Source organism: Drosophila bipectinata, chromosome XL (genome assembly GCF_030179905.1).
Source record: "Drosophila bipectinata strain 14024-0381.07 chromosome XL, DbipHiC1v2, whole genome shotgun sequence".
NCBI classification, from domain to species: domain Eukaryota; kingdom Metazoa; phylum Arthropoda; class Insecta; order Diptera; family Drosophilidae; genus Drosophila; species Drosophila bipectinata.
Genome location: NC_091734.1, coordinates 16,118,638 through 16,188,128, shown reverse-complemented (window position 1 = coordinate 16,188,128; position 69,491 = coordinate 16,118,638). Strand labels below are relative to the sequence as shown.

Sequence of the window (69,491 nt, the reverse complement as noted above, 5' to 3'; positions counted from 1 at the left end):
AGGTCTCTCCCTTTGTGCGTGTGGGTGTGTGTGCAGTCTAATTTAGCCTATTAGTTTCCTGAATGCTTTTATACACAAATACACTTACACTTGTACGTATGAACACGCACATAAGTGCAGGACAGCTCCACCATGCCTGTCCAGGTCCAGATGTAATTCGAGCTCCGCCACGCACTAGAGTCTTTAACATGCTCCTTTGCGGGGAAAAATATCCGGCTAGGAGTAGGGTTTTAGTTTTTACTTCCAAGTCACTAAAATACCTTAAACACTAAGAACTGCAGGCCATTGTCTATGAGTTATTTACCTGGTTCTTCTAATGATTTATTAGTCGAGTTAAAAAACAAACTAATCCCTCATATCTTAAACGAAAGAAACATAAATCCAGAAAGATTACTAGGCTATAGATTTCTTGTTATCTGAATCTATGTATAGTGTTCTAGTTATATTTGCTAGTTCAAAAATTCTTTAGCGCCTAGCTCAAAAAAGTCCCGGTACTTGAGACAAAAGGCTCAGTACTGAATTTTATCTACAATTTATACGATTTTGAGCGAATGAAGGGACGAAGGATGTACAAATATTTATAGCATTCTGGAGAACATATGTAAGTACATATATATAGTTTGAAGGTAGGAGACTGAAAGTACCCATATTTATTTTTCACAAAATATTTTTGTTATATTTTTCAAATAGAAAAATATAATTTAGTGATATATTTTTTAATTGAATGGGGAATACAAATATTCTCTATCTATTGGGATTAAAAAATAATATAAATTATAAACGCATAATCTTTATAGTTTATTACATAACTAGAGTAGTAGTAAAATCATAGCACAGTTTTCAGAGAGTACCCTTTCAGAGGGTATTATAGTTTTGGTGAAAAAAGCAAGGAAAGGAACATCTACGGCCCTAATAAGTATGGGATCATCTCCTGAGTCGATATACGCAGGTCCGTCTCTTTGTCTTTTAGTCGATCTAGTAACTGTTTGTGTCCGAACTAGTCTTTTACTTCTAAAAGTATCGACCCCAATCCTTGTATACATCCTTCTTTCTATTTTACTCAGTATATACTCGTATGTACACTAGTCGGCATAATTATTTTGACGAAACTCTTTTTGACTATTGAACTTAGCGTTGCTGTTCGTCTTCAAATAACGGTGCGAAATGGGGCGCAAAACATAGAATATAGTTTTAGCTACATATGTGTATGCCAAATTTTATTTCATTTACCATTTGCATTCTCTTTATGCTGATAAGAATGTATAAAGACACAACGGCTTTTTGCGTGGCAAAAGTATTTTGGCAGCATCTTTATGGAAACATTTTCACATTTTTATACCCTTGCAGAGGGTATTATAATTTTGTCCAAAAGTGTGCAACGCAGTGAAGGAGACATCTCCGACCCTATAAAGTATATATATTCTTGATCAGGATCACCTCCTGAGTTGATATGAGCATGTCCGTCTGTCCGTCTGTCCGTCTGTCTGTCTGTCCGTCTGTCTGTTTCTACGCGAACTAGTCTCTCAGTTTTAAAGCTATCGTCTTGAAACTTTGCACACACCCTTCTTTCCTTTGCACGCAGTATATAAGTCGGAACGGCCCGGATCGGCCGACTATATCCTATAGCTGCCATATAACTGATTGATCGGAAATGGTATAACTTTTGTGTTTTTAGAGTTAGAGAGTTCAAATTTGACATGAGAGCTATTTTTGGCAAAACATTACGTCATGCCAAATTTCATAAGGATCGGCCGCCTATATCTTATAGCTGCCATATAACTGAACGATCGGAAATAACCCAACTTTCGTGTTTTTGAAGATAGAAAGCTGGAATTTGGTACAGATTATATTTTTGGTCAGTTAATCTGACCTACGAAATTTCATTAGGATCGGCCGACTATATCCTATAGCTGCCATATAACTGAACGATCGGAAATGGTATTTGGTAGAAACATCAACTTTCGTATTTTTGAAGATAGAAGTTTGGGACTTTTTTTAGATTTTTTATTGTAATTAATTGGTTTTATTATGATAAATCATAATCATAAGGATCGGCCAACTATATCCGATGTTTGCGATATATATCCGGGTTTAACTGCAAGGGTATATAAACTTCGGCTCCGTCCGAAGTTAGCTTTCCTTCCTTGTTTTATTTTCAGTACGCGAGAATCGAAGAACTTCAGTGTTTAACTTTAAGCAGTATTGAACGTTTTTATTAAAATAGAAAGTTATTAAAAATGATTAAATAACATGTGTAAAACGGCTGAGCTAAGTTTGGTTACCAGATCTTTAATGGTAGCAAATTTTAACGCTGGGATTGCAGTCAAAGACATTGCCACCGAGTTGTTGCCACCGATGTGTCGCGTCAAACTGTGCACTACTAAATTAAAAAGTTTAAAAAGCATAATGACATGCGTAATTTACGAAGAGCAGGGGCTAATCGTAAAAATGATATCAGTGAAGACCGTGTCCCTGTAAGGGAATTTCAAAAAAATGTCTATGTAAAGCCCCAATTCGCGGCAGATTTGACAGCTAAGACACGAATTAGTGAGCGCACAGTCCGTCGACGATTAAGAGAATGTGATTTTAAGACTTAAGAAGTCAAAGAAGTACCACATATAAGAAAAGCAAACAAGCTTCAAAGACTTCCTTTCGCAAAGGAATGTGTCCAAGGACCAAAAGAGTTTTGTAGGAGCATTCTATGGACAGATGAAAGCTCCATTAAGTATACTTCATAAAAAAAATACCATTTTTGTAAGATTACCAATAGCACAAAGGCAGAAAAGGCGGCCCGATTGCCAAAAAGTAAGCCATGGTGGAGGCAATGTGATGTTCTCAGGATGTGTGACGTATCAGCGACTGTCTGACTTCGTTTCTGTCACTGGCTCGATGAACCAAGGCCAATATTTACGGGCTCTAAATAATAATGCACTTACTTCTGGAGATAGGCTTTTTGGAAAATTGTTCATTCTGCAGCAGCATAACGCCCCATGCCACAAAGCCAAGATGATTACAACACTTTGAAGGATGTTAGTGTTACCACTTTGGACTGTCCACCTCAAAGTCCAGATTTAAATATAATTAAAAAGTCTGGTCTTTTGGGTATTTCTTGAATTTTACGCCCTTTTATCCCAAATATAAAACATTTTCAGTGATAAAAGCAAATTTTATATATTTGGGGAAAAAAGGTTAAAACCCTATATATCCAACATATTGGCCCAACCGTAAAACACGGTGGCGGTGGTATAATGGTTTAGATTCTAAACTTTAGAATCCAGAAAGGATCACAAGAAGTATACCATTTTGTACGCACACTTTTTCTGACTGAAAGTCCGACTATTTTTTTTATATTTTCTATATTATCTAAAGTTTAAAAGCTAGGAACTAGGAAGTTACATACCATCAAAGCTAATAAAATGTAATACTTTTTAGTTAAAAAAATGAATTTTCTATGTATACTATTAACACTTTTTTTCGAAGCCAAAGTGAGCCAACATGTTTGTACGCAGACTTTTTCTGGTTAGTGTATGGGCAATCAGACTGAAAAAAAATGTGCCTAGATTTTTTTTATTTTTCTCTAAATGCGAATCTTAAAGCTCTTGGTTAGCATTATAATCTGTGTAAAGATCGATTTTGGGCAATTGTTTATTATTAAGAGAATCACAAAAATGTGAGCCATTCGCACGCGACACAGGCAAAAGTCACTTTTTCGAAAACTATCTCAAGCACTAATTCAGCGAAACGTGATGGATAATTGTAATGCAATTAATTTTAAAATTTTAGGTATTGATTTTTCTTAAAAATGCATTTTGTTTGACTTAAAAATATTAAGTAGTTTTTTATACCCTTGCAGAGGGTATTATAATTTTGTCCAAAAGTGTGCAACGCAGTGAAGGAGACGTCTCCGACCCTATAAAGTATATATATTCTTGATCAGGATCACCTCCTGGTATGATATGAGCATGTCCGTCTGTCCGTCTGTCTGTCTGTCTGTCCGTTTCTACCCGAACTAGTCTCTCAGTTTTGCAGCTATCGTCTTGAAACTTTGCACACACCCTTCTTTCCTTTGCACGCAGTATATAAGTCGGAACGGCCCGGATCGGCCGACTATATCCTATAGCTGCCATATAACTGATTGACCGGAAATGGTATAACTTTGGTGTTTTTAGAGTTAGAGAGTTCAAATTTTACACGAAAGCTATTTTTGGAAAAACATTACGACGTGCCAATTAGGATCGGCCGACTATATCCTATAGCTGCCATATAACTGAACGATCGGAAATGGTTTTTGGTAGAAATACCAACTTTGGTATGTTTGAAGATAGAAGTTTGGGACTTTTTTTAGATTTTGTATTGTAATAAATTGGATTATATATTACGTACGAACGTACGTTCGCGACCCCAGGAAATGCCCATATACAATATTGGCGGTATGTATCTAAGATACATATGTATGTATACATATGTATGTACAATATACATATGTATGTATCTAAGATGAAAATCGGCACTAAACTTAAGGGGTATATTAACTTCAGAAATAAAATATAGTATCAGAAAATGAATATTTATTGAAATTCATAGCTCCTGCTTCTTCAGGGTGGCATTTATAGAGTAAGGGCACAGAAGCAAATAATTCGACACGATATAGATATGTACATACATGTACTGTCGTGATAAAGGACAAGAGGATAAAAGAAGCCAATTAATTTGTTTTCGCTGCAAATTCATGCTGAAACAACACATTTTCGAGGCTGTTGTTGTGCATTTAATTAACAGATTGATTCCATTACATTTAAGGTTCTGCGAACCTCATGAGTAGTTGAAAGGACATCGCTAGGAAAAAGAACATAACAGGGTCGGGCTATTTTTCAATACTGCCCCGCAAAAATAGCTCCGACTTCTCGTGTTAGGCGATTGAACCTGGATTTAAATTTTCGAGTATGAGAAATCTGTTCAATCCTCGACACTAGCAGTTGGCGCGACCGACTGCGCATAAAAACATTATTCGCGCCTCATATCCCGAACCAATCGCGGTTGCAATCCTTGGGTGGATTGGGGAAGGTCATCTCCTCTAAGCGAGCAAAGAAGGCGTATTTGTTTTTGTTTGTAATGGTCAAATATAACTTTTTTGGAAGCTACAAGGAGTTGTCCTCAGCGCTTACGAAATTGAATGATCCCATCCCATCTTGGGCCTTTCCATTAAAGTTGCCAATAGTCTGAGATCTGATACTCCATATAAGCAAATATACCCGATACTCAAATTCGAAACATTTCGTAGGGCCTAACAAAATAAGCATTCAAATATATTATCCATCAAATAGGAGGTATAGCTTATTAAGGATACCCCAAAATAGCTGCGGCTTAGTCCTTAAACAAGTTTTAGTGAAATCTTGTAAAAGCTTTCTTCGGCTCTTCACTCTCCGGCTACTTCTTAAACCAAATTGAAAATAATAAAATAATAGTTAGCTGTTGAGTTTTAATTAAAAGTTAAGCAGTTAAAAATCTGTTAAATGTAATCACATGCTTCTCAATTAACATTTAATCCATTGTTATTGTGGAAACAATCAATTACAAATAATCATTACCTATTTGCAAGCTTTCAACTAGCAATTGATAAATTTCACAGGTCTCTTTTTTTATGAATAGGTTAGACTCTTTTATAAGCTTTGGGCTTCTACAACCCAGTGCGCATTTAACATCGTCAGGATCTAAAACATACAAACAAGGGACGAATTTCTTCAAATAAGGCCCAACAGCGGATATACAACTTCGAAATTTTTCTCGGAAAGTGGGATTCAGTATTTTCAGTTTTTTATGTATTAATATCTTACGATTCAGAGTCACCATTCTTGCTTTAAGCCTTAAAGTTGAAGGTGTCGCGACTTTTAATTTGTTTAAAATTAAATAATTTCCCAAATGACCTCTCTAAGAACCATTTCACAAAACTGCCAAATACGATACAAAAATCCCCAAAGTTCCTTCTTATGTACTTTATTCATACATTTAATTGACTGTTCAAAAAATCCAATTTTTATGGACATTCCACTTAAATATCTGACTAGAAGTATATGTATACATTGAGTATATGTATACAAAGAATTTTTAAATTAATTTAATGGGATAGATTACCAGACGGGTAAATGAAAAGAGACAAAATTGGATTTATAAGTATACCTGTATTAAGTAATTTAAATCAAGCAGTTATAGATTTTATAGGTTATAGCTGGTTGGACAGGGCTTGGATCTGAGCCGAACGTCGTCGCTTACACGGCTTTAATCTTTTGGATTAATTGGCATCATTTTAAGAAATTCAATTTGGCTTTGCATTTTCCAACGTTATTACAATACCCAAAAATTTCGTCGCACTCGGTCAGCCGGGTCGTGGTGTATTCTAAACTTGTGTGTGAGGGAAAAGCGGCTGGGAGGGCTTGGCGCGGGGACTTGGCTCTGGCACTCCACGCCGACTGGTTGAAGGTGCTCCGCCCAGCGACCCGCCACTTTCATGCCTCCCGGCATGTCCTTAAATTTTTCAATCACACGGCTTTCGAAGCAGTGGGGGAATACCATAAACACCGCCAGCAACAACAAACACACGATCCTCGTGGACTCTCAACTAAAATCAAGTGCATGTCCCCTGATGCCGAAGATATACTCAAAACTCAGCGCGTCTGAGTAATGGAGTAATAAATGAAAAATGGAATACAAAATAGTAGAGTTCGAGACCCCGAAGAGTTATATACTCTATAAGAATATATCTATTCGTGTGGTGTATTTATTCTTTGATTGACAAAACAAAAGGATGATAAAATATGGAAACAGAGAGTCTTATTAAGTATTTATTTCTAAAGTAGTAATGTTGAATACATTTTTTTTTTGATTATTTCTTGATTGATAATAACAAACACAATAAGCAATAGGTGCTTTTGGGATGCTTGGACAGAGTCCTAAGTTCAAATCTGCGTTTGGCAAACAGGAATTAATTTTTTTTTAAACAAAATTTTTATTTATTATTTAATTGCGCTTTTAAGTTTTAATGTTTTAATAATGAAATGCAAATAATCTAAAGGAAGTGTAAAATTCCTACTTTTGGTAGTCTATAAGGACTTCAGAGTACCCATGGAATGGGTATGGGTATAAAGACGGAGGCGGCTTCAGCCGGAAAGAGAGCGGGCAAGGGAAAAGGTAGAAATGGAAAAAATGTCGCCCTGGTGTTTCCGGAAAAGTGCTCGGGGCGCACATATGTCAACTTTTTGCTGTTGCCGTTACAGTTCCGCTTCGCTCCTCCGCGCTCTCCCTCGCATCCGCATCCACAATCTGTATCAGCAACTTGCTCCGCTCTCCGTTCTCGTGTACGCACACTTTGGGACAAGTTTGGTGGGAACTTTGGCCGGATCGAAGGACGGAGGGTGGAATGGAACGGCCCACTTGAAGAGCGGCACGGCTCAACTTGAAATTGGAAACTTTTGAATGTACCTCTTATCAAAATCGTATAATTTGAATGTAATTTGGAACTGCAAAAGGGCGACAGCATGCGGCCCTCGCCCTCTCCCATCTGCTTCCATCTCCGTCCCAGGGGTTGCCCATGCGTGAACGCAGGAGGACGCACCCGAGGACGGATTCACGGCTTCACGGACAGACGGACACGTGGACAAGCGGACTGGCTGGCAGGCTGGAGAGACGTACTTGTCGCCGGATTCGGTTGTTTGCAGCATTGCGGCGAAGTCAATAAAACGACAGGTTGCTAAATCTTTAATGGGCACTTGAAGCGGAGCCGGGGCTTGCTATGTTTGGAAGAGTAATTTGTTGTTAAGAACCTCCAGTCCATTAATTCTGAACGGTCTAACGAATACACCTAATCCGTTTGCTAAGAAATACTTGGTAATCATCCGATGCTAAATATATTGATAAATGGGAGTTGCTACATACCCAAAAATTCATCATTCCTGTGATTTCATGTCTAATTGTTAATTGAGAAACTATGCTGACAGGTGGTCTTAGCCCATAACGCAGAATGCAGGAGGCGATCAGTAAGGCGCTTTAGGCGTCAAAAGTCTGACCCTGACAATAGTGAGATTTTCCACCAGTATCCGTATCCGCTTATCAGAGCCCGGCGACCGCAACGCCGCCGCTGTGGATTAGCCCAAGCAGGAACCGCGCCCCACCCCGAGCAACCCTCCCCCCGCCGCCACCTTACTGCGTCACTGGCAGCGCACTTAGGGCTCGCCCCGCACCCTTTACCACCAGTAACAGCACCATCCCGCTGGCAAACAAATAGCGATGATGACAACAATTTAAAATCCATCAAGAGCACAAAAAGGCCTCATTAAGTCAAGAGGGTGACGACGGGAATGGGGTGGGAAGTGGTAGGTGGGTGGGTGCTGTTCGCAGCCCATCTGAGGGTTCGAGGCAGGCGCAAAATGTGGGCATAAGACACAATAGTAATTATTGCCTAAATAATTGCAAATGATGAAGCAGAGCGCTCGGGCATTTGAACTGCTCGCCTCCCCCACCCTCTGCTCTACGCCCTCGGCTACTTCGCCCCTTGTTGCATGTGCAACACCACCCTGGGGTGGCTGCCAGCGGCAACTTCCAGCCAAGGACTCGCACACACGGTGGTCCGGCACAAGTGCCCTGCACATTCATTCACGATTTCCGTAGACATTTATGTTTCCATCAAGGACTGCGCCCTTTGGAAACTGCAAATGGGGATGTCTCTTTATCTCTGATCAGCTTGGGTTCATTGATAATACTGATAGGGCTTCGCAAATTGATTCATCATTCCGGGTTCTCTCTTTCCCTTTTATATTTCGAAGACCTCTTAACAAAGTAAAAATACTTGGAATGAACTTGTGTTTGTTTATTATTTTTAACATATAATTAAAGTATAGAAAAAAAAACACGAAATTCAATTTCGTTTAATAAGTCGTAAACCCCAACTATAATTCAGTAAAATTTGCATCTTTCAAAGTACTTTTTGTCTGAAATAGTTCTGTAAGGTGCCAAAGAATTTACAACTACCATTTTTACCAATTTTCCCTACTTTGTTTTTTAAATACGGAAACGGGGGAGTGGTGATCATGAAGCTTAAAATAGACAATAATTGAAATTGTTAATAATAAACTAATATTGGCAAGACATACTGTGTCCAATTTGGTTTAACAATAGTTTATATTATTAAAATTTTTTATATATACTGTATGAACTATATACTATATACTATAATAAATAACAAAATTTTGTAATACCGAATAAATAGCTAAGCATATTTTTGAGAACAATAAATCCAAAAATCCGCATATTTTAATCATATTCGATGAGTTCGAATGTTTTTGAGGTAAAGTCTCCAAACACCGACTGTTTATGGACGAAAAGGGACCTTAGGACAAAATATCCAACTATCATCTCACCTCTTTAGGCCAACGAGACTCTAATGGGTCGAATTTTAATAAGAGCTCTAAAAGCATTTGCAACTGGAGACTTCGGGAATCAGTGGGTGAGCACTTGCTCGGGCCTAATCCAAGAACGCATATGCTCGATTCGGAGCCGAAGTGCAGCTGGGATGGGGTAGTGATATCCTAGTCTGGTCTAGTCCTTCCGAGTGACTGCGATAGCCAACACCTCGGGGTGTCGCACTCAAGCGCTCCAGGGAGGGTTGTCAGCGGTGGTGCAAAGCCCTGCCCAGGAACAAGTGATGGACAACCAGTCGTCGAGTCAGAATCAGAGCTAGCAACTCAAATCTCCTTGGCCTAGAGGTTACCTTTTTTTCACTCCTTTTCCGGGGGTTGTCGTTCCACCCCCATCCCAAGGCTCAGAGCCAACCCCACACTCAGGACCAGGCCCAAGCGAAATGGGTCGATGTCAATGTGCTGGTAATTCGAGTAGTCCCGGGATGTGCCTCTTTAGCGTCTAATAAAGAACAATTGTGAAATTGTAACAACAGCATCCGCCACAGCTACAGAGCAAGAACAATGAGCTACAGAAGCGGCCATAGTCAAATGTAGATCAGATGTATTTTCGAATTATGCCACAAAAATGTGAAATCAATTTGCACATGTGTTACTATTTCGGGTCCCATTTGCTGGTACAACTGCCAAATTAAGTCAACATGGTTGATTTTCTAATAAACTTTAAAAATATACCTCGGTTTGTACACCACTGCACCACTACCTTTTAAAAAATAATACTCTGAGCTGTCCGTCAAAAGTCTAAGTTTTTAGGCTTTGGCTTAAGCCTATGATATCATCTATAATAGGAATAAGCTATGATTTTACTAGGGGTCGTAAATATTTTAATCGGAATTTTTATTTTAATGTAGATAACACGGATGGATTTTAAGGTTAAGTATCATAATTAGTGATTATGAACTTCATATACGAAACAAAATTCTAACCTCTTCTATAGAAAATATATTGTAACCTAATCCTAATGAAATACAGGTAGACAAAATCTTTTAAACACTTGACCGAAAACAATTTGTATTTTTGTGACTTAATGCTCTTCTTATTAACTGACAATTTCGAGACACATAAAAAAAATAAAGGAAGATTTTTAATTGGCTTGAGTAAAAAATAATTAATAATAATAATAATATAAATAATAATAAATAATACTTACTTAAAAGATTTAAAATGATACTTTAGGCTTTTTATATAATATCTTAGTAATATGTATCAAGATTATATTCTCAAGCAGATCCTACATAAAGCGGCTACATAAATATAATGGCTACATAAAGCGTCTCCTTTCATCACTAATAGCAAGTGTTTCGCGTAAAATGTAAGTATATGTATCTAACACAGAGGTCGGCACGGCCCTATCTCGGGGGCATAGGAAATTTCTCAGCCCGAGCTCTGCCACACACACACAGTATAAATGTGTGAAACGTCATGCTCACAGCCTACTTTCTGCTATACGTTACTAACACTAATGCGGTAAAATCATATCAATGTATTGGGGTGCCGATCACTGATCTAACAGATACTATCTATACATTTTGTGTTTTAATAAAATGTTATCTCTTATTAAACTTAAGATAACCCTACGTAGTTGCGTGTATCTGCGTTGTAAGCCCCTGGAATTTATAGTTGACTCACTGGTTTGTAGAAACAAGTCTGTGCCAAGTTTAGTGGGGGCGGCGTTAGAAGTGGAGGCACAGAATCTCTGGGTCAGCCCCATTGTTTGGTTGACATCGGTGGACACCCAGAACACCGATCCTGTGTGTGTGTGCGTGTGTTGGCGTTGGCGTCAGCGCAATGCCATTGTTTACCGGCATGCGGCTGGCGTGCACGTCTACATCCGCACCTGCATTCACATAGCAGCTGCAACAACAAACACGGCTCGGCACATCGTCCACCCGGGGTGCTCAAGACCTGTGGCCCTCTCCTGCCCACAACCGAGGGCGTGGATGAGCCCACTCTGATGCAACGCCGCCGCCACTTGCCGGTGTAAATCGTCAAATTTATTTAGGCACGTGCCTCCACTTTAAACCCATGGCGTGGAAGTGGGAATGGCTATGGAAATGGAAATGGGAATGGGAAAGGGTCAGGACGATGCCAAGGAGTCAAAAGAAGTCAAAAACCATGTCACGTGTGCGGCTATGTGGGCCTTAATTTTGACACCTCCTGCGCTTATAGTAGCTTCCTAATTTGGCACTGAATTACAATGTCCTTCCCACGCATCCCACTCCCGCTCTCGCCCCCCCATTGCCTCTCTGGGCGAAAGGCGTTTGCCAATTTTCATCGCAATTGTTTAGAAATGAATGCGTTTGTGTGTGTTGCGTGTCCCTTTAGGCGCGTACATTTGTGTGCGGGCTTATAAGGACATAAGTCCTTATTCGTGTGTGTATGTATGTAGGTCACACCTTAAGTGGCACAAGTTATTAAGCCTATACAACGTAATCATGGAATTTTTTTGCAGCTTCTGTATTGGAGAATACGGCGACCTACACCGAGGGTGCTTCAATTTCTTCGTTCATTGGGAACTAAACCTGGCATGGCGATTTTTTAGTAATTTATCGTATATTGTGTATTTATTTATATTAAGATATATTATTAGACATATTTATATTAAGATCGACCTTATAAATATTTTAAAAGGTGCACTTGTTAAATGTCAACTAAAAAATTCAACAATAGGTTACATTTAAAAACAGGTTTAAAAACATTATTTACCTAAAGGCTTTAAAAAAATATATAACAAAAAATTCGCCTAAAAACTAAAGAGAGCGGGTGCAGTCTAGTTGCTCTGCCATATGATACCCGGTACTTCCATCACCTTTACAGTGTTTGCTAGATCATGAGAAGCCATTTGACAAAACATAAAGAATAGAATTCAATTAGCTGCATCCGTTCAATTCTCAAATAATTTTTTTGCCAATTTTTATTGCTTACTTACGCAACCAGTCACGCCTTTCTTTCCGCAAAAACTAAAACTCACTGCCCCCTGACCTCTGGGCTCAGAGGTCAAAATTTTTTTTTGCATTGTTCTTGCAACTGCCATATTGGGGCGCGTGCATGAGCGCATGTCTTTTCCTACCTAAATGGTACGAGGCTGGACAGCCATTGTCCCAGGAAACCTGACGTGTAGCCGCCAGGATGAATAGAGAAAGTGAAGGGAGCAGAGGAATAAGGCAATCTATTCTCGTGCCCAGTGTGGGGGCCGTTTAGAAGCACCGGCCAAATGAACGCCTTCTAATTGAATATATTCACGCTGCTATATTTTGCCACTCCCGCTCGTTTGCATGCCCATTATTTTCAGACCATTATTCTCAGTAGGGCGGAAGGAAGTAGCTCACGCCCGCTACATCCTATTCCGGGGTGCGGGGAGTGCCTGGTATTATGGCAGCGAGTTTCCGGGATCTCGTAGTGTATGAAGTTTTATAAATACAATTCGAAAACTCAGAAACTTTCTGCCTTGAAGTACATTCATCAACGGCCGAGTAATATATGTATTTGACAATATTGTAGGTGAGTTGGAATCACGGTACTCACCTGTTATGCAGCCCGCGCAAGCATCCTTGCAGACGGCCCCCCAAATAACAGTGAGTATTGCGTTCTAGCTCAAATGCATGTTTAGATCGCTTGTCCAGGTCCCAGATGTTAGACGTGTAATCTCAAGTGAAAGCACCCAGCCTAAGGAGATTCCTCCGGCAAGCTAACCGTTCTTTCGAAAAGTCGACAATGAATACTTGGTTTTAAACACTACCTACATCCAGTATGTTACTTGACTCCCAATACGGATGTGGAGGGCGTTTACACTCAGAGATTCTAGAGCCACTTCCGTCCAGAGGGTCGAGCGCTAGCGATGCTCCGTGAAGGAGCGCCTCGCCATTGGTGGGGGCGTCTCCAATGGCCAGAAGCCCGCATTGGATTAGTTCTCATTAATGGCGAAGCGAGTCCTTCCTCCACACCAGCTACCCAAACGCATACCGCTGAGGTCCGGCCTCGATCACGAGAACGTCGCATCTTAGTTACGTTTTCATATGATGAGATATTCACGTCGTCGAAACCGTGCCTCGGCGAATCGGAAACACACCTAGGTATTCCCTAGTACTGGCATAGTATTTATACACCTTGCTCCTGTTAATGAGATCAGTTTCTTTTTACCAGACATCTCTGCACATTCACTCTTCTGTTTGCTTCTTTATGTTCTTCCTATCTTCCTCTTTATCTACCCCTAAAAATCAACATTCAGACAAATCGGATAGCTTTTAGAGGAGTTATAGACTTTTTAGTCTGTTTCCCGACTTAATCCGTAGTATTGACGTAAGGGGTAGAAGGTGGGCTGCAGTTGTTTGTTTACCCAAGCGCAAAAGTATACATCAAATATTTGTCACTGACAATTCATACCGTTAAGGGTTAAACTTTAAATGTTAGTTAAAGTGTGAGTGGAAGAGATAACCACAAGGTATAATATAGTTGGGAAACTGGGTGTCCAGTCATTTTTTGTTTAGAGTTAGAGAGTTGGAAATTTCTAGGAGTTAAATTCTTGGCAAACTGATCCGACCTACCAAGTTCATGAAGATCGGACGACTATATCCTACATATAGCTGCCATATAACGATCTGAAATGACCAAACTTTCGGTTTTTGTTTTAAGATAAAAGGTTCGAACTACATATAGTATTATTTATTTGGCCCAATTGATCCGATTACATTAAGATTGGACGACTACTTCTTCTTGTATTCTACCAGGACCAGCATCGACAGAATTTTTAATTTATTAAAGATATTATAAGACTCATAAATACTAAGCATGTTTGTAACTTCCCCTCTTAATTATTTTTGTGTAAAACAGAAACTCAGTTATAGAAATTAAATTTTGACTTCAGGGTATGTTAGTTTCCAGTGCTCGGTGATTTAATTTTCCGAATCTGCACAAAATGCGTGAATTGGAAGTGCATTAGATTGAAATTATTATTCTCTTATTTTGGCGATCGGCGGTACAAAATGGCAATAACGGATACTACTACAAATACGACACTAACGATGAGGCAATCGAGTTTGAATCTCTACTTCTAAAGCGATATACCGCTTGTTTGTTTTCCATGACGCTTTTGTTTTTATTATCATTATCCGAAACTGTTATTGTTGATAGCTGGCTAAAAATGTTGCTTTTGTTGGGGCTTTTGCTGGGTGCATTAATGAGCTGCTTGTATGCTTTTAATTTGCATATGTCTGTAAATGCCGAATCGATAAATAGATGGGCTTTTGATTAATTAACGTATACGGACTGGCTGGCTGGTTCGCATCCGGGGTCTGATTCAAAGGCTGTTCCGGGTGCCGGGTGTACGGGTGTGCCAGTGTCCGAGAGTATATGAACATTTCAGAGCCAGGCCCAGTGGTCCGAGGATGGAGCCAGGCGAGCGGCATGGCCAAAAACCATAATTGATTGTCGATAATTCATGCGAGCTTAAATTGCCAATTGCATGTGGAAGGAAGGATTCGGAGGGGCACGGATAGGAGGGGAGTGGCAGAAAGGGTGGCTGCGGGGCGACCAGTTGTGGGCGACTTTATAGAGATGACGGTCTGATGTCGGCTAATGGCGAACGAATACATGAACCTGCATATGCTTCATGCATATTTATATATGTACATATGATGTGCATATGTGTGTATGCACGTCTGTACCCTCCAATATTTGCAGGACATACATGCATATGCCCATACATATGTACATATGTATATATACAAATGCCTAGCAAATTGGCTTTTATGGGTGTGTATAGGCGCATGCATCTCCGGCACGGTGGAGCCCGGCAAAGAGAGCATGAGCTGGAGTTGGCCATTCCGGGTCAAGAACCGACAGCCCATCGAGTAAAATCATTGGAAATTAAAGTTGGCACATTTTTGCACATCGGACAGACAAAAAAATATACTTGGAAACACCCGTCCCTTTACAATAAATTTTCAAATGCTTTTTTCAACGCGTTATTATTTAAGTATATTATCATACTAAATTTATAATATTAGTACTAACTTCCAAATTAAAATGCATACAAATTTAGTTGGCAATTAAGATTTTTTTAAAGGGCCTAAAACTTTTTGGGAGAAATTCGTTTAAGTTTCGTACATTCTTGAACAGTCGATATAGTAATGTCTGTCGTTTCTTTTTTGCAAACAGATCCTTAGCCCTAGACTCTGTAGTTGCCTTATGAAACTATTTAAGGAAGCTAGGACTTTTTCTTAAGGCCTTTTTTCCAAATTCATAAAGTTTTATTAAAGTGTTTATTCTGATTATAGCAGCTATACTTTAAGAAAAATATTTAAGTAAAAGTATTAAAACTGTCGAAAGTGTGTCGATAGATAAAGGTATTTTAAATATACTGTCAAAATTTCAGACCGATTGGTTAAGATTTGTTCGAGTTATGTGTCCGGCAGTCTCAAAAAAAGTGGTTTTGAAAAAAACGTGTTTCATGTTTTAATTACTGTAACATCGTATTCGTACATACTGTAAAAGGCATCGACTCAGACTCTTTCCGGACTCTTTCTTATGGTATATTATTTTTTAAGACCCTAAAGAATTTTGAATAATTCTTATTTTTGATTATTCATTATTCTCTGAGCAAAAAAAATACACATCGTGAATAATACTTATTATACCCTTGCAGAGGGTATTATAATTTTATCCAAAAGTGTGCAACGCAGTAAAGAAGACATCTCCGACCCTATAAAGTATATATATTCTTGATCAGGATCACCTCCTGATATGATATGAGTGTGTGCGTCTGTCAGTCTGTCCGTCTGTCTGTTTCTACGCAAACTAGTCTCTCAGTTTTAAAGCTATCGACAAAGCCACAAATAGCTCTCATGTAATATTTGAACTCTCTAACTCTAAAAACAACGAAGTTATACCATTTCCGATCAATCAGTTATATGGCAGCTATAGGATATAGTCGGCCGATTCCGGTCGTTCCGACTTATATACTACGTGCAAAGGAAAGAAGGGTGTGCTTTAAAACTGGGAGACTAGTTTGCGTAGAAACAGACAGACAGACAGACGGACATGCTCATATCAACTCAGGAGGTGATCCTGATCAAGAATATATATACTTTATAGGGTCGGAGATGTCTTCTTTACTGCGTTGCACACTTTTGGACAAAATTATAATACCCTCTGCAAGGGTATAAAAATCCTACGTATTTCCATAGTGAACGTTTTGTTGTATATGCACAAAAAATTTGAGGTCGATGGAATAAAATCTCTTTGAAAAATCTTCCCGGCCATGTTAAAAAATTTTGTTTTGACAAAAAGGCGATCAAAGTTTAAATAGCGCGGGGCGGTGCCCTACAGGTCGCTTGAATAGAGAGAGCAGTAGAAAGGGCCAAGAGATGCGCAGGGAGTTTGAATTTTGATAGGTTATTTTACGATACATACTAAAGTATCACATGTAGCCATAAACATTTTTTCAAAAATTTTAAAATCCTATCGTGGTGTAAACCCTTTAAATTGAGGAAAATTTCTTCTTCATTCATTCATTAAATGAGAAATATATTCAAGAAAATTGTGTACAAATTATATAAAAAATTTCTGGCTTTAAAGCAAAGCAAAACAAATTTTTTGAACATCCTTAGTATAACCTTAAGAGCTGGTTTTATTGTTTTCCAAGATAAGATTTTTATTTTAAAATACTTTTTAAAAACGACATATATACTTAAATAAAAGAAAATAAATTTCTTTGATTTTACTAAGTTTGTCCCTAAGTTAACAAACCAAATATTTTAGCAAGTCACCGACTCTTATTTTCTTAGTTCAATATTATTTATTTTTATACCTTTGCAGAGGGTATTATAATTTTGGTCAAAGGCTGCAAAGAAGACATACATTAAAGATACATTAACATATATAAAGATATGTATATATTCCTAACCAGTATCACCTTCTTAAAAAAAAAAAACAAGAAAGGAAAGCTAACTTCGGGCAAAGCCGAAGTTGATATACCCTTGCAGGTAAAACCAGATATATATCGCAAAAATCAGTTATAGTTGGGGGATCCTTAAAAGAATATCATAATGAAACCAATTTAAATCTGTACTTTCTATCTTCAAAAACACGAAGGTTGCATCATTTCCGATATGGCAGGATATAGTCGGCCAATCCCTATGAAATTTGGTATGTCGTATTATTTTTCCAAAAATACTATTCATACAATACAAATCCGAACTCTTTAACACCAACTCTCGAACTCTCTAAAAAGCCCAAAGTTATAGCATTTCGATTAATCTGTTATGTCAGCTATAGGATATAGTAGGCCGATCCCAGCTGTTATTATATACATACTGCGTAAAAGAAAGAAGGGTGTGTGGAAAGTTTCAAGTTGATAGCTTTAAAACTGAGAGACTTTAAATACTTTATAGGATTTATAGGAGTGTCTCCTTCACTGCGCTGCACACTTTTGGAAAAAATTATAATACGCTCTGCAAGTGTATAAAAATAGTGTAATTATTCAAAATATATATTAAACATAAAAACTGTTCAACCGATTGACTTGAAATTTGAAACACATCTTCTTACATGGATTTTCCACAGAGTGACGTAGGATTTTTTCGATCCAATGGATAGAAATTTTTTTATGCAATTTTTAGTACGACATTTTTTGCCCAAAACATTGAGTCAAGTTTTGAAGTGCTCTCATTTGCGTAATTTTTTTTTTTTTCTAAAACGGCTACGTCACTCTGTTCCAAATTTATCACTTTTTAAAAAAAAATTTTGTTTACTTTTTTCTGATGAAAATTGACACGTGAATCATGCCCACCATCAAGGAGCACTCCGGAAAAACCCATGATCGCCGATGTTCATATCTCCGCCATTTTGAATTGAAAACAAATTTTTTTTTAGAATTTATAAAGCTCATTAGTTGTATTAAATAGAAATAAAAGTGGAAAAATCCTATCTCAACTAGTTTAGTCACAAGAAATTCCTGAAAAACCGTCCCGTTTCCACGCGGTCAGGGTGGCGTAACCCCTTAAGCTAACTTCGTAAGGAGTCCAAGTTGATATACCCATGCAGTGTAGATCGGAAGTATCGGATATAATTGGCCGGTCCTTAAGTGAATATTATTATAAAATTCATTCTATCTAAGAAAAAATTGAATACCAATTCCCAATCTTCTATCTTCAAAAATGCAAAAGTTGGGTAATTTCCAAACCAATATCCAGTTATAGTGGAACTATAGGATGCTTATATCGACTCAGGAGGTCAAAATCAAAAAAATATGTATATACATTTTAAGGTTTAAGGTGTCACCGTCTCAATTTTAACAAAATTATAATATCCAACACAAGGGTATATCATTATTTTCAAACCTGGAAACTGGTTGCTAAAATCTAGATTATAAAGAATAGATTGTAACCTGAAAACGTTTATATGTTACTTAATACTCCATAATATAAACCTCAAAGGAACTAATTGTAAAATGTTACAAACAGGTACCGCCAGCGCTACAGATGGTGAATCCGGCGATGATGTCAAGAAACCCAACTGCCGTCCTTTCACTGGGCCATTATCTGCCGTCCATGATCTTACTGATGCACATGGTATGGAGGGCCTATCTACTGCTATGTGTACCTCAGGATGAACAACAGTCAGAAAGGCGCTTTCACACCAAGTGAGATCCGGCCCCTGCAAACGTCGCGTCCCGTGACGGGCAGTTCCTGAACTGTCAAATAGTGGACGGCATAAACATATTTGGCACGTCAGTAACAGCCTGTTACAAGACAGCGCACGACCAGCAATACCGGCCACCTCGATGGAAGCGTACAGGGATCACTTTTGGTCGACCAACGATTGTTGTAGCTAAACTGGAACTCGTTTCTCACCTGTCATATACATCCGATAGCTATAACAGTGAGGATTGGGTTTCTGGATTAAGTGCAATGGTGTTACGGGCCGACTACTGTGACTGGGGCCCACCAAGTGGGTGCGGGGCTCGGCCTTCCCGGAGCAGTCTCCGGCGAACAGGGCAAGCTCGGCGGCACAGACAGCATTCGACGCTACTGGCTTACGTTTTGGTTGAAATCCGTGTCCAGTGACGTTGATTGCAGTTGTGTAGACGCGAATGCAGCGACTGTTAGGTGGAATTTTATGGCGTTTATTAAAAATAAATATTCGAGTTGACAATTTAAAGCTAAATGAGAAACAATTTGGGCGCTTGTGCGTGTGGGTATGGCCAATATGAAGACATGCTGGAATGATTCTACCTAAATTAAAAATTTCTGTTGTAGGCTTATGTAATCCACTCCTAATACTTCGATCTTGTCGTTTCGGCTTTTTCGTAGTGACTTGGTGTGGGGACTCGACTTTTAACCCAAGGCATCATTCATGCAGAGCTTGTCCATTTGGTCGGTGTAGAAAGCGTTGAAGTTGATTCGGTGGACGAGGTTCATGAAGCGGTCTGCTGTATTCTTCTTGGCCATGTTGTTGATTTGCTTCAGGAAGGATATGAGCAGGCCGGTGAACTCCAGGTCAAAGCGTTTTACCCGCTCCGAAAACGTATCGGTTGGATCCAAGGTACTCTCCACCTAGCGGGAAGCAGAAATTCAAATTCGTTACAAAAAGCTTTCGTTAATTCCGATTTTAGAAAAGAACTAAATAATCAAAAATAAATTATATAAGAATAATATTTTTGTAAGATAACGTCTAAAAAATGTTTCAAGTCTGGGTTTTATTTGTTAGACCAAATCTCAAGCAAAATTAAATTAATATTTTTTTAAAATATATAACACATAAATAGTTCTATTTAAGTCAGTGCTCGACGGGGCCCTATTCCAGGGGCATAGAAAATTTCTCTACCCGAGCTCTGCCGTTCACACACAGTATAGAACGTATGAAACATCATGCTCGAAGCCTACTTTCTGCTGTTCGTTAGTTATACTTATGCATTAAAATCATATCAATGTATTGAGTGCCGACCACTGATTTAAATTGAAAAATTAATAAAATGTAGAAAATAAACCATTTACTTATTCAACAAAAGACATACATACGTATGTATGTACACCAATATTAAAAAAAATATGAATGTCTATTTCTAAATACTTCATATTTGTAGAGTAAAGTAATAATATGGAAATGTACATGGATTATCTATGTTTAATTTAATTTATTTATTTATTTCATTAATTTACGTTTTAGGGAATTATATGTTTATTTTAATTAATTTCTTTAAATTGTAAGCAAACGGTAGAAATCCAGATCCACCAACGAAAAGGCACAAATCGCCCTTTTGAAAAACTTTGATTTTCCCAAAACACTGTAAACCTATCTATAGGACAGTGATTTTATAAGATTTACAAGCGAAAGTCCAAGATGACCTAATTTACCAATGGATATGTTTCATATTACGTGCAATTTTGGGTTACTATAAAAAAATAAAAATACTCAGTCGAGAGCAGTTCCATTAAACTCAAACGAAACTGCATTTATGGATGTTAAAAATCAAGATGTTAAGGAGAGTGGGGGACATGCATATGGGCCAAACTCCCAAAGAAAAAAAGGGGTAAACAGAGAAGAATTACGAGAAAAAAAAGAAAAGGGAAAGCACAGTCCATATAGTACCTGTGGCCGGTGCGAGCATTCCGGATCGGACTCTGAGCTGTCCGTGCTGTCGTCACTGCTATCGCAGACCATGGACTTGAGCTCGGCGTCCAGAAAGAAACGCTGCGAGCGCTGTGAAGGTGGTGCACGGAATCGGGACATTATTCGGGTTTCGGATTGGATTTGGGTTTGGATGCGGTGATAGAGGGGCAACAGAGCAGAGAACAAGACGAGACAGGTATTTAAAGAATCGCGGAAACGGCAAGAAATCTTACCTGAATAAACTCGCAGAACTTGAGACAAATCTTGCAGAGCTTGAAGATGGCACGGTTCAGGTGCGAAGATTCCGTTAGCATGCAGTTCTTAAGACATGAGTCTAGGAAGTCCTGGTGCAGTCGAAGCACATTGTCAACATTCTCTACCTTCTTCATCTTCTCTATAAAGATGTGCCAGTTGGGCTCGATGATTTCGATCATCATGTAGTACTCAAGGTTCTGGATGGCGTTCATCATGCGCTGACGCAGTGTGAACGCCGAGCGGTACAGCTCCGCCGCATGCGGCGAAAACTTCTTGGCTATGGAGTTCTCCTTCCAGATTCTGAAAACAAAAAGGCGTTATGGAACTAACCAGCTGAAAAGGGACTGCGACGACATACTTGCAAAGCTGCCGCTCCACGTGCTTGCAGTAGAAAAGCTGCCGGAACAACATCTGGTATTTGGAAATGGCTATGTGGTTAAGCACCAACGAGACCGGCCACTTGACCTCGTAGGTAAAAGCGAAGCACTCGAGACCACTGAGGTCGAGGCGGTCCTGGGACTGCCAGTACTCCTCTTTCTGATTCATGATCTTGGACATCTGAGTGACCAGGTCATAGGTGAGCAGCTCGCAATGCAGGTCGTCCTTGTAGGGATCGTTGCGGGCGGATGAGAGACGCAGAGTGAGCCCCAGCAAATTCTCTAGTGTCATGGGCAGCACTAGGTCCACGTTCTTGGACAACTCGTCCTCGCAGGCGTCCATAAACTGCATGGTGAAGTCGCCCTGGTTGAGCAATAGGTAACGTTTCACCGACTGCAGATGGCCCATTAGGTCGTTCTCAGTCAGCAGAACGTCCAGCAGCATGCGGGCCGCAAAATAGTACGCATCATTGATCACAGTCACATGACGCTCACTGCTCGGGTCGAACTCAAGCTCCATCTGCTGCGTGGGCATCACTCGCTTGCCACACTGCCGGATAACGTTCAGGTACTTCCCAGTGCGCAGGATCTTGTCGGAGTATTTTTCCAGGAACGTTGGAATGCGGTCGCGGCGAACGGTGTAGCGCTTCTCCCAGTAGTCGTCCGAGTAGTGCTCCGGCAGCTCGTTGCGGTGAATCACCTCGTTGTCCTCAACGAGAAACTCCTGCCCGCGGTCTACAATCACTCCCTTTTGGATCCAAAGCTGCAACATTTGCATGTACGGTTCGGCCGCCTTACGTGTCAGTCCAATGATCAGTTGCTGGGCAGCTCTGTCGCCTTCCAGTCGCTTTATTCGTGCGTGCAGGTGTGACAGCACGGCTGCACCCCGCAGCTCAGTTAGCTGCAGGTCCACCAGCGACGTCCAAATCTCCTCCATCACCCACTTTGTTGGATGCAGGTAGAATAGCAGCTTCTGTACTGTGAGCTGCTGCATTTGCAGTTCCTGCTCCGCTTGGATGAGTAGCAGCTGGTAGGGACAAAAACGTTGTAAGCCGAAATCGTGGACAAGGACATGTAATTCTACTTACATAGAAGTCATGGGTCAGGTTTTGCAGAGCCTCGTTCAACGAGTTGATAACCTGCCCTTGGTTGTTCGTCTCAGTGACAATCCTTTGAATGCCCACGAAATGCGATGCCAGTGGAAGAATTTCCCGCACCAGCTCTACTAATGAGCGGTCCAGCTGCGCGTGAACAGTAAAGCTTGTCTCGAAACGGCTCACACCGTCGCTATCTGGATCAGAGGTGATGGGCGAGATGAAACTGCCGCGCACGCCCGTCAGACAGTATAGAAGCTCCGTGAGCACCACACGCTGCTGGCCATTTAAAGGAAGGGCACCAATCTCGGGCTGTGGCATCTTGGCACCCTCAACATTGCAATAGTCCCACAGCATATGAGTGCGATATTCGTCCGGAGTGCCCACCGGCGGTGCTATGTATGGAGCGCCTCCACTCCGTAGGCTGGTAGCCGACTTTCCTCCAAGCAACTCGCCTCCAAGGGAACGAGAGCTGCCTATCGAAGTGTTGGAAACGGCGTTTAAAACGCGTTCCTTAATCTATGAAGTAGATTTTTGGAGTTATTAAACAGTTTTCAAGCGTAAGTTATCTTACCACACTTAAACCACATCGCTCCCGGTCCAGCTCTTCCTTGGGTTGTGACTCCTGGCTTTGAAGCGGTTGCGAGTGTTGGGGCTTGCCAAACACATCTTGGCCGGCGCTGGCGTCGCCGTCAACAACCTTGCGGTTGTTTACAGGTGTCGATGTCGGAATGGCTTGGGATTTGCGTGGCTCCAGGACGTGGTTGCGAACGGAGTCGGCATGACCGCGACCTGACTCGACTTGACTTCGGGTGGATTCGGAATGACTCCGAGCAGACTCGGTCTGACTCCGAAGGTCCTCGGCGTTACTGCGAACGAAGTCAGCTCCAGCAGCGGAGGAGGAGGAGGTGGTGGATGTCGAAGCGATCGAGGTCGCGGAGGCGGAACCAGATATGGAGGAAGAAGAAGACTTTTTTGAGGGCGACTTACTTGACAGGCTAGTCTTCCTGGGGCGGCTTGAGACGGAAGCCATGCCTATTAGACGGGGCGGAAACGGGGCCTTTAATCTCTCGTCGTTACTGTACCGCTCGGCGAAGACGAGAAGTGCAAACATAGGATCTTTTCTGAAAAAAAATATAACATGAATGTGTTTTTTCTGAATGATTAAAAATGACAAAGTTTAGGTACTAACGTCCTGAGAATCTCCGTAATCTCTTTGGTCACCTCCAAAAATTGTGGACGCTTCCTGCTGATGGTCACCAGCACGTCGATCAGCTTGTCGACGGACAGGCGGCGGTCATACGTGGCGCGGAACTCCCGAATGATGTCGTCCGGTGTAATGGGTGTCCTATTGTAAAAGAAAAGCAGTAGTGTTATGAGCTTGCACCTGAGCACTCTTGCCCTCTTACAGCACTTACTGGGTCTCTTCAATAAGATCCGCGAGTATTTGGCGCACCGAGTCGTTTGTAAACATCGTGGCTTTAGCAATTTGTTGTTGCAGCTGTAGGGACAACGGTACAATTCACAGTTGTTGGCTTCGGATGCAGAGGAATATCCGATTGCTCTTGAGCCCGCTTTTGAGTGTTTTCTTGTCGCAGGCGAGCAGGGTTGCCACGTGTTAGGAAGTCACTTAACTTTCTAGCACGAATTAGATAGCGTTTTTCCTCTTCTTGGTACGTAGCAATCAGAATTAATAAACGATATTAAGCAGTCAAAGAGGCGCAAAAAATAATTGAAAAAGTAAGATAGCAGAAAAGTGTTACCACTGCTCAAAATGAAAATTTCCCTAGAGTGGCAGCACTAGAACTGTGAAATGGTCACGTTCCGCAGTGAAGTTGTCACTATTTTACAATTACAGTAGTCTTCCTCCCATTTTTCAATTACCTTTTCCAATTCAGAGTATGAATTTGTTTTGAAATGCGCGAGGGTAATCTAAGGAAAAAATGGAGAATTAAATTGGCCAAGCCTAGCCACCATTCACTATAATAATACTTATACATTTAGGCAAATTATATTTAAATAAAAACCATGCAAATAAGTTTGGGAGCGCCGTTACCAGCGTAAAATGCACTCTGCTGATATTTAAAAATAACCTAATATTTAAAACAAAAAAATACACCTTTTTTTTTAAATATTACCTCAAATTTTGAGGCGTGTAATAAATTAAATATTTTATATCCTATTTTGGGGGAAAAAAACAGATTCACGATATAAATGTAAGCTTTTTTTATGTTGATGCTATCGATATATCAAGAAGCAGAATATCGATATATTGATATATTATCAACAGCCCTATTATTATCAACAACCCTAAGCCGCAGCTGAAATCCGTGGGCGTTTGATTGAGAGGGCGGAATCCTCTGGCAAGGACTAGCACCATTACCAACCACGCAACATGTTTCCCCACCTGAAAGGCCAGGGGCATCGTGTAAACCTGGAATTGCTGCAGGAGTCCGCTTGCCGGGAATTGACGAAGCTGCTAGATGGCATAAAGGGCTGCAAGGCTATAGTGCTGGACAAGGCTATGATCGGACCACTGGATTTGGTCACTCGTCCAAAGCTTTTCAAGGATCGGAACCTCCGGCTGCTGGCCCTGAGCCCAGACTTGCCAAGAGACGTCAACAACGTTGTGTACCTGGTGAGGCCGCAAGTGGCGCTTATGGACCTGTTGGTGGGTCATGTCAAAGCCAGCCCTCCTGGTAGCCGCAAGTTCCACATCATTTTCGTTCCACGCCGTTCCTGCTTGTGCATCAGCCATTTGGAAAACAGTGGAGTGCTTAACAGCTTTGGTCAAATCACCGAGCTTACCTGGAACTTGTTCCCGTTAGATTCCGACGTGGTCACCATGGAGCTGCCGTATGCATTCAGAGACGTGAGTGTCGACGGAGACACCACTTCGCTATATCAAATGGCAGTCGGCCTTGTGCAGCTGCAGCGGCTCTACGGACGCATCCTCAAAATTTATGGCAAGGGCGAGCAGGCGCACCGGGTGTGGGAGCACGCCAAACAGCTGGGTCGCGATGATCGTGCGCTGTACCATGGCGACAAAGGCGTTATTGATCAACTGATATTGTTGGACCGAAGCATTGATCTGCTTAGCCCCCTGGCGACTCAACTAACCTACGAGGGGCTCATTGACGAGTTTTTCGGCATTCGGGAGAACAAGGTGACGCTGGCAGCAAATCTGTTTTCTTCTGAGGAGTCAGCGGGGGGTAATGCAAACGATGAGTCTGTGGGGGGAAACGCAAATGGTAGAGGCGAGGGCGTTGACTTGGAGACCTCCCTTAGCGACCCCCAACAAAAGACTCTGCTTCTGCACTCCGGGGAGCAGCTGTACGCTGAACTGCGAGACAAGCACTTCAATGAGGTTACCAAGCTTCTTGCTCGCAAGGCGCGGGAAATCCACGCACAGATGCACTCTAATTCGCAGAACACAGAAATAAAGGTAATGAAGACCTTTGTGGATAGCTTGCGGCAGTTAATGACTCAGAAGGCGGAAATCTCAAAGCACACTTCCATTGCGGGTGTGCTGCATGAGAAGGTTAACGCCTTCGACTTTTCCGACGATCTGGCAGCTGAGCAGGAGTTTATGGTGTGCGAGGACCTTGACAAGCCAAGCGCTTACATCGAGGATCAGATCGCCAGTAAGGCGCCACTGCGCACTGTTCTCCGGCTTCTGTGCCTGCAGTGCACAGCCGCGTCTGGGTTCAAGGAGAAGCTACTCAGTCATTACAAGCGCGAGCTCGTGCAGGTTTACGGCCTAGAGGTCCTGCTCACATTGAGCAGTCTGGAAAAGGCGGGACTTCTGCACCAGCAGACGGATTCCAGGGCATATGCCGTTTTGAGAAAGGTAAAAGCCTCTTACGTACATTATTTTCCAATAAAGATTCTTCATAATTGTTACCCAATTCGCTTCTGGGTTTTTGCAGACTCTTCATCTCACTGTGGACGACAACGTGGAGGTGGAACCGAAGGACATCAGCTATGTGCACAGCTTCTACGCCCCGCTGACGGTCCGACTTGTGGAGCATACTCTAAAGCCACTGGGATGGCAGAGCCTAAAGAGCCAAATCACAAATCTGCCGGGGCCCACATTTGAGGACTTTCAGGCGCAGCTGGTGGGCATCGGAGGACGGCACACAGGAGGCATGGTCGGCGAAGGTTCGTTGTTGCAGGTGCCTCGAGTGGTGCTGGTATGTTTTGTGGGTGGTTGCACGTTCGCCGAGATCGCGGCACTGCGCTTTCTATCAGCCCAGGAGGACAACAATGTGGAGTTCTTGATCGCCACCACGAAGGTGGTCAACAAGAATTCCTTTCTCGACAGCCTAATGGGATCATGAGGTCGGCGCCTGAGCCGTCTAGAGGCCCATCGTCTGTCCAGCGACCATGGACTGGTGCGCGGATGAAACGCGTCGGGGCCGCTGAGGCCGAGACCGAAAAAGAAGGGCAAGCGGCACAGCGCGACGGCTTATGGATCGGAGCCCGCGGAGTAGGGCCTAAAATTGGAGTGCCGCATAGCCGTACTGCATAGAAAATATTTTTAAAGCATATATTTTTCGATTTCAGCATTTATCTTTGTATTCTCCTTTATGATATATATATATATATATTTATATGCATATATTCCAATTACAACTTCCGATGTGCACCCATAGGGGTAAAAAAAGTATTCAATATTACATTATCTAGCCACTTCAAAGAGTTACAGTTGCCACAAACGATTATAAGTGTTAAATGTGTGTACTCCCGTCACCCTATCAAGAGAACTCACATATATGGTCTGGAAAACTGAATTGGATTTGCAGTTTCGCAGTGCATACCTTCAATGTACATACCCGTGCTTCAGATTAATGAAATATTTTGTCATAAGCTTTACTTCATCTTAATATGAAATATTGAAATCCGTTATTCAAATTCTAAATAAATGTAAACTAAACACTCATCAAGCGTTTTTCATACCGTCCTAATAAGAATAATAAGAAGACGGCCGCAGATGCTGGCTACGGTTCTAAAAAGGCGATGCCCCCATCGAATGGTATTAGATCTAGTGAGATCATACAGCCCGAAAAAAGTAGCTCTTCATCTTTAAAATGGACCACGAGCCCCAAACTTCTGATTCATTAGGCTCTTGTGGTTAAATTCCAGTGACGAACTATCCTACTATTAAGTCAATTCTTGCCACTCAAAAAATAAGTGTAAGTGTATCCAACGTGCACTGGGAAGAAAGATAATTGAAAGAGCCAGGCTGCATTTTTTAGGCTGCACAATTTTTAATTTCCATTGAAAAAGTAAATATTTTCAACATCAGTCTGTGGCTTTGACATTGGAATTTAGCCTCGTCCAGGTCTGACAGCTAATGATGATAGTAACAGAAGGGGTAGACTGGGCAGAAAGTCTTAACAGTCTTCCTAAGACTTTCACATCTCCTTACCTACGAAATGGAATCTTCACAGGCGACTGCCTCGACAGGAACCAGCTCAGAGATCAAACAAAGATCACATGCGTGCAAGGTTTTACTTTTAAATAAGTTTTATTTTATTGACATTGATGTGCATCAATTTAATTCTTATTCGTTCGCCTTCTTCTTTACGATAATTGCAAAAATACAATTCATATTGTTATAATTATAATAAAAAAAATGTATAAACATAAAAAATATTACATATTTTGTCTCCCTGGCTGCTCTTCGGCTTCTCTCCCTTTCTGTGTCGTGTACCTTATGTTTTAAAGGCGGTAAGGGTTGGTTGTCGGTTGTCTGTCGTCGATGCTTGGAACAGTCGAGACATGCCACAGGAATTAGCAGCCGCGTACCAGAGTAGTACACGAGTGTAATAATGACATTTATAGCGTCACCCTTGACCCTTATGAACTGAAAACGGAAAACTGAAGAAGTGAACTGCTGTGTCCGGTTCTGGTCCGGAATAAGTTTTGATTCGTCGTCTGCTTTATCCTCCTAGCCACCGAACGACTATTTAAGATATCTTCGAACATAAGTGTTTAATTGGATTAGTAATTGGATTTCCCGCATGCTACTTTGATCTGTTCACTAGAGTGTAAAATGCTACAATTGGTTTTCTTCATTTTTTCTTGTTGTATAATTTTCATTATGAATGTATCTTTGTGTGTGTATGAGTAGCTCTGTGTTAGTTTGCATAATTTGCAAGATACGACCAATCGAAAATAACATTTTCGTTAACTTAAATCTTTAAATAATTAAACGTTATATGCATTAATTTTCTATACAATTTTTATTGTTTTGACTAAGCATTTTGCAATTTGCATTAATTAACTCTAAAATAGGCTTATTTTAGTTAATGTATTTATTACTTTAAATCCTTTTGTTATAACAAACAAAACTAAATTGTAAACAAAACTAACTTTATGCATTAGAATTTTTGCTTCTTGCTTCTTGCTTCTGCTTCTGCTGTGTTCATAATCAATTATCAATTTGGCCATAAAACTTTCGCGTACAGCAAATAAAATGATAAATTGGTAAATGAAGCTTCTGCGTCCTTCGTTCTCCGTTAAAAATACATTTTTTATCAAACCAAAATAAGAAAAACATAACGTAAGTCGGGAATTTGGAACCTAACAACATTCAAATGGCAATCGACATGTTTCCAGGCAACTGCGACCGCAGTACCTCCCGGCTATCAATTGAAAATAACATTAAGCTCGCAAATTTGAATGCGAATGCGATTTCGATTGCGAATCAAACCGAATCTCGCGATCAGTACTCGCGAGTGTTTTAACAAATACACACAATAAATCTATTTACGACATTGTTGCGGTGCGAGAGCGATGGTTAACAAAACCAAACTGTGATTCACTCAGTTACTCGGTAATAATATCAAATTATAATTTTAACGTAAACTTATTCACTTTGCGTACAAAATTTTGAAGTCGTTCTCTCCACGCTCCTTTGTTTCATTTGTGTCTTGTGTTATTGTTTTTGTATGACATTTAGGCTTACATTTATAATTATGTATTTATGTTTTCTGTTTCTTGTTTTTTTGTTTCCTCCGTATTCTGTTTTTGATTGCTCTTGTATTTAATTGTTGCAAATTGAATTATTTGATGATCTTTTTCTTGTCTTCTAGAGTCGAAATTTCATTAAATACAAAACTATTGCAGCTCCTGCCTCGCCGGACCTCGAAGCTGATAGAAAATACTTGGGGCTTTCGTGCTTTTGCGCAACTAATTGTTTGCTTCTCAGTTTCTACAATGACAACGCGACAACGCAAGCCAGGACTCCTGGATAATTGAAAGAGCCAGGGCCTATTGCTGCGACTCCGAGTGGTTTTGTTGGGATCGATTTGTTGCTGACGTGGCTGTTGGTGTTGGCTTGTAGTTTCCATTAAAATTTAAGTAGACCATATTACTAAACACATATTGCGATTGTTGTTGTTGGCATTGTTGTGGTTTTTGTTGTTGTTGATGATATTGTGGTTGTTGTTGTCTATGCTATAGCGAACCAGCCGGAAAACTTGTGGAACTATTGCTATGGGCTAAACTAATCATGGATCCAGACAAACTTCCCTCCTCATCTGGATAGGCTTCACGGGATACCTCAATTAGCGATAAAGTGCTGCAAAGAGATCGATGCGAATGGATTGTTCAAAAATCATTTACAAGCCCCCGCACTACTCAATACTAATCACGTATGACTAAGTCTTTATGTCAGAGCTTATGAAATGGTAGGATTTTTTACCTGAAACCTAGGGAAATCGATTCGTTATCAAATGCTTCCAACTCTTTAGTATGTTTCTCGTGTTTCATGCGTAACCGCTCGGCGCGTTCCTGATTAAACTGCTGCAGCTCGGCGTCCATCTGCGCGGGATGATACGAAGAAGTCAGTGGGGGAACTATATCGAGTTAGCTGGGAAACTTACCTTGTTCTCGAGAAGACCACGACGTACGCTAACGCGGTTCTCAAGCTCTCGGCGTTCGCGATCGCGTTGCTCCTGCGCCTGCTTTTTGTTCTTGTTCTGGTAGGCGGTCAGCATCTCCAGCTCGTACTCCAGCTGCTCGTGGGTCCGTTGGCACTCGATCACCTGGCTCTCATCCAGTTTATAGCTTTGACTCTGGAACATGTCCGCAATGCTCTGCTCGTACTGCAAGACACGTATTGTACGTTCAGTTTGAGTGAAAACGAATAAATAATAATGTAGTGTATTAGTGTAGTCTCGTAGCTTGCATGAACAGGTCTATCCCAAAGCTATTTTTGCTTTGAATTTCCATTTTTATATTGAACTAGTAATTAAAGCACTTGAAAGTCTCACCTGTTCTCCCAGCAACGTCAGTTTTCTGTGTTTCTCTTCCTTAAGCTGTTTAATGACTTCTTTTTGTTGCTCTTTTGGCGTCGTCTGCAGCACTTGGGCCTTGTAGCGCTTGTATTGCTTCGTCTGCGTCTTGCACGTCTCCCGGAATTGCTTCCGGATGAGGAGCTCCTTTTGCTACGGAAAGTAACAAATTCAAAAAAGATGGTGGAGATACATAAGTATTACAGAAGAGAAACAATTTTAACGGGAATCATCGCGAATGTACCTTCAGGCTCTTGGGCTGCTGCCTCAGTTCGAGCGCGTGCTTCCGCACCAGCTCCTTCTTGATGCGGTCCATGTAGTCTTTTTGATTGTGCAACTCTGTGTCGTGTTGCTTGTTTATCTGCAGCAAAGAGTTGGGAGATGTCAATGGCTGAGGGAATACGAAAAGGCAACAAAAAAAAACCCACCTGCTCCTCGCGCAACTGGTGAACGCTCTTCTGCTGACGGTACTCTAGTTCCTGTGTCTTTTCGTGGTGCTTTAGAAGCATGGCATGGGCCTGCTGCAGCTGCTGCTCTTTTTTACTGAGCTCCTGAGGGCGAAGATTAAAGACAGTGTTAGAAACGGATAGTGTTCAAAGCGCTGGCCTACTTACATCGCGCAGTTGCTGATCCTCGTGCTCGTGCTGCATGATCATGCGCTTGCGCTTGAACTTCCGCATCTCCAGATCGATGTACTGCTTCTGCGCCTGAAGCATGCGCTGTTCCTCCTGCGCCTCATGCTGTTTCAGGGTGTCCTTCTGCGACTGAAGGGTAAGGTCGCGCTGCCGCTTGGGCGTGGAATCGTCCATGGAGAGCTCCCGCTTCCAGCGCTCCTTGTTCGCCTTGTACTCCTTCTTTCGGTTAAGGTCATATGCCTTGCGGTCACCCTCTTGCTTCTGTGTAATCTCTTTGTGTAGTTTCTTCTCGGCGGCGCTCGTCTGCTTGACGCGGCGCTCCACGTCCTGCTGGTGCTTGCTCTGCAATGCAATCGTGGTTAGGGATACTTCCGTTCCTAGTAGGAGGCTCCATCTCAAACTTACCTCTAGCCGTTCGAGTTCTCTGGTGAAGTTGTGCAGAAGCGTATCATACTCCTTGTCCAGAGCCGTCTTGTGCGCTTCCATGTCGACCTTGCACTTCTCCTCCAGCTTAACCAGATGCGCTTGGTGCTCCCGCCGCATCCTCTTATAGCCGGACATTTGTTCGTGCATCTCCTCCTGTGGAATTTCGCGTGGTGGTGTCGGAATCGGTATCGGTGTCGGTGGAACGGATCAGAGAATGCATATGAGTTAGAGGTGGAAATGGGTGATGCCAAGCTGTTTTGATAACAGCATCGGGTCCTATACTGGACTACTGTTAGCTGCAACTTACAAGACCGCCGGCCAAGCCAAGGTCCAGCTCAAGCTCCAGCTCGGCCTTAACCTCAAAGAGCGCGAACCGCGCGCAAAACATCACACTTTGGCCTCTGGGGGTCTCTCTATACAATTCTACGGCACTACGTACTAACTACGTATAACTTAGCTCCAAAACAAAAAAAAAAAAAAACACAAGCAAACAACATAGACGCAATGTCACTAGATATCTTCCATAAGAAACGCAATCAAGTAACTCCCAATGAAAATGCAAGTCAAAGCGCGGCAGTGTGACCCCCCAGCGGGCGTGGGCGGAGGTGCAATGGTGTGTGTGTGGCGGTGTCCACCTAAATGCGTTGTAAGTGTGACCTCAAGCAGTCCAATGTAACGGCTCTTATTAACCCTTCCGAGTCTACCAATATGGAGCCACACCGAAAGATTTCGATTAACCAGATGGGTGACGACAAAAAGTACTGATTGAAAATAAACTTGAAGGATTCGCAAAGGCGAATATAACAAATGGATAAATAACGCATCGAATCTTTTGAGAACTGTGCGACCGAACTAAAAGTTAGCTGTTAAAGACTTGAGTGCAGAAATCACGACCCTCCAAGGTTAATCAGAAACCTCTCGATATTTTATTGCAATTTTGAGAGACTAGCTTAGGTACCAAATCGAACATGAACATAGCGAAACGAAACGGCTTACGTTTGGGCTAGCGGCTAGCACATGAGTACATGTAACACATTCTCACAACAAAATGCGGCAAATGGAAGCCCTTCAGAGCGGTAGTGGTGCCAGAGACCAGTGTGGTGGGGTGGTGGCTTGAATTCAATGGCAGATGCAACTTTGACGGCTAACTACAGAAAGTACATGGTGGCAGGAAATGCTTGTGAATCATTTATTGCTTTTGTTTATTGGCGCCTCCGCCTGGGGCTATGCAATTACACAGGGACAACGGCGCTTCTTTGGCGGATCTGGGACTTTCTGGTTGCCGATCTTCTGCTCGCCCTCGCTCTGCCTGAGGCTGTGGCTCCGACTGCGGTCGCCGCCACAGAGTTGCGAACAGAGAATAAAGCGCGCCTGTTCGAGGATGTGGGATAGAACAACAAAAACACAACAAAGAGAGCATGTAGTAGAGGGCAAATTAGGCGACGCGAAGGTCAGAAGCATGGGGCGAGCGGGTATAGGGGAATGGGATGGCTGAGAGGCTGAACGAACGCCTGGTCTGAACGCCGGTGCAGACAACAGGGCAACAAAAATCTGGAATGGTATGCGATCGATGCCCGATCTGCGACAACTTGATTTGGGGCGAGTCCCTAACGGCGAGTGCTCATGGGTGGATGGTCTATGCTGCAGCGGGCTGCTCCCTCGGGATATCGATACCCCAAAAGGAAAAGATTGGAAAATCGGGACAACGCACCTGCATGTGCTCCTTCTGCTGCTTCGTCACGATGCTCGTCGTCCGGATGGTGGCAAAGTTGTTGGGTCCGTGGTCGTTCACCGCGTTCGAGATGGCTTGTTGCGAGGAGGCTGAGCTAGCTGCGAAGACGGCCGCCTGGGCGGCGGGCGTTGTCAGATAGCGCGGCTGGATGGGCTGCATCCGATCCGCCAAGGGACCTCCCGAAGCCGGAGAGCCTCCGCTGCTGCCGCCTGTGCCTGTGCTGCCAACTCCAACCACTCCATGGCTCGTAGTACCCAAGTGCGGCAACACGGAGAGCGGAAGAGCCGGCGCAGGGGCAGGGGCCGGAACTACTGATGCCGAGTTCGTGGGCGTCACGTTGTTGTTCATGCTGTGCATTATGTTAGGCATCGGCGGCCGGTTGCGATGGCGCGAGGAGTTGCGGGACACGGCACCGGCCGGGCCCGCCTGCGACTGCTGACCACTGGGCCAACTGGGCTGAGGCTGTTGGTGCGGGTGGTGGTGGTGGTGCATGGACACCGCCGCGGCGGCTGCTGCTAGCTGGTGGTGGTGTGCCGCGATATGGTGATGATTCTGGGCCGCAGCTGGTATGGAGTTGGATGAGGAGCTCTGTCAGAACAGGGGAAGAAAGCGGATAAATGAATGCGAATGCGAGCAGGTAAAGGGGGCCGTGCTCACCTGACTACTGGCCGCCGATACACCCACTGAGTGTATGGAGTGTTCCGAAGTAATACTATTGCTCTTGCTGCTGTCTCCGCCGGCGTGGTCGTCCTGCTGGTCGTCTGCGTCGCCCACGGCGCTCTCCGTCTCGCAGGTGTCTACCATGAGTATCTTCTTCATCTTGCGGTAGTTGAGGTTGTCTAGCTCCCGCACCGCCGACTTAGTGCGAGCTATCAGTTCCAGCAGCACGGTCTCGGAGCGGGGCCTGGTCACGTAGGCGTGGGTAAGAAGTCTGGCAGATGAGGGTCGCTCCGCGGGCATCTTCTTGAGGCACAGCTCCACGAAGCTGCAAAAGGCGTCCGACCAGTCATTTTTCTGCAAGACAGAGGTTACATGGTCGGGTTAATGCACTCAAATGGCAATGCTATTTTGTTATCGACTTTATCGAAGAAGAACATCCTACCCCACCTTGGCACTCTCGATATTCTTTTTTAGCTTTAGCTTTTATTATTAAAATACGAATGTGTTTGTTTTAAATAAAAAGTTTTGATGGTTAAGAACAAACGATAATTCAGCATAAACTGAACTTTCTTTAGAAAGTCACATGCCCCAGAGAACACAGCACATATCTTCATCATTCTTAGGTTCTATTCAACTATGCCAGTAAACTGCAAAGTCCCAAACAAATTATTTCAAAGCAAAACTCACCGGAAGCGTGGGCGACTCGTTCTGCGCAATGTGGTAGAGTGCAGACATGGCGTTCATGTTGAAGTAGGGTGGCTTGCGTTCCGCCAACTCAATACAGGTGATTCCCAGCGACCACACGTCAACTTTCCCGTCGTACTGGCCCTCGTCCATGGCCAGAATCACCTCGGGGGCCATCCAGTAGGGAGTGCCCACGAAGCTGTTGGCCGGACACTTGATGGCTGCGCTGCCGAAGTCAGCGAGCTTCACCACGCCGTTGTCCGTCAACAGAATGTTTCCAGCCTTGATGTCGCGGTGGATGCGCCCCAGCGAGTGCAGATAGCTAAGCCCGCTGAGCACGCCCAGGCAGATGGCAGCGATTTCGTCCTCGTGAAGGGGCTTCTTGTGCACCTCAATGATGTCCGAGGCGGAGCCCACGCAGTACTCCATCACCAGCCAGGCAGTCGACTCGCGCAGGTAGCAGCCCTTGTACTCAATGGTGTTGGGGTGGTTCAGTTGGCGAAGGAAGCTGTCGGCATGTAAGCAAAGTTATTCGTGGATTTTGCTTGCAATGGGTGGCACTACTAACCGTATCTCCTTGAGTATGTCCTGCCACTTTTCCTGACTCTGCTTGCCCGTGTACGACATCTTTTTGATGGCCACGATCTCCTTGGTGAGGTTGCACCGCGCATAATAGACAGCCCCGAACGAGCCATGGCCGATTTCGCGCAGGTCCTCGAATATCTTTTCCGGATCATGCTTGTTGAACAGGTCGGCTATTTCCGGATCCTTGAGACTACCAGGTCGTGCCGAAGGCATGGCTGTTTTTCATGCTCTTCGTCCGTGGCTGAGTGCTCTGCTCTTCCGTTCTGCTTGGCTCCTGTCCCCAACTTCGCCGGCAACGCACCTTGATTCTCTTGAATGTATCTGCGATCGGTAAGAGAAAAGAGGAGACGGCGCTCGGTTAGTCACAGTTGGGCTTTGCAATGGCACTTAGTCATCTCCCAAGAAGAACAGTATTTGTGGCAGAAGGCCTGCCTGATCTTACGGAAACCAGTGTGTGCAATGCGCGACAAGGGGTTCGAGGCTGTCATGCCCGTGTCTTTTGGGCAGCGACTGGAAAAGCCAAAAGCCAAAAGCTGGTTATCAAATCGATCAAGTGATTCACGCCTTGGCCCAGCCAACACTCACTCGCACCAGCGCGCACGGCCTGGCACAAATCATTCAGCATTCCGCACGCAGTACGGCCCTTATCAAACATTTTTTTACGGCTGGCCTCTTTACGGCTATTTTCTTTTCGCTTCTTTGTTGCCAACTTGCAGCGACCCTTCTCCTCGCGCTACCTACTACTGTCTTCTGCCAATCTTGACCCAGCAAGTGACAACAACACTTGCTCCCCAGATCGGTCGGGCCTGGGGTTGAGGGGAGGTGCGGAGCAGGGGAACCACACGTGCCCGGCCCATTGAAGGAGACTCTGCGACTCGGAGAGGCTCTCCTTGGCTAATAGACACAGTACAGGCGGTGGCACACACCCGCCTGCCCTTGGGCAGGTTGGATCAAGGGGCAACGGCACCTAGGGGTGGGTGGGTGCATTTGGAACCGTTGCCATTCCATAGGAACTCACAGGGTGCTACGGGGGACTGTCAAGCTGCTCCGGGGCGGTTGGAGGGTCGAGGGCCAGAGAATGGGGTTGGCGGTCTGGTCCTATCGTGGAGGAAACGGGCTTTGATTGTTTACCAGCCGAGCTCGCCTACATACTCGATATTGGTATTGTGCGACTGGCATTATTTACTCGCATCGGAACAGAAACAGAAACACGCCTATTTTTCGTAGCCACACAGACACTCTTGCACAAAGAGCAGCCATGTCGCTCTCACACCCGTGGAGAGCGTGCATGTGTGCGGCGCTGGTCGGAGAAGATTGTTGTTTTGCATTTCATGAGGCACAAGCCCAATTGAATTTGTGCTTTTTCGCTCAGCTCTGGCTCTGGCTCTGGCTCTGGCACGGGGACGGGCCCGGGCCCGGGCTGGCTTTTGTTTTGCGCCTCTTCATTTAAATTGCGGCAGTAAATTTTCTTCAGTTCGCTTTGATTTCGACTGCCTCCTTGGGTGCGGACAAGCCACACACGAAACACCGAACATCGAACATCGGAACGGCAAAGCACCGAGGCACCAAAGCACCCAAGCACCGAAAGACGTACCAGCCGTACGACGGCAGACGTCGTCATCGGCGAAGCTGTTCTTTTTCTCGCTCCTGCTTCCGTTTTCTTGCGAGCTGCAGCCCAGCAGTGCGGCATGTGCGGGACGCGATTAGGAATCGCTGCAAGCCCAGCTCCGCTCCGCTTTTCGGGATGTTTCATGAATTGTTTCGTTTAAATTGTTTTGCTTGCACATCGGCACACACACGGCCACCAAACAACACACAGACACACGGGCTCACGGGAACACACACAGACGCAGACGGGCGCTCGTTGGGAGCAGATAAATACACACAACGCGGTTGGGTTGTGTGGGTCTGGACTGTGTGGGCCTGCTCTTTCTCGCCAAATGGAAGGGAGGCTCGCTCCAGCCCAAATTAGATGTAACCCAAGCCTAGCCGTCTTGCCGAATTGACTCAGGGACGGACCCGCTCCTCTCAAGGATCTTTTCCGGCCAAAAAGTATTTAATCCACACATCCTAACCAAAGCGTACACCGAAAAAGAAGAGTATGCACATACACACACGCACCCGCACACCGTCACACAAGTAGAGCGAGAGCGAGAGAAAGAAAGAGAGAGACGTTGGAAAATGCATAAATCTGTCGGGGAAAATGGGGTTTGTTATATTCAAGGGCTTACATTTGGCAATTAATCAATGCTTGCTAATTTAGCAGAGCGGCTCGTTTTTCGATTTTAGCTATTTTAACTATATGCATTTTTCGCAGTGCGTCGCTTTCTTTACGTCTGCTCTACCCCACCGCTGTTATTTGGTTTTGCTCCGAATTGCTGCGATTCGCCCTGCACTACACACGGTTTTGCTTCACACGCCTGCACTGGCTACACATTTCGAGGGCGCCGAAATGACAGAATCATCCAACCCGGATGCAGTTTGACGGTTCTTTCGTACTCAGCTCAGTTCCAAATTTTCCTCGCTGGTTTTCTTAATTAAATTGTGTAAAGTTCACACACATCGAGCGGAGACTAGAGATGAGGAAACACCGACAGCATTATCGATACATCGATAACAGGAGCATGCAAATTTTTGCTCCATTCACAACGCTTACATGTAAATAGCCAAAGTAAAGGCTGTTACGCACTAAATCTAAATCGGTCTAAGATTGATGATAATAAAACAATATCCAGAATTTTAATAATAGAGTCTGAATTATTTGCTTCTAAATAATTGATATTTACATTTTTTAGAAAACATTTTCATGATATTTAGAATTCAATATTAGTTTTATTTGTTTTAAACTCGAAGAACTGAGGATGATCTAAAAATGAATTAATATTTACTGTAAATGGTGTAATACCGCTTCTAAAACAATTCTCTAATATAAATCAAGAAAAATTCCTTTTAGTAAATGTCAGCATTTTACAACACTCGCATGTAAATATAAGGACTAACGATTTTGTATTCTGTAAAATGTAGAAAAATATTGTCGATAAATTCAGGCAATTCGATGTCAAAGATCCTGGGAAGGGTCAAAATCGTGTAGAATAGTTTGCGTGAGCAATATACAAACACGACTGAATGCCGGGTGTGGCAGGAGAAATCACTAAATGGATATTTCACGGCCCTTCATAATTTAATCAGTTCGTCGTTTTTAAAGTTTGACTGTATTTTCATTAGTATGACCATAGAAATTCTAAAAGCGCGTCGCGTTTTGACAATACAATATCTCTCAGAGAACTTGTTGCAAATTTAAGCCTAGTACTCTGACGACGAAAATCCGCTGTCACACGTGTGACAGCGGCCAAACTCCATATAAAAAAACGGTGTAAAAAAAGGAAGAAGAATAAATTTTTGCCCCCTAGATTTTGCCGGTACTCTGAGGACGGAAATTATGGCTATCAAATTGAATGGCGTTGTCGGATCAAAAAAAGTAAACAGCTGATCTCGAGGTGTAAAAAGAATTCATTTTATTTATTTTGACAGCCAAAACATGGAGCGAAAATTGAAAGAGAAATATAAGAGAGAGAGAGAGACAGAGAAAGAGAACAGCTGCTCAGTATTACCCTTTTCCTTAATTTTTCTGGTCACACTAGCTCTGTAGCCAAATAAAGAGCGGTTTCGCTAGCACACGTGTGATAGCGGATTTTCGTCGTCAGAGTACTAAGCTTAATGTTTTAAAATATGTATTTAAGATTAATTATATTTATCGTTTTAATTTTAAGTATTTTTTGGTACTATAGAGACCGGAATCAATGTTGTTTATCAGCGGTCTCCGGGCCTCTCACAGATGGTGGTAAAATTGAAAAATATGTGGAAGGTTGTCAACGGTTAAACTTACAAGAAAAATATTACCATAAATCCCTAGACCAATAAATATACAACCTTGCTGAGCACAAGAGGTTTCTCTATCCTGATTGTTATTAGGTAAGAAAAAAATATAATGCATGAAATAGCTCCACGCTTAATTTATGCTTACTGCTTTTAGGAGATTAAAAATTACTCGTCTATTTTCCCAGACTAGCGAAGAAATAGATCTTGCTTAATCCTTACAGCATAAAAACTTGCTTATTAAAAAAAAAAAATTATTTTATTTTAAATTGGCAGTGTTGCCGAAAGTTTCTTCCTTAAAGATTATATTTTATAAATTAGTCCAATTTGATTTTTAGTGGTTTAAGAAACTAGATGCCTCCTTGTTTTTGAGTGTCTTCTCACCAGAAGATTGTAGCTTCACCAAAGAGTGAGCTCCACCAATCAATATAAGTCCCAGAAGGGGTAGTTATTGCCTTTTAAAAATGTTTTAATTCAAGCTCAAAATAAGCAGCATAAAATATACGGTAGTGGTCTGTAATTGTAAAAAAACTGTATTATTAAGAAGTTATTATAGAAAAGAAGTATCCGTTTTATTATACTCTTGCAGAGAGTATTATAATTTTGGTCAAAAGTGTGCAACGCAGTGAATTTAATTCGATAAAATCTGACGATCGTTTTATCAAATTATTTATTTAAAGATGTATTTTTCAATTTAAATGTAGATAGGGACCTGTAGAAATAAGTGTTTCTCATAGTTAATAGTACGTTCAATTTGTAGGCCAATACCATACTTTTGCGGAAATGTAGCTCATGTGTCTGTACAAGTGTAAGGCTGATGTAAGAGTGCGCGCGAGAAGAGAAGCGAAGCGATGCGAGAAGCGATGAGCAAAGCGAAAAGATGTCAGAGTGAGAGCTTTGCGAAAAGCCAGCTACATTGTTCTATTTTTTAGTTATTAATGGGACCGTGATGGATTCGAAAAAAGATTTTTTTGCTTCAAGTGCAACACTTAACTTTGTGTTAAAAAGAAAAAAGTGGCGTCCACCCGCTTAACTGCAGTAGGCACGAAAAAGGCGAGTTCAACAATTTATATAAAGCCTTGCGAAACCACCCAGAAATGTTTTTTAACCATTCACGGATGTCTATTTCGACTTTTGACTATATATTAAATAAAATTGTTAGTCGGTTGGAGAAGCTTTGGCCAAATTTTCTGAAACAACCCATACTGCGAGTTGAAGCGATAAAGCAGGTTGCAAACAGCTCTCACGCTTTGCTCTCGCTTTATCGCTTGAACTCGCAGCTCGGTTCGCTCTTACTCTGGCATCTTTCGAGCGATCGCATATGAAAAAGGTTGCAGTGGTTTATCGCTCGTTTTCGCTCAATATTATCGCATCGCTTCTCACGCGCACTCTCACATCAGCCTAACTTAGGTTGCCTAAGTCTTTCTGTATTCGACATAAAACGCCTATTACACGCAAGACACATTTTTTTGAATGTAATCAAATAATGTAAAGCTTTTGGTGCACATTAAAAAAAGATGCAGAAAATCTTTCTTTCAAAGCTTTATTTTATGATTTTATCCTGGTAGTCATCGTCTTCGTCTACATCGTTAAAATTTTTGATTATTTATTATTCCTTATTGGAGGATCAAAAGTACGTTTAAAACGAAATTTCTTTTGTATAATTTTGTATACCCGGTATTCGTAGAGTACAAGGGTATACTGTATTTGTGTGAACGTACGTACATATTTATTTCTTAAAATTTCTATTTTAATCTACATCTCTCTGCAGCACCAGTACAGAAAAACTTTTTTACTAAGAATAAGGTAAAAGTATTAAAGTTAGAAACCCATATTGATTACATAAATGTTGATGTATGCATCTTTTCATACCCTTTCTGTCTGTCTGTTTCTACGCAAACTCGCTTCGCTCTTACTCTGGCATCTTTCGAGCGATCGCATACTAGTCTCTCATTCTCAATTTTTAATTTATTAGCACGCAATATACATATAAGTAAAAACAGTCGGGATCGACCGACTGTGTATTATATCTGACATATAATTTTATCGAACATGTTTGGTGTTTGTGGAGTTGTAAGCATTCTATTGGATAGTAGGAAATTGGACCATAAAAATGAATGATCGGAAATGACCCAACTTTTGTGTTTTTGAAGGTAATAGGTTAGGACATTCTACAGATTATATTTTTGGCTAATTAACTCATCCGATCTACCCAATGTCACAAGGATGTGGCAACCAGTCCTTAATATTTGATTTTTTTCCAAAGTCGAGTTTTCTTTACTTCGAATTTGTTAGACAGAACTTTTTTTACACTAAACCCTCTTAAAATTAACTAACAACCTCCATACATATGTATGTACTTTATTTGCTTAACCTTAAAACCTTGTTAGTTAATTTTGGAACAAAGTTAAATTTAAAAACATTGGATATCGCAAAATAAAATGGAAAGATTAGAGACAAGGCAACCTTTATCGTTATCCCGAGGCAACCTTTCAAATGGATATAGTAAAATTTTCAGTCTGAAATGAGGGACTATTTTACCAAATGTATGTTTTTCCGGGGACGTTGGTTTTCCAAATTAAGGGTTGTTTGGTAAAGAAAACAAGCATAATTATATAATTTATTTATTCGCTGATTTATTTATTATTCGTCAAAGCTAACAAATCCTTGTTAGCTAATGTAAATTTCTGCAGGTTTTTAGAGTACTAATTAACTAATTATTTAATAGAAAATAGTGGGCGTGGCAGCTGGCAGCCGATCAGATTTCTAAAATTTATTCCGAGATTCCGCTCCATTCTCTCCAAAATAACTAATAGGAAGGACAGTGTTTTCAATGATATCATTTCCGTAAATTAGAATTTTATGAACACTTGCCGATATTGGCAACCAGGTGTATTACTCAATGATTATATCGGCAATCCTATAACAAAAGCAGCGTGCCTTCAGCGAGATATGTTGCCCTTCGCATTAGGAGGTAGTTTTGGCCGACCTACTGGCTTCTTGGTTTTGGGAAAATTTATAACAGTTTTGGAATTTTGCCAAACTGCATTTGCCAAACTGCATGACTTAAATTAGAAGAGCAACTCTTCCACATTTGTGTCAAGCAGTAGCAAAATTTTTTACTCGCTTGGTCTACGATATCGCTGTACTCTTTAAAATTCACTCCTGAGATGGAATCTTTAATAAAACAAGAAAGGAAAGCTAACTTCGGGCGGAGCCGAAGTTTATATACCCTTGCAGTTAAAACCTATATCCGGTCGCAAACATCGGATATAGTTGGCCGATCCTTATGGGAATATAAACATATAATCCAATTTATTACAATACAAAGTCTTAAAAAAGTCCCATACTTCTATCTTCAAACATACCAAAGTTTTTATTTCTACCAAAAACCATTTCCGATCGTTCAGTTATATGGCAGCTTTAAGATATAGTCGGCCGATCGTTACGAAATTTGGTAGGTTGGATCAACTGACCAAATAATAATATAAATCTGTAAAATATATATAATATAAAAAAATAAAAATATACAAAATACAAAATACAATCTGTACCAAGTTCCAGCTTTCTATCTTCAAAAACACGAAATTTGGGTCATTTCCGATCGTTTAGTTATATGGCAGCTATAGGATATAGTCGGCCGATCCTTACGGAATTTGGCATGTCGTATTATTTTGCCAAAGATAGCGCTCATGTAAAATTTGACTTTAACTCTAAAAAAACCCAAGTTATACCATTTCCGATCAATCAGTTATATGGCAGCTATAGGATATAGTCGGCCGATTCCGGTCGTTCCGACTTATATACTGCGTGCAAAGGAAAGAAGGGTGTGTGCAAAGTTTACAGTCGATAGCTTTAAAACTGAGAGACTAGTTTGCGTAGAAACAGACAGACGGACAGACTGACAGACGCACATACTCATATCATATCAGGAGGTGATCCTGATCAAGAATATATATACTTTATAGGGTCGGAGATGTCTCCTTCACTGTGTTGCACACTTTTGACCAAAATTATAATACCCTCTGCAAGGGTATAATGAAAGACAGCATTCTCCTTCGCGTATTTGCTTTGAACCATTTCGCAAACAAATCTGTGTTTGCCAAATTGAGGTTATGTCCTAAAAATGAAAAATTCTCGCAAAATCGAAAAAAGTGGTATTTTTAATTGGATTCATTCGAACAAGAATTTAATTCTCTACAACATACATTACATTTCGTGGATGGACTCTTCTGGAATCACTTTAAATCCCATATGGAACATGAAACTTTATCCAAAATATGCATTGCCAAGGCTACTTACATTTTTGCTCTATTAAGGGGACACCACGATTTTATTCTACAAATGACGATCACAAACATATAATACATACCACACAGATTGGAATTCATTTCAAAAAATGTTGTAATATTGTTTAGCTTTTTATTTTAATATATATTGCAAATTAATATGCAAATATTTAATGTGCAAATTTAATATTGCAGTCGCGTGTGCTTTGCAAATGCAACAGCTGTGTTTTTCAGCTGATTCCTTTGTTGTGGCGCCCTCTGTTGAATTTCTGTTATGCAACACTAAAGATTGGTAAATTGTGAATGCGTTGCACTGAAACTTATTTTAATTTTCCGACTTTCAGAAAATGGGTTTTGTTCAAAAACTGGTCAAAATCCCCATAGTGCCTATGGATAGAACTTGACATTACATTACATAATACCATATTTGTAAATGTAATTTGCATATTTGTGATTGAGACCTTGGAGTCAGTTCCCAACAATAATAACTATTCTTTGATTTATTTAGTTTACATGACTTCGGATTCTGTGTGCTTTTCCGAAACGGAGGATCATTTGTTTCAGGATTCGCCGTCAATCGTCGGAATATACGGAATAAGATATTCCCGGTTTATGTATATAATTAACTAGGGTTAGTTATAACCTTGCAGAGGGTATTATAATTTTGGTCAAAAGTGTGCAACGCAGTGAAGGAGACATCTCCTACCCAATAAAGTATATATATTCTTGATCAGGATCACCTCATGAGTTGATATGAGCATGTCCGAATGTCTGTCTGTATGTTTCTACGCAAACTAGTCTCTCAGTTTCAAAGCTATCGCGTTAAAATTTTGCAACACACCCTTGTTTCCTTTGCACGCAGTATAAGTCGGAATGTCTTGGATCGGCCGATTATATCCTATAGCTGCAATATAACTGATTAATCGGAAATGCTGTAACTTTGGTGTTTTTAGTTAGAGAGTTTGGATTTTGCATGAATGCTATTATTGACAAAATAATACGACATACAAAATTTCATAAGGATCGGTTAACTATATCCTATAGCTGCCATATAACTGAACGATCGGTAATGACCGACTAATGAAACTAAGTAGAGATTCTATTTTTGGTCAGTTGATCCGAGCTACCAAATTTCATAACGACTATATCTTATAGCTGCCATATAACTGAAAAATCAAATATGGATTTGGTCAAAACACCAACTTTGATATTTTTGAAGATAGAAGCTTTGTATTTTTTTTTTAGATTTTGCATTGTATAAAATGGTTATGGTAATGTTTATTGTAATAAATATTATATTATGGTTATATTCAAAAAGGACCGGCCAACTATATCCAATGTTTGCGATATATATATCCGGGTTTAACTGCATGGGTATATCCACTTCGGCTCCGGCCGAAGTTAGCTCTCCTTTCTTGTTTATTATTACTTTTATTTCCAAGGAAAGTTTTTTCAACTTACAAACTTAAATATTTGGGATGATTCGATAGTTTCTTTATTGCACAAGCACACACTGCAACACATAAAATAAAATGAAAAAAAAACCCTTACTTTAAAAAGTACTGCTGATTGGGAGGAGTTAGGCCCTTTTTAGAGCTGTCAAAGCCAAGTGAAGAGAAGGCGTATTCCTCGAACGGGGCGGAGTTCGCATCTTTAGACCCCGATTGAGGCCTCTGCTGGATAAGAGATGGAGGCCCGGAGTAGAAGTCGCTCTCGCTGTCGTAGTTCACCAGAAAAGGCGGCGATGATTGATCGAAGTCAGAACCAGTACTAACGCCAGGGACACTGCCTGTAGCAGCGTTTGCGTTTCCAACCCCATTAATATCTGCGTTTGCGGCAGCCATATCCCCAACGTCCTCGGGGCCGCTTGCCGTTCCTGCCTCTTCTCCCGCTGCCACCGCCAGAGCCTCCACCCCGCCCCCGAGCACCTGCGGCCTAGAGAAGGTATCTGCAAAGGGTCGGAGAGAATCCAATTGTACGGCAATTAGTTAAAAGTGATCGAATTTTACCAGTAGGTTGTGCGTACTGATAGACAAGGCGATCTCCCAGTTGCGCCGGTCGTCGCTGCGGCAATGGTTGTTGCTGCTGCTGTTGTTGTTGCGGACGAGGACGTGGCCGCGGTCGGGGCACTACCCTGGGAAAATTAGGCGCTGTTGGCGGCGAAGACGGGGCGGCTGGGGCATCGTAGTCGTAGTCATAGTCGAAGATCGGAGGCTGTGGCTGCGGCAGCTGCTGCGGTGGCGGCGGTGGTGGCGGGGGTGCTGGCGGAGTCCCCACCGGCCGTGGTCCATAGTAAAAGGCTAGGGGGCGTGGTTGTGGCCGCACGCGCCTGGTTGGTTGCGGCGCTGGTGCTGGGGGCGGTGCCGGAGCTGGAGTCGAAGCCGGAGCCGGAGGGTCCGCATAGTCGTAGTCGAAGGGCAAATAGCCGGAGGCAAAGTACGGGTGCCAGATAGGTCGGCGGCGCCTTGGAGGAGGTGGTGACGGTGCTGCAGTGGTAGTAGTCGTGGGCCGCCGCGTGGTACGCGTAAGGTTGGCCTTGGCCGCGGACAGCTGGGCGCTCTTCAGCAGCACATTGCGCAACAGAAGGCCAAAGTCAAGGGTGACGGTGCCGCGTTTCTCCCTAACTGCAGAGTTAGAGGAGTCCTGCGGAGCCGAGAGACCTACGCCTCGTCCGAGGAGCAGCGCCAGGAGCAGGAACAGTGGCGGAAGACAGGATATGGGCGTCATCCTATAGGAGTCGAGAGCTATGCGCTGGCTGGACCGCTCTGGAGGCTGTTTCAATAAGAACTGGAGGTGATCAGTCAGCCGTTCCGTTGTTCAGTTGCCTGCCTTGGCTCGGCATGGCTTTGGCCGAGCCTGGGCGTCGTGGATTAAGTGCCCCAAAATGGACAAGTTAGACAGGTTAGCTGGCCAGGCCATGCCTCGTAATCTCGTGATTACGAGACCCGACACCCCGTCAGCGAAAAACGACTAACGACGAACGTCGGTTATCAACGGGTTCTGTGCGTGGCAACAATTACTTTTGCACTAGTTTTGCGGTAGTTAATAGATCGTCAGTGGACTCAAAACTATGCATAATGCTTAGCAGCCGATGCATATTCAGACATGGCGCGGTCGTGCACGGTGGCTTCGACCCACCAGTCGTATGAGCAATTTGCCAAATTCTATATCAACATTTGGTTATGTCATTAACCTCTCATCATGGACCTCGCGCACAGCATGTTCCCACGGACACTGCCCCAGTAATAGTATCCAGTATTACTGAACTTTATCCCTATTCATATTTTTGATTCATTTCCTCTGACTTATTGACTTACTCTGGTTATTATTTCTATTTGTTTTATTTCTTGTGTTGTATTTCATGTGTTCTGTCAGTCTTACTAATTTTAAAACAGATTTTTTTATAATCTGTTGACTTTTTAGGTTTTAAGAGCTTTTTTCTTTTAAAAAAATTGGCTTTCTCTACATGGAGAACAAAAGTAAATAGAAAATAATTTATGTAATTATTCCTCGTTAATTGTACCCTCCTTCGTTAATTGCGTTTTGTCTGGTTTAATGGGCACTTAAACCACTGTGCGCACAAGTGACTGTCACGATTTGCTCTCATAATAATATGAATTTCGATTTCTGTTTAGCTGCGGCTGTTGAATTTGATTTTCGAGATATGTTCAGATCATTTCCACAGTAATTAACATAGTTTCGTTTTTTGTGTTAAGTATTGGCTCAGCTGAGTTTGAATGAGTTTCCAGCCTCCAGACAATGGCAACCTTTCGCTTTCCACTTGGAGGCGCACCTCCACTTCGAGTCGGGAAAACCAGTCCGGCGGCCACAAATTGCACACAGATTGGACGGGAAGTGCGGCGGTCTTTGCTGCTTGGGCCGTTCTGTATGCAGATGTGGAGTGCAGGCGGGGAGCCGGTTGGAAAGGCAGTGCTCTGGTTGACTTCGTGCGTCGGGCTATTTTTAACCTTGATTTCCCGGGCCCCCCTGGAGCCGCGTGCTGGACGGCTCGACGGCTGCCGAGTTGCACAATCCAGAGACGCAATACTGGCCAATAGCCAATAATGTGTTGCAAACCTGTCACAGATATTAGGCACTCCCCTTGCAGCCGGGTCGGGAATCTGGTGAAAAGTGAAAATCTATTGCGTTTTCCATTTCCCACGACACGTAAGCGGGTCCAAAGCGCAATTTGTCGAATGCTGCCACTTGGATATTGCATCGCACATATCCGAGTCCGTCCAGTTGTCGGTCATCGCTTGTCGGAAGGCAACATGCTTCGAAAACAGTCCATCAGTTTTTTGCAGACAGTTTGTCTGTCATTTCTTCTCATTTGATATGCATTCAAAGTGGGTTTGATTCCAAAATGAGCAGGGAACTCATTCGACTGGAGGACATTCCAAACAGTGGTTGGCGTTAGGGGCTTCATTGCGAGAACTATTGTTTGCGGTCTGTGACATACAAGTAGCCCTTTAAGAACAGGTTAAGTGTTATGATCCAAAATATAATTAAGTAAACTCCCAACCTTCTGAATTCGAAAGTCCCAAAGTTATGGCCAATCGATTTAAATTATAGGAAATACACGTTTAAAACACAATTAACAAAATTGACCCTCAAACGCAGTCTATCTGATTAAATTAATATTCAGAAGTGCATCCTTTTATTGGCTACATCCAATTAATAGGCTACCAGATTACTGTATATACCAGATACCAGGTACTTTTTTTTAATAGAACTAAACTTTCAAAGTAGATTCTCCAAATAAAATGATGTTGCATAGTTTTGTGGGTTCGGAACTAAATATTAAAAAAAAAAAAACTTTAGAAAACAAAACGTCAAAGTATATTCCTAAACTGGCGTTACAGAAGGATGTCATTTGTGAGGAAAGCGCGTGGCAACTTACTTGAACTGCGTGGCTATTGTAAGGGTCGACATACAACGACATACTATAATTCAATTTATAAAAAAAGTAAGGAAAAAATTGTATATATTTATATATTTATAGTATATATGTATATATATTATATTATATAATATATATTTATAGACATATATTATAGAATACTACATGAGGTATAAATTGAAATAAAAACCGAACCAAGGAAAACGTGGCGCCCATTTTAACATTTTTAAATTCATATCAAAAACCAAAAACTGTTTTATTTTAAATGGTAAAAATAAAAAGATTAAAATAAGACGAAAGAAAATTAAATTCAATCAACTAAAGGTGTTAAATTAAAAGATGTTACAAGATAAGTAAACATTGCTATTCAAAATATTAGGAGCTTATCAAGGTGGGTGCAAAACGGCGAGAAGCTTTCACACTGCTCCTCAATTTATAATTGACCCAATACAATAAAGACCCCAACAAGAATGAAGCGTCTCTTTCGCTTTTAAAATGGGTCGAATTAGACAGTTGCCTACAATTTTACAGTAGATCTTAAAAACTTTGTATCCCAGCCCCTGGAACGATACTAATGACGATTGAACGACCTCTATAATATTGTGAATTGTCGGATTCACAGCACTAGTCGTCCTCAGATCCCTTAACATTTTGAAGTGACACCACGGACAGCTCAGAGTCCCACCCGTAATGCTCGCACCGGCCACAGGTACTATATGAACTGTGGACTTATTTTTTTCTCGTAATTCTTGTCCCTTTTTTCCTTTGGGAGTGTGGCCCATATGCATGTCCCCCACTCTCCTTAACATTTTGATTTTTTACTTCCATAAATGAAGTTTCTTTTGAGATTGATGGGATTGCTTCCGACTAAGTATTCATTTTTTTATAGTAACCGAAAAGTGCACGTAATATGTAACATATCCATTGGTAAATTAGGTCATCTTGGTTCACAATGCGCTTTGAATCCCAAGAAATCACTGTTCTATGGATAAGGATCAGGATCACCTCATGAGTTCATGAGCATATGTACGTCTGTCTGTCCGTCTGTCTGTCTGTTTCTGGGTTTCCGCGAACTAGTCTCTTAGTTTTAAGCTATGGACTTCAAACTTCTTTCTTTTGCACGCAGTATATAGGTCGAAACGGTCGGGATCGGCTGACTATATACAATAGCTGCCATATAACTGATTTATCGGAAAAAAATAAATTTATTAGCGAATAAATTATTTCGCTATTTTTCGCAAAATAATACGACGTACCAAATTTCATAATTGGCCGACTATATCATATAGCTGCCATATAACTGAACGATCGGAAATGGTATTTGGTAAAAATACAAACTTTGTTTTTTTGAAGATGTAAGCTTAGGACTTTTTTTTTGTTTTATATTGGAACAAACTGGTTATATTTTGATAGTCTCATAAGGATTGGCCAACCATATCCGATTTTTGCGATATACCATATATCCGCTTTTAACTGCAAGGGCTCCGCCCGAAAGTTTGATGTTCGGTATTGGACAAATACCTGGTCGAAATAAATATTGGGACACTTTATTTTTTTTTATAAATTCGTAAATGATTTTTAATTATTTTTTTTTTTTATATTATTTGTAAATATCCAGAAGAAATTCATTCAAAACAGATAGAACTTTTTTATTTTACTGATCCTTTCCACGAAAATTGATATTGTTATGTTAGCTCCCTTAGAAATAATTATTGGGATACTGTATAGAAAATAATTTTTAAAAAATTTATAATTGCAGAAAAAAGATGTATTTTCTTACCTAATAGTGGGTATTGCCTCCGTGCTTTGAAATGACTTCAGCCAAGCGTTTAGACATTAAATTAGCCAAATCCTGCAATGTTTTTCGTCGATATTGGCCTATTCTTCGGGTTTAGGTCGGGACTACAAGCTGGCCACTCCAAAAGTATAATTTTTTAATCCACAAAAAACTGCTTTGACACTTTGGATACGTGGATGGCGGAGTTATCCTGTTGAAACATTAACTTTTTCTCAAAACATGTTTCGCCAAACGGTATCAAAACGTCGTCCATTAGTCTTATGTACATCTGGCAACTCATTCGTGTTAATAAAAAACATATAGAGGATCTTCCGGCGTCTCCAAGTGCGGCTTACACAAACACTCACATACACAAACACATAATACAAACCATATTGAAAAGTATTCATTTCAAAACTTTTGATTTTGTCCATAAAATTTTCAGTATTAAGCGTTTTAAAAATCGCACCAAAAAATCGTAAATTGTTACCATCAACAGCTGTTTTTAACAGCTGTTTTCTTCGCAGTGGCGCCATCTATGAACATTTCTGGTATGCAACATTAAAAATTAATCTATTGTGAATCATATGCAGTTAAAATTATTTAAATCCTTTAATTTTCAAATTGGTTTTTGGCCAGAAAAAGTGGTCAAATTTCCTATAGTGCATAGATCACTCGGCTCGATAGCTGATATAGTCTAAAAGATTATTTGACCCATTCGAAATTAGGGCAATAACCGATAGAACCGTTAGAAGTTACCAACAAATCACGTCTTGTTCGGCAGGTGAAGTACTTTATATGAAACTACGTAAAAATATATGAGAAAATTTCCTGGGCTGATGATTAAGTTAATATACTATAAACTTTATAGTACATACTTATCATTTTTGTCCAAATGATAAGATTGCAGAAAGTTGATAATATAACCCGTTTTTCATTAACCTTAAATTGTATTTCTCTTCTAAATGTATATTATGTATGTAGATACAGGTATGTTTTTTTAAAAAGTTTATTGAAGATTGGATGAATATTTAGGGTCTGATTTATTTGGGCTTAAAAATACTACATGAGAAATACAACGCTATGCTTTTTGGCCAGTTTCTATAGTAGTTTGAAATTATAAGTATCGGCGGAAGATATACTAAATTAAACGTTAAGGACTTTTTTAAGCGAAATGTTTAATGAAAGCAACGGCTACAATTAAAAAAAAGCATGGGGAAATGCCCATAACCATAATTTAAGAACCATAAGTATTTAAAATTGTAAATTTTTAAGCATTCGGAAGAAATGTATTTTAGCAGTAAACTGCATGATCAACTATGCTTTGCCTTGAAAATTGTCAACTCGTCCGGAAAACTCAGTTAAGAACATTACTAATGAATAACTAGTACTTTGTATACGACAAACAGACGAAAGTCTACGTAAAAATTTTAACAAAACATTTCTGCGGATCACTTTTATTCAAAATTCGACACAACATGCTAACAGCAACGCTCTTCCGCCCGATGACTTTCTTTGGTCTGGGATTGGGGGCCCTTATGTTCCTGGGATACTGTGTCTACTTTGACCGGAAGCGGCGGTCGGATCCCAACTACAAGCGGCTGGTACACGAGCGGCGTCATCGGCAGCGGTTGAACATTATGCGCCGGCGCGTGGCCGATAGTGAACAAGTGCCCACGGAGTTCGACCCCAATGACCAGGCGGCCCTCGAGCTTTACTTTCTTAGCGAGATGAAGACGGGCGAGGAACTCATCAGCCAGGGGCACATGGACGAAGGCTTGACACACTTGGCCAACGCCATTGGGTTGTGTGCTCAGCCGGGGAAGCTCCTGGAGATTCTCCAATCCACCTTGCCGGAGTGTATCTTTCGGCCCTTGGTGGCGAAGCTTCTGGAGATGCACCAACACAACTAAGCTGGTCGTCGGTCTCCCACCCTTTTCTGACAAATTCTCTGGCACTTAGTTCAGCATAGTCATGCCAACCGTTCCCAGTACAAGTGTGAGCGGTGTTTACATATTCTGGTCAGTGACTTCCATTGCAGCAATAAATTTTTGTTTATTTATTTAGCAATAATAATTGCAGCAATAATTTTATTGTTTATTCCTTTGACTTGAGCCTTTTAATATATTGAAATACATATGTATTATATTACATAAAGATAAAAATATTACATTATTAGATTACAATGTTTAAAAAGTATTGAAATGTATTACAATGTAGAAAAAATAACAAGAAAGGACGGCTATAGTTGCGTTTCCCGACTATATTCATACCCTGTACTTATCTCTTCCACCCACAATTCAACTAACTTTTTAAGTTTAAACTTAAACGGTATGGATTCTCAGCAACAATTTTTGTTGCATAATTTTGCGCTTGGGCAGCAATAACGGCCGCCGCAAGATTTCTGTTTTAGGGGCGGAAGTGGGTGTGTCGGATATATCGGATATAGTTGGCCGATCCTTTTGATTACATTATAATAAAACCAATTAATTAAAATAAAAAATCTAAAAAAAAATCCCAAGCTTCTATCTTCAAAAATACGAAAGTTGATATTTTTACCAAATACCATTTCCGATCGTTCAGTTATATGGATATAATCGGCCGATCCTAATGAAATTTGGTAGGTTGAATCAACTGACCAAAAATAGAATCTGTCATTTTCGATCGTTCAGTAATATGGCAGGTATAAGATATAGTCGACCGATCCTTATGAAATTGGCATGTCATATGGCATGTCGTATAGTTTTGCCAAAAATAGCTCTCGCGTCAAATTTAAACTCTTTAACTCTAAAAACACCAAAGTTATACCATTTCCGATCAATCAGTTATATGGCAGCTATAGGATATAGTCGGCCGATCCAAGCTGTTCCGACTTATATACTGCGTGCAAAGAAAAGAAGGCAGACGGACATGCTCATATCAACTCAGGAGGTGATCCTGGTCAAGAATATATATGTATACTTTGATGTCTCCTTCACTGCGTTGCACCCTTTTGGACAAAATTATAATACCATCTGCAAGGGTATAACAATTAGTTTCCCCGATATCAAACGTCGGGTACTGTTGAGCAAAATGGGTTTTTGCCAAAAAAAGGGATTTTGCTGAACCAGTGTGGGAGGTACTATAACCTGGAAATGCCTTATAATAGATCACTGAGATCAGCCCGGTTCCAACCACCAATATAAAAACGGAAAGTGGGTCAGACGGATGGATTGTTTTTTTTGATTGAGAAAATATATATCTAGGTATTACCTATAAATACCATATATGTATGTATGCAAACTTACTGGTATTGAATAAGTTTCTCGTACTGGAAACATAATAAAAGAATCTGAAATATAATAAACCTATTTAAATGCAGTTAAACTGTTCTCGTTAAAAACCAATATAAATCACTGAAGTTATTTTGGCACTTATGAATTATTTCCTGTGTAAAAATGTTTAATTTGTAGAAGAAGTTGATGAATTAATCAATAAGTTGTATTTTAAGCTAATTAAGTTATATTGAATTGAGGGTGCAGGGTATCAGCCAGTCTGGATGTTCGAGACTCAACCCTTTTCGGTAACAAGCCCGACAATTATATTTGGCAATTTATGAGCGAAAGTTATCGGGCCAGACTCGCCGAAAGTTCGCTTTCTTTAGTGCCCCGCGACCCGTGTCACTCTGAAGCAGATTTTATTGATGAGAAACAAATAACAAAGAGGCTTTTCGATCCGCATGTGGCTTCTGCGCCGAATATTACGCAACAATGCCTAATAAATAAATACGACAGGGGATCTTCGGCTCAGCCCAGCGCCCTTGCCAAGGCCGGCGGGGCAACGACCGGGTAGCCGTGGGCCAGTAGCGTTGGCGTTTGGAGTGCCAAGGTGAGCAACTAGTGACGAATCATTTATCAGATTCATAGTGGGACTTCGCAGCCGATCGCTAGTCGCTATCGGTTGTTGCCCCATTGTGAAAATTACAAACGCTAGTACTTATCCGAGTGGATGTGGGTAAGAGATGTAGATTACTACTAATAGTTTCAGCCTAAAATGTAAGCAGGCCTACAATTCATCGAAATTTTGTATTTATTTAACATTTTATTAGGGTCTTATGATAATATATATTAAAAAATAATAAATTTTTGTAATTTAATCTCGATTAATAATTTAATGAACTACCCTTCGAGCCGCCGCAACAATAGTTGGGCTATTTATGAATACTGCCAATACTGCACAGGCACATAAGCGGATAAACATATATATATATATACATACTTATTATATACCATATGAAAGGTATTGATGTGTAGATCATATATGTATATAAATATATATTGGATCTGGCTTCTACGGATCAAAAGACATATAGATTCAATCTTTATTTTCAATTTTTAAAATAAAAGTTATCAAATAACTTTTATTTTTCAATTTATACAATAAAAATTGAAAATAAAAGTTATTGCGTAATTTTTATATAAAAATTGATATTTAACTTCAAGAATTCTTAACAGCAGAGCATTTTTCCCTTTTTATGGTGCATAATGGTGTTCAAATTTGAAGAGGCTTGCATATCAATTTCATATTTAAGCATTATCTTGATAAAATGCATCACCCAAACATAATCTGATTTAAACACGCTGTGAAATAAAAGGTTAGGAATTAAGAAGCTATTTTGGAAAACAAAAACAAAATACAAATTTAAGCAAAAAAATAAACCATTGAAAACGTCAAATTAAAGCGCATACTCGCCGCGGGCTCTGGGGGAGTTCCCAGAGCTTCGATCCCCCTCCCACTTGTGGTTACGCCACTCTGGGTAACCCCAATCCTCTCCCGCAAGCGCGCAATTAAATCCGAAATCCAAAACAGTTAGTAGTTGCCCCTCGTCATCGCCAGCGTCATTATCGTCACCGACATCCTCATCATCAATGGCATTGAATCTAATTTGGCTTTTATATCGGTCGTTGACCCCGATTGTTTGCGATCACGCTCGACGCAGTGATCGCAGCTCTCTCTTCTACTCCCACTACTGCTTCAACTCCCCCTGGGCGGTTGGTCGATACCCCCCGTCCAGCTCGCTCCCTGGGTGTCCTTTGCCCTCTTTCGCCCCAGGACTTCGGCGGGGGTTCGGCGCTCCCGTTCCACCCGAGGAGGGCGAACCGCACTTCTGCCGGCATGCTGCAGCCAAGAGAGCTCGCCCAGAGATTAAACGTGGCCGTATCAGCCGTGCCAGAGCCATAGTACCCGTATAAATATCACCAGTACCGTCACGGCCGCCGCACACGGCCAAGGCATTCACGGAACTGAACAACGCGAAAATGCGGCTCTCGATAAACCCACTCCTTAGACCCACCTCTTGGTACTGGCTGCTCCTTACCCAGGCTCTGGGTCTCGGACTGTCCCCAGTGGGGGCCTACAGCTCGGGAAACCTGCTCACCTGGATGCAGGCCAGCAACTTCGGCCTGCAGGTGCTCCAGTATGCTCTCAACGATACCGAATCCACGGCGGCCGACGAGAGGGCCTGTGTAGCGGAAGTGCAAGTGCTCCTGACCGCGGCGGGGGCTCAGGCCTTGCCGGCCCTCCGAGGTAAGCTCTCAATTTTACGACGATTCCTCTCAAGCCGTTAAAACACATTCTTGCAGTGCTCGACGCCTGGGGAAAGTTCCCTCAGGGCCTTCTCTACGGCCACTTCAGCGACCTGGGAAATTACGAGTCCTGCTTGAGTGGCAGTTACCAATCCGTGGGGAGTGGGCCCAAGTACTGCCTAACCCACATCCAGTTCAAGAGCCTGCTCCTAGAGGCCGCAGGATCGGAAGCCCTCACTCTCAACATCGGCACCTGCGTTCCCTCATCCTGCAGCGCCGCCCAGCTGAACCGGTGGCTTCACTCCCACCTCCAGTCCATGTTCGGAGAACCGGCTAGTCCGGCGGAAGTACGTGGTGTCCTGGTCCAAGAGCAGTCTTGTTCTGTGTCCCAGGCCGCGCCATTGGGGGGACTGGACTGGTTTGCGGTGTAAGTCGATTTTTTCAACTCTCGCACAATTTTTTCTCCGTTGGGTGGTGGAGCAGACCTTACTATTCCGAGCAACTGTTCTTCAAGTCTTACGCAATATGAGGCGGGCTGGCGGTTCAAGTACACCCGTCCACTACGTTCCATACATATGTATTACTTGTTCTGAACGTCAATGACGCTGGCTGGAAGAACCCAATAAGTTAATAGATTGCCTAGATAATGGCTATCGTAAATTGGGAATGGGGGACATGCGAAAAATTTTGCAGAAAGGCTAGGCTCAAAGGAAGTCAAAGCTTCTATACCCTTGAACGTGGTTTAAGTTTGTAGACATTTTAATAGCTGGCATTAGAAATAGAATTTAAAATATATTTCTTAAAATTAATATAGTGTAGCCGAACTTCGTCCTTAAAACTTAAAGTTTTTATTTACGTTTTGGATAATTGAAAATTAAAAGGGAGTATTAGCAAAATTTAAAGAAAAAAGTGGTTTGTATGAGTACAAAATAAATTCTTATATATTTCTTATAATATGGACCCAAGTATTTATACAAATGTATTTTAGGCTGTAAGATTGACAGTGCTGATCAAGCTCATACCTTACCTTGTTAACTTTTTACATTTTACAAACACACTAAACTATTCTAATCTACGTTTACAGTGTATATTTTTTTAAAGTACAAGTGGTTTGATTAATAGAGGGTTCTACTGAACTGACTTAGTCGTCAATTTACAATATCATGACATTCACGATTGCATACAAAAGGGGGAAAGTAGCTAAAAATATCTTTTATTTGCAGTTCCATTTTCGCCATTCTGGGCACAGTAGTTTTATTGGCCACTCTCCTGGACTACCGGAAAGGTAAGACACAACCACCCAACAAAACCAGAAGCCTATATAATCGAAATGTCATACCATTTTTAGCTTCTGGAAAGCTGATCGGGGCCTTTTCACTGCGCCGGAATGTCCCCCAGTTGTTCGACACCTCCACCGCACCATCGCCTCGGGTGATCCCATGCCTGCACGGCATCCGATGCCTGACTATCCTCTGGATTATCTTTGGCCACGGCTACATGTTCCTGTTGTTGGCGCCGAACATCAATTCTTACGAAATTGTGGTTTGGGCCCAAACTCCCTTTTCCATGCTCCTTCAGAGCGGCAGCACCTCGGTGGACACCTTCTTCCTACTTAGTGGCCTGCTTCTCGTTCTGACCACGTTGCGAGAGATGGAGAGGTAAGAAGCGGCGCTTTTCCGTGCATCTTCAGACCCTAATTAGGTGACTCTGCAGAAATCAGGGACGCCTCCACGTTCCACTGATGTACCTGCACCGTCTGGTGCGCCTGACCCCTGTCTTGGCTCTAGCGGTGCTCTTCTTCATGACCCTTTTCCCCCGCTTGGACAATGGCCCCCTTTGGCAGCAGTTTACAAGCTCTTCGGAGCTTTGCAAGGACACTTGGTGGGCTACCCTCCTCTATGTTCAGAACTACGCAGCTGCCGGTCGCATGGTTTGTATTCTTTTCTACATGTTTTAAGGGGGTGGGTTTTTGGGAGACGCTAGTACTGTAGTATTTAGAGTGAGGCTTCCACTGCTTCCAAAATATAGAAGAACTTGTAAAAAGTTTGGGGTCGATGAGAGCGTTAAAATGAGACTAGTTTGCGTAGAATCAGAGAGGCGGAAAGACGAAAATGCTTATATCGACTAAAAAAGTGATCCGTTTAAAATATATATAGAGTCGAAGATGTCTATTCTCCTCTTATGTTTTGCTAACTTTTTACCAGAATTATAATATCCGCGGCAAGGGTGTAAGAATCGATTAGCTGAAAAATAGTATTATATTATTGTTACAGATTGTTTCATTCATTTCTTAAGTCTAACATAAAGTGTCACAGCTGTATTTTGTTTTGAAAATTTTAATTTAGAATCATGTACCCCATTCCTTAAGCTTCCCAACACTATTTTAAATCATATATCCTTAACAAAACCCTCATTTCTTTGTTAGTGCCTGGGCCATTCCTGGTACCTTGCTGTAGACATGCAGCTGTACGTCCTGTCGCCCATCGTTTTGATCGCCCTTCATAAGTGGGGCAAGCGGGCCGTGGGAGGCATTGTGGTGCTCATCTTGCTGCTCTTCGGCTGCGTCTTTAGTATAATCATGTTGAATGAGCTTCAGGTGTTCGATCGCCGGGGGTAAGTTCATCCGAGATTCTCACCAAATAGTCGATATAAGGTTTGTTTCTCCTGAAGGAACCTCGGGGCCGACAGTCCCCAGATGCGCCTCATCTACTATACAACACACGCCCGGGCCACGCCCTGGTTGATTGGGCTGCTCTTCGGTCACTTTCTGCACACCCAGGGCGGACGCAAGGCTCGCCTGCCCAGATGGATGACCCCCTTGATGTGGCTCCTTTGTTTTGGTCTACTGGCAAGTGTCTTGTTCGCCGTGTTTCCGTACACCCAGCCCGGAGCCGTAGCCATCTCGCCCGTGGCCGGCGCCTTCTACCTGTGCAGCAGTCGCATCGCCTGGCCCCTGGCGCTGTGCTGGCTTATCTGGGCCTGCCAGAATGGAGTGGCCCCTGGAATCGACAGCCTGCTTGGCTGGTCTCTGTGGCAGCCCCTATCGAAGCTCTCCTACTGCCTTTACATTTGGCACTTACTGGTGGAGACTGTCAACGTAGCCCGCACCAAGTCGAGTCTGCACTTTTCCGACTACGATGCGGTGAGTTTCTAGGTTCTCTGCAGCTGAACGTGCGGCTGATCTTTCACATCTTTCTCGTTGTAGTTCCTTCGGTTCTGGTCGGACTTTGGTGTCACCCTGCTGGTGTCCCTGGTCATGTACTTGTTCGTAGAGATGCCTGTGGTGCGGATCGAACTAGAGTTGCTGCGCAAGTTTCGCAAGCCTAAAATCGATCCTGCGGCTGCTGTAGATGCCCCTCCCGTACCACCAGTCACAAGCATTTCCCGCCAAAACTTAGTGGATCCCTAATCCTTGTCTCGTGTCATGGAGAGCCGGACTCAAGGGCACCAATCAGGGTTGTTGTTAATATTATAGCGTTATATAGCGAACTAGTCTCTCAGTTTTAAAGCTATCGACTTGAAACTTTGCACACACCCTTGCTTTGTATATAAGTCGGAACGGCCGACATCGGCCGACTATATCCTATAGCTGCCATGTAACTTATTGATCGGAAATGCTATAACTTCGGTGTTTTTAGAGTTAGACAGTCCCAAGTTCAGATTGGAGAAATAATACGACGTACCAAAATTTATAAGGATCGCCCGAGTTTATCTTATAGCTACCATATAACTGAACGATCGGAAATGGTATTTGGTAAAAAACCCACCTATTGGTTTTTTTTAAGATAAAAGTTTGGGACTTTTTTTTAGATTTTGTATTGTAATAAATTGGTTATCAGGGCCGTAGCTAGCATGGGGCAGGTGGGGCGGTGCCCCAGGGCCCCGAAGGGAAGGGGCCCCGCCGGGACAAAAGACTTCCGTATAGGGGGCCCCAAATTTACTTGTTTCCCCAGGGCCCCCGAGGCTCTAGCTACGGCCCTGTTGGTTATATTATGATATTTCCATAATGATCGGCCAACTGTATCCGATTTTTGCGATATATATCCGGTTTTAACTACAAGATTATATCAACTTGGGCTCCGTCCGAAGATAGCTTTCCTTTCTTGTTTTACTTTTTATAGTTGTCTAGCACGACTCATGTAGTAAATTGTAAATATAGTAAATATTTGAGTCATTAAGTATTTATCCAGTCTCAATTTATTGTCAACTTTTAAGGAGAGAGGATTTTTTAAGGGTTTTCAGGAAGGCAGACAAGATAGAATGGATATTGTCGAGTTTCCCGACTTTAATTAACTTCGTAGGTAAAATTAACTACTCTTTTAATATCTAAGGTCTCTAAGACGATAGTGCTATAGCTAAATTTAGCTGTCAAAATATGATTGTTTATAGAATGGGAGAATCTTCTCCATAATCTACGGGTGCACCATGAGGAAATTCTGGATGTATCCTCCTGTAACAAGTAACGGTTACTAACGTAACTAATGGTCTTATAGAATTTAAGGTCAGTCGCATATATCAGGAAGAAGGCATGACGAAAGTAGGAAGATATTTCATTAATGAAGATGATCCCAGGGAGCTGCTATGTGGAATACCAGACAAGGCAATAAAGGGACATGATATGGAAAGTCTGCCAAATATGATTAAAACCAACTTAAAAAGATGGAATAATATAACTTAGCCAGTAGGGCAGCTTGACAAACTTTGTCAAAGGCCTTGGAAAAGTCTGTAAAATGGCATTAACCTGAAATCGGTTCTCGAAGGCTTCAATGCAGTGAAGCATGCCGGTCTTAAATGCAGGTCTTAGCGAAGACCGCTAAATTAATTGGAGTGGACCCCCTAGGAAAGACACCATGCTGTTTGGAGAACATAAAATTACGAATCAAAAAGGTTTTTTTTTCAATAGCTCTCCGCTCAAGTATCTTAGCGCCGTTGCAACTTTTAGCTATAGGTCGATAGTTGGTAACTACTTACTGCCACCTTTGTGAATAGGCGTGTTAGAAGTAATCTTTCCCCGATAAGGGAATCAACCAGACGAGAGCGCCAAGGAGAACATCAGTTGAAGGGGAGTAGAAAGTGAAGGGATATTCTTCTTAAGAAAGAATGGAGAGATACCATCTAAGTCAGGGGTGTGTGACTCGGTAAAATGTCCTGTGGCGTCATCTAGGTCACAGTCCAATATGTCCAGATTACTTACATTAAGAAAAGGCTAAATATCAAGAAGAGTTTCATTTTCATTCTAGGAAACCTTCGGCTTCAAGTTAAAGAAAAAGTATTTTGCAAAAAAACTTTCTTCCTCCGAGTTGTCTACTTAATTTCCATAATATATGGAAGAAGGTATGTCCGATATTAAAAAGCCGCCAAAAAGCTTTTGGATTGGATCGGAGGCTCGACATCGGATATATACTGGTTGTAAAGAAACTTATTATGGAATTAAAATTCCCGCTTAAATGGCCGGTAGAGCTCTCATGCTCGAGGATCCCCTGTTCTTATAAATCTTGTATATTGCTTCTCCCTCCTATTCTTTAAGTTTTTTAAGCCCTTCCTATACCTAGAAGTATAGTTTAGGGGCATTAGTATCAATAATATTAAAAAGGGTAATTTTATTAAGAGGACAAAGTATAACAATCATCTTTTGAGACATCCGAAAGGGAAACCCAATCAAAAGCTGTAATAAATCATTGAGATAATAATATATGTTTGATGGGTTTGGCAGAAGGCAAAAAACTAAAAACCTCAATATGAATTACTAACGGCTTGGGCTGAATATCACATGCACTTAACGGTATCTTAAACAATTATATATATGTACATACTATACACTGCGCGTCATCAGATTAGCACACCCCTGGCCTAAATAGTTTTGTTAAATTTCTAGTAAAACTAAAAAAGCTAAGATTCTGAAAATTTTTCCCATTAATAACAAATTAATTTGCCAAAAAATAACGCTAAAATTGGGGCTTCTCTATTTTCCAATATTAGCACAAATCTCTTAATATCAATTTTTTTTAACTTTTTAGACGGAAACTTATTTTTAAATTTATATACATAATTTATTTATTTACATTATATACATTAATTTATATGTATAAGGTAATTTGAACAGTATTTATTATTAATTTAGTCTTCTTTGGTGGAATATTGCCGTCCAGACCCATAGACTTTGCGAGTCAGCCATTCCCACACGTTTTCAATGATATTGATGTCCGGTGAATAAGGCGGCCATTGCAACAAATTGACGTTTTCACCTTCAATCCACGATTTAACCACCCGGGCCGTATGAATCGGAGCCTTGTCATGTTGGAATCGTCATGGTTTATTGCCAAACAGATTTTAAAAGAGCGAAAAAGCAGTGGCCAAGACTTTTTATAGCTCATTGCGTTCGTAGTTGAGTTTAAAAATTGTAGCTCGCACGTACATACCATAGTAGGAGATGGCCCCCACACCATCACACCACCAACACGACTATGATGCCGATCTAGCAGATGCTCCTCTTTTCGAAGATCGTGGAAATAATAATTATATCCATCTGGTCCATCCAAATTAAATTTCTTTTCATCAGAAAAGACAACACTCCTTATTTACCTTCGAACAGTCGATAAGCTTGCCGTAATGCCAACTTTTGCTTTAATTTTTGCAGTAGGTTCATGCGAATTAGATGCTTCTCTTAAGATTGATCTCTTATCAGCTGCGGAAAGCACATTATTATTTCCGCCTTTATTATTTTTACCGTAGCCCGACTTATCACGCAAAAAATTATATATAACTTTTCGACTTCTACCGATTTTTTTTGATATTTCACTTATTGAAAGCTTAACATCTTTATAAGCCTCAATTTTAGCTTTTTCTTCTACCGATAGCGCTTTATCTTTACCCATTTTAAAAGTAATAGATCCTAAAAACAGCGCAAAAATTTTGGTGTCAATACGCGCCCCCAGTCCGAAGTTAATTGAAAGACAAATTGCATATGTATGCTAACCTGATGACGTAAAAATTAAGCTCAGTTTTCGAAGAGGAATAAAAGAAAGTACCAAAAATCATATAACGGAACATTTTTACCGTTTGTTATCTCTGCACACAATAATGAGCAAAATAGATAGGTGTGCAGTAGCTGTAAGTTAACAAAAAAAAAGTCAGAGCAATTTATATTGATTAGTTCACAGTGTGCTAACCTGATGACGCGCAGTGTATATACTATACTATTAACCACGTTTTTAGAAATAGAAGATGAAGAATTTTAGATAAACTATTAAAATTAAAATTTTGATGAATATTGCTGGGTAGCAGGCAGAGTGACTCCGGGTCCCGAGATTAGTCGACCCGTGAATGCCCAGGACTGAGACGTCAAGCTGATCTAGTAGAGGGCAATCGGAAGGCAAAATGATGTAGCCTGAAAAGATCGACGGATAGTGATGATCACACCACCTCCTCTGGGTAAAGGACTGGATGCATCTCGGTCTTTTCGAAATACTTGGCACAAGTTAGGCATCCTTGAACGCGTCGACCTACGTCTCCGTCGAGTCCCATTCTATATCTGTATTAATGGTAGTCATGAACTCATTTAGTTCAAGTACTTTTTTAACCATTGAGTACGATGAGTTTCACCTAGTAACAACATCGAGCGGAGGTATATTTTTATTGTTCTCGATAAGGACACGTCTGCGCAGGTTATATACATATATTTTTTTGTAGAGTTTATTAAATAAAAAAAATATTAGCCAAGTTCAGGTCATCAATCAGCGTTCCAATCAGGTCTTTTCCGTCTGTATCATCTTCGAAAAGGGACTCCTCCGTGTCGTCATTGAGTTCTTGTACGGCTTTGACTATGTTTTTCCTATTACCATTACTGTTTGCTTATATTCTATTTTTGTTAATAGCAAGGGTATTAAATAATTTACTTAACTTTAATTTTTACCTGAAAATTTTATCTAAACTTATACCATAATCATATAGTATTTCCACAAGTTGTTCTTTTATATATTCCAAGTGTGTAAAGAGGTGAGGTGGATTATGTCCAAGGTCTTCACAAAAATATCTGCTCCTTCTTTATTTGTCGGACTCATTTGTTAATTAACACCTAGAATGGATTTCTCTATTCTGATTTTAGCGATAACAGCTTTCCTTTAATTAGGGGTCCTTTGCCGTCTTTAATGCCCTCTTCTTTTACAGACACGAAACTCATAATATTTCCTGAAATCATTAAGTTCTTACAAAGAGAATTATAAATTGGATCAACTATTTTTTTGAATCCCTTGCTATCCAGGAATAAAAATGACTTTCCTTTTACCGCTCATAAAACGCAAACCAATGAAACAAACTTTTTTTCTCGAATCTTATTCAATATTTAAGAAATGAACTTGAATACTACAATAATACAAGAAGAAATTTAAGAGATAGAAAAAAAAAATCAAAAACCAAAGCCATGTACTCAGTTTTGCACCTTGTTTTTGCTCTCCCTGTTTTCTTATCAGAAAAATACTTGCAGGTTTACCGTTTTATGTCTTTTTCATTCATTATTTGTTGTCATAATTCAGAAAGTCTCACTTTTCTTATGGTTCAAAGTAGATTTAATGAATTAAGAACTTAGTCTAAAACTTTCATGTATCTGTAAAATGAAGAAGCTATCGCCAGATACCAAAAACAGTTTTCATGACTAAAACAAAGAAGCTAAATTGCTAAGAAGCTAATTTTCAGTCAGTCAGTGGTGGTCAAGGTGAAAAAAAGAGAAAATGTTTGTTCCGAAAGCGTGTTGAATGGTCGTCCCCGCCTTTTATCGGACTCTGACGCTCGACTATGATGTCCAACATGAGGAAAGATAAGCTTTTAGCGCCAAAAAAAAGGCTTCTTATAAGATAAATAAAACCCTAAGTCGATGGACAGCTAGAAGAGCACGGTGTAGAATAGGACTTGTCGCCTATGTTAAAGAAAAAACTAGCTGTATCCGAGAAAAATGTTAAAGCTCGGTTACAATTTGCAAACACACACAAAAACTGGATTAAACAAAATCTGGTCAGACGAATCCAAGTTTAACCGTTGCCAGTGGGATGGCAAGCAGTATCATGGCATAGGCCCGGTGACAAGCATCACAGAAATCAGGAAAAGCAAGCCGTATAGCATGGAGGAGAAAATATAATGGCTTAGGGGTGCTTCACATGGTGGGAAGTTGGGCCATTGCACAAAATTGATGGGATAATGCGAAAAGAGGACTATTTAAACATTTAAAAAACCAGTCTTCACAAATTTCTCGCTAGAAGTGCCTGTCCAGAAGGATAAATAACTTTCCAAGAGGATGGGGATCCAAAGCATACATGGAAAATTGTAAAAGAATGGTTGGCAAAACAAAATTTTAAGATCATGTAGTGGCCAGCTCAATGTCTTCTTCAGCTCAATGTGTGCGTTGCACACTTTTTACAAAAAATTATAATACCTTCTGAAAGAGTATAAAAAAAGTTGGAAACATTTAAAAACAAGAAAGCAAAGCTAACTTCGGGCGGAGCCGAAGTTGATATACCCTTGCAGCTAAACCGGATATATATCGCAAACATCGGATATAGTTGGCCGATCCTTATGATTACATCATAATAAAACCAATTAATTACAATAAAAAATCTAAAAAAAAGTCCCAAGCTTCTATCTTCAAAAATATGAAAGTTCATATTTCTACCAAAAACCATTTCCGATCGTACAGTTATATGTCAGCTATAAGATATAGTCAACCGATCGTTATGAAATTTGGTAGATCGGATTAACTGACCAAAAATAGAATGTGTACCAAGTTCCAGTTTTCTATCTTCAAAAACACGAAAGTTGGGTCATTTCCGATCGTTCAGTTATATGGCAGCTATAGGATATAGTCAGCCGATCCTAATGAAATTTTGTAGGTCGGATTAACTGACCAAAAATATAATCTGTACCAAGTTCCAGTTTTCTATCTTTAAAAACACGAAAGTTGGGTCATTTCCGATCGTTCAGTTATATGGCAGCTATAGGATATAGTCAGCCGATCCTTATGAAATTTGGCATGTCGTAATATTTTGCCAAAAATAGCAATTAAAAACGTCAAAGTTATACCATTTCCGATCAATCAGTTATATGGCAGCTATAGGATATAGTCGGCCGATCCCGGCCGTTCCGACTTATATACTGCGTGCAAAGGAAAGAAGGGTGTGTGCAAAGTTTCAAGTCGATAGCTTTAAAACTGAGAGACTAGTTTGCGTAGAAACAGACAGACGGACAGACGGACATGCTCATATCAACTCAGTAGGTGATCCTGATCAAGAATATATATACTTTATAGGGTCGGAGATGTCTCCTTTACTGCGTTGCACACTTTTGGACAAAATTATAATACCCTCTGCAAGGGTATAAAAATTGCCAGAAATAGCAAACAAATTCATAAAGTGGCAGCACTACTCCCAAACGGCAAAAGCAAAAGGGAACAGAAAATATTGCTCGTCCTTTGAGCGAGACAAAATTTATATACAATGGTTAACAGTTATTGCGAGCTATGATTATAATAAACTGGTTTTATTATGAAATCCTCATATGGATCGGCCAACTACATATATCCGATAAATATCCGATTGTAACTGCAAGGGTATACCAACTTCGGCTCCACTTGAAGTTAGATTTTCATTCTTGTTTTATTTGATTTTTCATACTGAAAGTAGTATTTATTATACCTACAATGTATTTTATTCTTCTACTTTTTATAGCGAGCTATTTCTTAAGATTATTAAAACTATATATTCTTAAAATCCTTTCAAAAGCTTGCCAACTGCGGCCCAAACCTTTTTCAGGTTAAGTTTAAAATTTTTGTCTTTTTTTTTAATATTAGAAATAAAAATTCACTTTCATAGATTTTGGTTGATGTTTGATTTATTTTTGCTTAAAAGTAGGTAATCCTTATATAAACTTTGAGGAATGTGAATATTTGCTATACAGCTTCTTCACTGTAAAAAAAAAGTGTATAAAAAAAACTTTAGTGTTCAATGTTTTATCCTAAACTAACTAACTAGATTAATTTAATTAATCTGATTGCTGCAAATTATCTCTACTTTCAATGGATGTCGCCGTGGCCTGTTCCAGGTCAGGCTGAATTTTTTCGGGCAGGATTGCGTTTTGATCCTCCGACGGAATCTTTTGTGTATCCTCCTTATTTTGAGGCTGTCCTTCTGTCTCTCTTGTTTTCGTCGGCTTCTTCCGACTTGGCAAGAGGAGGTTTTCAAGTCCTGCCAAGGGAGCCTCGATGGTTACATAGAATGCATATGACATTACAAGAGTGAATCCAAAGCATCCCCAGAAGTTCAGCATCTAAAAGAGAAAGAAATGTGTCAGTAGAGTGGAAAACTTGCTGTGGGGAAGTCTTGTATTATTAGAATCAGTAGATCCTAACTGTGTTTACCCGACCGATGGGGTTTGAGTATAAATATGATATATAGTTTATATGGAAAGTTGAAAAAAGTGCACATGCCTTGTTATTAGAAAAGTAGGACTACCTTAACTTACCGCATCATAATCCGAAAAGTTGGCGCTCGTGCGAATGCGTCTGTGGTTGACCTCCTGAATGAAAATATGCCAAATATAGGCGGAGTACGAGATCCTAGAGAGGGGCTGCCACATGGGCGAAGACAGGAAGCTGTTGGCCATGCCGCCGTATCCGTGGACGCAGGCAAAGACAACCCAGCACATGGCCAAGGGCCAGCCTACTCGAGTGAGTGTGTAGAAGAATGCCCCCTCCAGGACTGTGGGCGATGGCGCCAACAGCTTGTTGAACTTAAACATCGAGAAGATGGCTGTAAACATCATGGCCAGGCAGAGCAGCCAACCTGCCCAGACCGCTTGCCACTTGAGTTCGACTTTCGCACCCCGGATGCGGTGCATGAAGTAACCAAAGAGAGTTCCAACCAGCCAGGGGGCTGCATGGTTGTGTGTCGCAAAGTACAGCTTCTTCTGCACTTCTGGAAGCTGACCGCCGTGTCTGCATATGTAGGTATATAAATATGCATTAAAAAGGTGAGGTTTAAGTGAGAATTAAAATAGAGTTATTTTCAATAGCTGAAATATAAATATAAAATTTCCAGAAAAAATTGTTTTCGTAGCCGCTAAAAATTGTAGCCGCTAATATTACTTACAAGAAGGTAACTTTGAAATCATTAGTCATTATTGTAGTAAATAGGCAAGCGGAGAGCAGCAGCATTAGGACCAGGACAGCTCCGGCCGCCTTCGCGCCCCACTTGTAAAGGGCGAGAAGCAGAAAGGGTGCCAGGATATACAGTTGCATGTCCACGGCCAGGTACCAGGTGTGCGGAAGACACTACATCAAAAAGTAATGCTGGTTGAAATCACGTGAAAGGGAAGGGGGACTGCTTAAAACTCACAATCTCCGACACAGCGGCGTAATTCTGCACAAAGAGCATGTTCCAGTACCAGCTCTTACTGCAGACAGAGTAGTCGAATAGAGCAAGGTCCTGGGACACTGGGCCCTTGGAAATAAGCGGTAACAGCTGCATGTAGACCAGGATGGCCACGGCGACGATCGGGGTTAGGCGCAAGTAGCGATGCAGGTACATCATCGGTATGTTCAGCTTCCCCTTCGCCCTGTCAATGGTATGCAAAAGAGTAATTTTCTTCCGTGGGAGGTACCGCTGAACACTTACCTCTCCAGAGAACGAAGTCCGATGACAACCAGAAGCAGGCCAGTGATGAAAAGAAACGTGTCCACCGAGAAAGGAGCGTATATAATGAAGCTAGAGAAGGGCTTCCGAAACCACGAGAGGACTTTTATCCGGTTGATAGTGTACGACATTACAGTGTCGGTATACTCGTGGCCCACTATCACCCAAATTAGCGACATACAGCGTAATCCGTGAATGCAATGAATGACGTTGGGAGTTGACTTGGGGTCCACTACAGAAAAAAGCTCCTTAGAGTTCGTGCGCACTGAGAACACCTTGACCACCCTCGGGATCTTGCCTGCGAAGCAGAATATATTTGATCAGACCCTCTGGATGAATACTAACTTCAGCTGCTCTTACTTTGATTCTGACACCAGAAATAGTCGCAGGCGGTGCAGAGAACGGCTAGCACACAAAAAACGGACACAAGAGCTCTGAAAAGCATTAATTCGATGTAGAATGCCAAATAGATTTTAATCTAAGCTTCAAACGGCTAATGAGGGTCTCTGGGAGCCAAAGGGATACTCACATGGTCACGATTGTGGTGGTGCTTAAGGGTGGATCATCTTTTGTCTTGCAGCTC

General features: G+C 41.4%; 7 protein-coding genes across 12 annotated transcripts in view; 3 read left to right on the top strand and 4 right to left on the bottom strand.

Moving 5' to 3' along the window:
- Positions 1 to 19,574: 19,574 nt before the first annotated feature.
- Grip84 (Gamma-tubulin ring protein 84) lies at positions 19,575 to 24,580 on the bottom strand. 3 transcript variants are annotated; one of them, XM_017232490.3, is made up of 8 exons: positions 24,222 to 24,580; positions 23,996 to 24,151; positions 23,378 to 23,927; positions 22,798 to 23,322; positions 21,691 to 22,736; positions 21,311 to 21,632; positions 21,057 to 21,167; positions 19,575 to 20,020 (listed from the first exon to the last, which is right to left on the bottom strand). In XM_017232490.3, exons 1-8 carry the CDS (start codon positions 24,275 to 24,277, stop codon positions 19,802 to 19,804), a joined length of 2,985 nt encoding a protein of 994 aa, XP_017087979.1. In that variant the 5' UTR covers positions 24,278 to 24,580; the 3' UTR covers positions 19,575 to 19,801. The 3 variants fall into 3 exon arrangements, with proteins under 3 accessions (XP_017087979.1, XP_017087980.1, XP_017087981.1); XM_017232491.3 differs by having other exon boundaries at positions 23,381 to 23,927; XM_017232492.3 differs by lacking the exon at positions 21,057 to 21,167 and having other exon boundaries at positions 24,222 to 24,579.
- Positions 24,581 to 25,088: 508 nt separating this feature from the next.
- On the top strand, positions 25,089 to 27,745 carry car (vacuolar protein sorting-associated protein 33A). Its single transcript, XM_017232495.2, has 2 exons — positions 25,089 to 26,653; positions 26,733 to 27,745. Exons 1-2 carry the CDS (start codon positions 25,199 to 25,201, stop codon positions 27,141 to 27,143), a joined length of 1,866 nt encoding a protein of 621 aa, XP_017087984.2. The 5' UTR covers positions 25,089 to 25,198; the 3' UTR covers positions 27,144 to 27,745.
- Positions 27,746 to 28,314: 569 nt separating this feature from the next.
- Positions 28,315 to 38,450, bottom strand: Tao (Serine/threonine-protein kinase Tao). 4 transcript variants are annotated; one of them, XM_017232487.3, is made up of 13 exons: positions 38,328 to 38,449; positions 35,812 to 36,149; positions 35,247 to 35,751; positions 34,557 to 34,913; positions 33,879 to 34,487; positions 32,147 to 32,320; positions 31,721 to 32,083; positions 31,535 to 31,657; positions 31,351 to 31,467; positions 31,086 to 31,259; positions 30,696 to 30,917; positions 30,515 to 30,633; positions 28,315 to 30,391 (listed from the first exon to the last, which is right to left on the bottom strand). In XM_017232487.3, the coding sequence occupies exons 2-13, from the start codon at positions 36,039 to 36,041 to the stop codon at positions 30,268 to 30,270; spliced, it is 3,117 nt and encodes a 1,038-aa protein (XP_017087976.1). In that variant the 5' UTR covers positions 36,042 to 36,149; positions 38,328 to 38,449; the 3' UTR covers positions 28,315 to 30,267. The 4 variants fall into 4 exon arrangements, with proteins under 4 accessions (XP_017087976.1, XP_017087977.1, XP_017087978.1 ...); XM_017232488.3 differs by lacking the exon at positions 38,328 to 38,449 and adding an exon at positions 38,060 to 38,174; XM_017232489.3 differs by lacking the exons at positions 33,879 to 34,487; positions 34,557 to 34,913; positions 35,247 to 35,751; positions 35,812 to 36,149; positions 38,328 to 38,449 and adding an exon at positions 32,475 to 32,764.
- A 7,090-nt stretch (positions 38,451 to 45,540) lies between these two features.
- LOC108119333 (uncharacterized) lies at positions 45,541 to 46,763 on the bottom strand. Its single transcript, XM_043211173.1, has 2 exons — positions 46,003 to 46,763; positions 45,541 to 45,941 (listed from the first exon to the last, which is right to left on the bottom strand). The coding sequence occupies exons 1-2, from the start codon at positions 46,718 to 46,720 to the stop codon at positions 45,541 to 45,543; spliced, it is 1,119 nt and encodes a 372-aa protein (XP_043067108.1). The 5' UTR covers positions 46,721 to 46,763.
- A 5,385-nt stretch (positions 46,764 to 52,148) lies between these two features.
- LOC108129907 (mitochondrial import receptor subunit TOM20 homolog B-like) lies at positions 52,149 to 52,583 on the top strand. Its single transcript, XM_043211172.1, has one exon. The coding sequence runs from the start codon at positions 52,149 to 52,151 to the stop codon at positions 52,581 to 52,583; it is 435 nt and encodes a 144-aa protein (XP_043067107.1).
- Positions 52,584 to 55,967: 3,384 nt separating this feature from the next.
- LOC108129913 (nose resistant to fluoxetine protein 6) lies at positions 55,968 to 60,039 on the top strand. Its single transcript, XM_017248220.3, has 8 exons — positions 55,968 to 56,235; positions 56,292 to 56,661; positions 57,458 to 57,519; positions 57,583 to 57,892; positions 57,948 to 58,164; positions 58,660 to 58,847; positions 58,905 to 59,376; positions 59,440 to 60,039. Exons 1-8 carry the CDS (start codon positions 55,968 to 55,970, stop codon positions 59,641 to 59,643), a joined length of 2,091 nt encoding a protein of 696 aa, XP_017103709.2. The 3' UTR covers positions 59,644 to 60,039.
- A 7,052-nt stretch (positions 60,040 to 67,091) lies between these two features.
- Positions 67,092 to 69,491, bottom strand: part of LOC108129948 (nose resistant to fluoxetine protein 6) — a 3,683-nt gene continuing 1,283 nt past the window's right edge. Inside the window, exons 2-8 of the mRNA XM_017248267.3 lie at positions 69,438 to 69,491; positions 69,269 to 69,342; positions 68,891 to 69,206; positions 68,612 to 68,831; positions 68,366 to 68,547; positions 67,740 to 68,211; positions 67,092 to 67,544 (exon numbers count right to left, since the gene is read on the bottom strand). The exon at positions 69,438 to 69,491 is cut by the window's right edge and continues 319 nt beyond it. Coding sequence (XP_017103756.2) covers positions 67,260 to 67,544; positions 67,740 to 68,211; positions 68,366 to 68,547; positions 68,612 to 68,831; positions 68,891 to 69,206; positions 69,269 to 69,342; positions 69,438 to 69,491 — 1,603 coding nt within the window. The 3' untranslated portion in view covers positions 67,092 to 67,259. The remainder of the gene's footprint in view (positions 67,545 to 67,739; positions 68,212 to 68,365; positions 68,548 to 68,611; positions 68,832 to 68,890; positions 69,207 to 69,268; positions 69,343 to 69,437) is intronic.

Bases quoted from the DNA above. Each gene is read 5' to 3' on its own strand.
- LOC108129913 (XM_017248220.3), top strand. From the start codon at position 55,968: ATGCGGCTCTCGATAAACCCACTCCTTAGACCCACCTCTTGGTACTGG. The intron at 57,893-57,947 runs GTAAGAAGCGGC...GTGACTCTGCAG, and splicing joins ACGTTGCGAGAGATGGAGAG to AAATCAGGGACGCCTCCACG. The intron at 58,848-58,904 runs GTAAGTTCATCC...TTTCTCCTGAAG, and splicing joins CAGGTGTTCGATCGCCGGGG to GAACCTCGGGGCCGACAGTC.
- Tao (XM_017232487.3), bottom strand. From the start codon at position 36,041: ATGCCTTCGGCACGACCTGGTAGTCTCAAGGATCCGGAAATAGCCGAC. The intron at 31,468-31,534 runs GTGGGTTTTTTT...TCTTTGCTGCAG, and splicing joins ACCAGTTGCGCGAGGAGCAG to ATAAACAAGCAACACGACAC. The intron at 31,260-31,350 runs GTACATTCGCGA...TACTTTCCGTAG, and splicing joins AGCAGCCCAAGAGCCTGAAG to CAAAAGGAGCTCCTCATCCG.
- LOC108119333 (XM_043211173.1), bottom strand. From the start codon at position 46,720: ATGACGCCCATATCCTGTCTTCCGCCACTGTTCCTGCTCCTGGCGCTG. The intron at 45,942-46,002 runs GTAAAATTCGAT...GACCCTTTGCAG, and splicing joins TCAGTACGCACAACCTACTG to ATACCTTCTCTAGGCCGCAG.
- car (XM_017232495.2), top strand. From the start codon at position 25,199: ATGTTTCCCCACCTGAAAGGCCAGGGGCATCGTGTAAACCTGGAATTG. The intron at 26,654-26,732 runs GTAAAAGCCTCT...GGGTTTTTGCAG, and splicing joins CATATGCCGTTTTGAGAAAG to ACTCTTCATCTCACTGTGGA.
- Grip84 (XM_017232490.3), bottom strand. From the start codon at position 24,277: ATGTTTACAAACGACTCGGTGCGCCAAATACTCGCGGATCTTATTGAA. The intron at 23,323-23,377 runs GTAAGATAACTT...TCTACTTCATAG, and splicing joins AGCGATGTGGTTTAAGTGTG to ATTAAGGAACGCGTTTTAAA. The intron at 21,168-21,310 runs GTAAGATTTCTT...CCACCTTCACAG, and splicing joins AGTTCTGCGAGTTTATTCAG to CGCTCGCAGCGTTTCTTTCT.
- LOC108129907 (XM_043211172.1), top strand. From the start codon at position 52,149: ATGCTAACAGCAACGCTCTTCCGCCCGATGACTTTCTTTGGTCTGGGA.